Below are 70,123 nucleotides of genomic sequence, written 5' to 3'. Positions count from 1 at the left end.
AAAAAGTCGGAGAATTTCGGAGAATACCGGAGACGACGACACTCAAAACCCTGTTTTGGTGATATTTCTACTGGTAAACGCTTTTAATGTTGATAAAACATGTTTTAGAAAGGTGAATTCTGAAAAACGCAACAGAAAATCCGTTTTAGAAGCATTTTTGGGAACATTTTTGGATTCTCCGAAATTATCCGAAATTCTCCGATTCTCCGAGAAAAAAAGTCGGAGAAAATTTCGGATATCCGAATCTCCGACTTTTTTTTTCGGAGAAAAAGTCGGATATCCGATTCTCCGACTTTTTTTTTCGGAGAAAATTTCGATTCTCCGATTCTCTGAAAATTTTTCTCCGACCAAGCCTGGGGACTATCCAAACTTCAGATTTTTCTTTATCAAAACCGTAGTTCAAAATTTATTGACCAAAACTCCGAAAATTAAACTGTTTATGGTACTGCAAAATGTCCAAATTGTTCATCATCACTTTCACTCTGAGAATAATGTACCACTCTCTGTCACGGTTTGAATAATGGAAACTTTTGCTGGGAAATTAAGACAAATTTGCGATCTAAATGATTTCACGAGTCAGTCCGCAGAGAGAATTTTAATAATAATGTTCTGATACAACGAAAAATAAACGAAGCGTCATTTTTGACACAAAAACATTGTGGCCAGAGCTTGGAATTTGCTCGTAAGGATCAGTAAAGAGATTGGCAAAAAGAGAGTTATCCCTATGGTATCAAACTTCAGAATGAAAAGAGAGCTAACAGTATCACAATCTTTTCTAGCAGTCGATTCAATCAGAATGAAATGTTTTCATCAGATAAAACAAGTTGAAATTGTTTAGATTTGTAGAAAAAACGCATTTTTCATAAAATTCAAAAAATTATTCAAAAAGTTAAAATAAGAGGGGTGAGGCTAAGATTATGTGGAACAGAAAAAAACGCATTTTTCATAAAATTCAACCTAAAATTTTTTTGTCAACTTTTAATCAAATTAACATTTGTATACACATTTGTGACCCAAGTTGTCATATTTTACTTCTTGGATGCATTCCTGAAAATTTCGAAAATTTCAGTTTTTGATTTTTCGTGAGGTGAGGCTAAGATTATGTGGAACACTGTATATGCTGTAAAAAGAGTTTGGATTGTAACAACTTTTTACAACTGTGCCAAGAGGAATCCAAATCTTGCAGACAACGCCTCTTAAAATAAACTTTAATGTATGGGAACGTCAAATATACAACTAAACAATCATGAGAAAAATATTGTTTTTTAATCCTCGGTGAGGTTAAAACACTATAAAACAGGTGTAAAAAATTAAAAATTGTTCTCAGTAGGGTTTGAACTCGCATCCCTCAGAACCGGAAAAAAAATTTGAAAAAAAAATTTGAAAAAAAAATTGAAAAAAATTTTGAAAAAAAAAATTTCAAAAAAAACTTGAGAAAAAATTTGAAAAAAAAATTTTGAAAAAAAATTTTGAAAAAAAAAATTTTGAAAAAAAATTTTGAAAATTTTTTCGCCGACATTCATATACGCTTTTGACTCTCGATATGAATGTGGCCGGCATAGCTCAACTGGTTAGGCTGCCGGCCACCGAACGGAGGATCGGAGGATCGAACCCCACATATGGCGAACAAAGCTTCAGCTGGAGGAATTGTGATGATATGGATCGAATTCGATTGGGAATTGGTCATGGGATGGACGATCGATTCCAAGGGGTCAGCCCCGTCATTTCGGAGCACAGGGGCCGGCTCCATCAAACAAGACAATTGGTGGAACAAGTCAATTCAGAAGGAGGAGCCATGGAGGAGAGAGCAAATAACGAATAAAGAAAAGGACGTCATGGGCGATAAGGGTGGAGAAGAAAAAACCCTTTTGTATTTGAGAAGATTTTGGGTTCTAAGAGATACTGGTTCGGAACCCACAGAGTAAAAATTTTTTGAAATTTTTTTTGCACGTGTTTTAATGGTTCAGAATGGTGATCTTAAAACTCCTATCGATAAAAATGTTTTTTAAACAGTTTTTTGGTTCTTAGACATGCTGGTTCGAGCCCCACTGTGTGCGAAATTTTGAAAGCTTTTTAGAACTGTCTTATTGGTTCAGAATGGTGATCTTTCAACTAATATCAATACAAATTTTATTTTGGAATTCTTTTTTTTCCGGTTTTGGGAGACGCCGGTTTAACTTCCACTGAGTGTATCCTGTTAAAAGATCTTTCGCTCAAATCGTTGACGTAATCGTTCTGTTTTTCTGAGGCAAACAATTTTTGGCTGACTGCCGTCTTTCTCAACTGTGTTGGACGTGGTTTTGAATTTGTCCTCTTTTTCATTCTTTTGAGATGAAGTGCTTGGCATGATTTTACCTTTGTGCGACTTTCTGATGCCTCTCTCCGTTTTTCTGAACACGAATTAATTTTGTTCACACTCTGGACTTCTAACAGGCCGTTTCTTCTGGTTGGCGGCTTGTTTTTGTATGATCCTCTCAAGATTGAAATATCCTATTTCTGCTGGGTTGATAATTTCTCCGTCTCAGATGGAATTAACTTCCACAGTTGGTTCGTCGTCCGTTGCTACTTGCTTTGTAAACAATATTTGGCTCTATCCTATTTTAATGGTCCCAAGTGATTTTAATAGTCCCAAGTGATATTAATGGTCCTTATGGATTTTGATGGTTCTAAGTGATTTCAGTTGTCCTATGGGAATTTGAGGGTCCCATGTATTTCTAGTGGTCCCATAAGGATTTTATGGGTCCCACAAGATTTTAAAGGCTTCATAACAAGTTTAGTGCTCTAATGCGGAATCAGAATTGTTCGATAAGCAATTCAGCTGCGCGCATGTTATTTAGTAAATTTCATTAAAATTTTCATGTTTTTATTAAATTTCATTAATTTATTATGTTTTTATTGAAAATATAAGTATATATCTATAGAGAAGTAGAGAGTATTTTTATAAAATATAAAGACAAATTTAAAAAACGTGTGGGTCTCTTGGTGGTGAAGATGGTCTGCTTCTGTAAGAAAGACTTTTAGAGAGAGCATGGCTGCCGCGGAGTATGCCGCTGGCCTGTCCTGGACAAATGGATGAACTGTCTTCCTTTCATCTTAGAGGCATCGGGTGCGTTACCGGTCAAAGAAGGTATGTTACCGGTCAAAGAAAGGTACGTCTTCTGGTGGGTTGTTCTCCCCAGCATCCTCCTCAACATCTTTCCCAACATCCTCCCAAGCATCTTCCATTCTTGATCGGTTCCTCCTCTATTTCTTTAGTCGACTCCGCTGCGTTGTCCTCCGAAGCGTCCGTTTTTCAAAGAGCTTCGTCGATAATTTTGTCGACGAAGTTTCTGACTTCTAGCAGCAGAGGTTTTCCGACTTTTTCGACAAGAAAGTCAATAATTTGCTGCAGCAACGTCATGGTTAGTATACTAAAACAATATATGCGCCACTTACCTCTCTCACAAATACGCTGGCTCCCGCTTGCAACGCAATAGCGACAAAAGGAAGACTGTTGACAGGCGAAGACAAAAGAAGCAGAAAAAGAGTGAGCCAACGTGTCATCACGAATGTTGACTGGTTCATTGTCAATCCGACTTCCCTCAGACTACCATATCTCCTTCTCAATTTCGTGGAACGCCTCGTGTTGTCCAGAAGTGTTTTCCGGAGTTTTGTAACGCTTCGTGGAGCATTGTGACGTGTCGGGAAAAGAAAGAAAGCACTTTGATGTGATTCAGAGGGTTTGGGAACTTGGCGGGAGGAAATGCAAGTTCCTTGAGCCTTGAAGGTTTAACAGGCCATCGGATTTGTCGAGCAGTTGGGTGGCCTTATTGTTGTAGAAGGAGGCGAACTGAAAATTGAAAGGATTGTAGAGAGAAGCAGAGCTATAGTAGAACTACGTACGCAAAAAAGTTTGGGTTGAAAAACAATCCCAGTACACAGATACCGATGACCAAAGTCACACCTTCAAACAAGAAAGAAACTTATACACCAACCTAATAAAAAGCCTAGTATTGAATTGACTCACCTTCTACGGATCCAGAAAATAAGAAGAATTAGTATTCAATAAAAATCAGGGAATATAAGGAGATCAGCCATACAGTAGGCAGTCTGGGGGGCAGAATGAGATGGGAGATTGTCTATCGCTTACCTCAAGTGGGAACGCATCCTGCGTACTCTGCGTATTGACTCCTGGGAAGAGCGCGCACCACTTTTTAGAGTCACACACTGCTCCTGGGAAAACTCTAGACAAACTACCCCAAAAGTGGTGCGCGCTCTTCCCAGGAGTCAATACGCAGAGTACGCAGGATGCGTTCCCACTTGAGGTAAGCCCTAGACAATCTCTCATCTCATTCTGCCTCCGAGACTGCCTACTGTATGGCTGGTCCCTTCTGATTCTTTTCGAATGCTATATTCACTTTGTTACCGCTGTCCCAATATCGTATATTTGGCACATTTCTACTTATTTTTACACTTTCTTTTTGGTTGTAATATTGTGGACTACAAATCATGTAACCCCTTCTGATTATGACATCTGGAACGGATAAGATGGTGTTTTTCAAAGACACTCTACAATTTCTCCCCATGCCGCCGCTTAGTCGAATGCCAAAGCGTTTGGTTTTTAAGAAATGACGAAAGGAACATTTCCAGGCTTGGAGAGGCCGCTACCTATTCTGTTCCAGACATGATGCCGGTAAGTGGATAAGTAATAAAAGTTAAGAATAAAAATCATTGCTTTCAGCATCTCAAGATCGGAGTCAATAGTTTCTTGGAGTTCCTCGAGAACCGAGTTTGCTTTGGAATGGATAACAGGAAACGAGTAACCAATCAATGGCTAAAATTCGACAATAAAAGGATTTTGCGTATGAGTTCAGCAAAATTGTTGTAGCAAAGGACAGTGTTCTAATTCTTGACGGATGGCCGTGATGGAAGAAAATGATAGACGCGAACACCGTAAATAGCAAGAACCTCGAATTTGTTGTACTACCTGATGGTACCACAAGCAAGCTTCAAACATTGGATTTATCGTTCAACAGGCAGCTCAAGAACTTCATTCGAAAACTGGAGACGCAGATTCGATACATCCACCCAAACATAATAATTGCCCGAAGAGAACGGCAGCTGCAAATCGTTCAGTTTATACTGAATTAATTTAAAGCTCCGCGCTACAAGGACCTGATGGAGAGAGGGTTCTTTTTGAATCAAATACTTGACAAGAGGCCCGCGTATTTTGAAACTCCTGATCAGTATTGCATGAACGTGAGAGCAACTGGTGGAAAGTTATGTGCTAATTGTCGTCAATTTTCATACTGCAAGTGTTCATATCCCACATGTGGACTATCAATTTGCGCATCGTGTGCATCGGAACACTTGCATCCTTGAATTAACGAAACTCTTTAACACGCCGTCATTTTATTTACATTTTACTAAATAAAACGATTTAAATATATCATAGTTCATCAAAAATAACTAATTACAAACCTTTGAAACGTAAGTTCTCACACAAAATGAAAGAGACTATGAGAAAAAAGTTGAAACTTGGAGAACTAGTTTTAAAACGTATTTTTGTTTAAAAACAATTGGGACAATTAAAACAATTTTTTGAAGGTAATCCAAGTTTCCAAGCAACAGAAAACAGTTTTGTGTAGTTTTAAGAAAAATATTTTTTTCATTTCTAGCCGAAATTTCATGTGGTGCCCCCTTATGAAAAATCGGAAAAAAAAGTTTTCTAAAAATTGCCCAAAACTACATTTTTCAACCGAAAACACGTTTAAAAGCATGTTCTTCTAGTTTCAACTCTTTTCTCACAGTTTTGCAAGAGTTGTGAGTGTTTGAAATTTCAACATAGTGAAAATTAAAGATCTTTGAAGACATTTGGTGAGAAGGAAAGTTGACAGGACGGCGCGATAATATTTAAATAGAAAACTGCACAGAATGAAAATACATATTCTTGACTAGTTTCCCTAAAAATAAATGTGATGTTAGAGATCTGACATTTTATCTTACAGGCCCTTTTTGTATAATGAAAAAAAGCATGCAAATCGAAATTTCTCTCGTAAATGGGTGGTACCTCCCTGATTTTTTTGCACAACAATAATGTACATCTTTTGCATTTTTCACCCTTAACAGGAAAAAAAAAGAATAATCCCGTTAAACTTTTTAGAGCGGTTTGAAATTTTCGAAAATTCGAGTTGGTGTCAGTTTTTTGAAAATTAGACACTCAAAAAAAAACTTTTTTTTACAAATTTAATTTTTATACTTGAAGCCCTTGAAATTTGCTACTTTTACGTTATGATCCTTTTTTTCAATATTACATCTATCTAAAAACTTTTTTTTCGAAAAATCGAAAAATATATAAAGCGTCTATAAACATCTTTTTGACGTACTTGATATACAGTCGCAGCGACGCTGCTGAAAACTCAAAAGTGAGACAAATTTGGGACGTCTAATACATTTCTTTACATTTCTTTGAAAGAGTTGTTCTTCTTATCAGCTTTGTTGGTTGACTCTCTATATTCCATTTTCCGATTAAGATCTTTTGGCTCTATCCCAGTCTAGATGTCCTTTAAAAAAAGAACTGTCCCTTGAATCACTTACCAGTCTTTTTAATTGTTTAAGCGTTCCAAAAAACATTCAGAAGTCCCAAAAAATGTTTGAAAGCCCGCCAAAATATAAAAGTTTTTCTGGAAGTTTCTGGATGTTTCCGGAACATTTGAACTATAGCCAAAAACCAAAAATTCGAATTCCCGACGAAATTCAAAAGTTTTCTATTATCAAAACAAATTTTCTTGACATTTTTCTGAGCCCGCGAAAGTTCCCGTCTTTGAAATTAATAACGCCCCTTTTTTGCAGTCTCCGGCAGGGTTTTTTGCAAACCGCCGCGCACTTATTTCGCGATTTATTTTCAGCGTATGTTGATGCTTTATTTTTCGTTGTTTTTGACTGCAACACATTTTAATTGTTTAAAAAATAGTTTGTATTTGTTGGAAAACATCAATCTTTGTTTGTTTCTGACGGAATGAGGTTAAAAGCAACAAACGGAGGGCAAACATCTTTAATGAAAAAGAAAAATAGACAAATAAAAATTCTACTTCCAAAAATTAATTATTGCAGATAAATAAGTATAATCATCAATCTAAAAAAGACAAAACACGGAATGGCTATTGATTTCGGTCTTATTCGATATTGCTCATAGTTTTGCGGGTTTTTAACTTGAATCCTCATGCTCCGTAAATGAATTAATTTCTTTCCAGCATTAAAGTTTTATTAAACATGTTTAAAAACGTTATTCACTGCTTGATTCTTAATAAATACGTTATTTTTTATATTTTCTTCGTCCCTTCTCTTGTCTTGCTACAGTTTTCTCTTTCCGAGTCATCGTTCAACAGATTTTTCCAAATTTCCGACTCTTTTCGCGTTTTTTCAAACGAAAATTAGGAAATTAACATGCCTTGTTCCGTTGTTTTCTTTTTTACCACTAAATATGGAGAACACGTGCAACAAAAATCGTCTTTCAGCTTACAAATACTTTGATAATCGCAGCTGAAAATAAATCGCGAAATAAGTGCGCGGCGGATTGCGAAAACCCCTGCCGGAGACTGCAAAAAGGGGGCGTTATTAAATTCAAAGGCGGCAACTTTCGCGGGCTCAGTAAAATGTCAAGAAAAATTGTTTTGATAATAGAAGATCCCAGAATGTATGAATTCCCGCCAAAATTCGAAAGTTTTCCAGAAGTTTTTAGAAGATTCCAGAATGTTTGAATTCCCGCCGAAATTCAAAAGTTTTCTAGAAGTTTCTAGAAGATTCCAGAATGTTTGAATTCCCGCCGAAATTCAAAAGTTTTCTAGAAGTTTCTGGAAGATTCCCTTATATTTATATTTTAAAATCGGAAGTATTTCTGAAGTTTCCGGAAGTTTCTAGAAAATTCTGGAAAAATCTAGATAGTTCCGGATCCTCTGAAAGCCTTCGGAACTTTCTCGAATTTTCTGGAAGATTCTGGAAGGCAATGGGGAAGTCTGGAATTTTCAGAACATGTCTATAAACTTCTGAAACTTTCTGAAAGTTTCCAGATGTTACTGGAAGTTTCTAGATGTTTCTGGAACTATCTGAAATTTTTTGGAAACTTCTGGTGGTTGCGGCCAAACTGGCTCAAGTTTTTTGAAGTGTTGTCTTAAGGTGCCAAGGGTGTCACTACCAAAGTCTGGGTCCAGTATTTTCAGCTTGAACCCCCTTTCCCGATTCTTGGGTTACTGTACCTACAGTACCCCTTTAGGGGTATGGCAGCGGAAAATGTGCAAAGTGTCCCAAAGAAAAGTAAGGGAATATAGAGTTAATAAATTTATCAACGTACTCGATCAGTGAGAATCTGAACCTTTCAAGATATTCAGGTTCGACTGTTAATGTTCAAAACTCTGTAACTACCGTAACACTATAGTAACCGACCCAACTTTTATTGGGTGTCATGCTGAGGGGTCAAGGCTGTTACCACCCCAGTATGGTCTCCCCTCGTTCTGTTTGGAACCATTTTTCATTTTTTGGGTTACGGTAGCTACAGTAATCCTACAGTAATCTGGTGCTCTGAGTCCAAAAAATTGAAGCGCTCGGAGGTTCATGGATATACCCCTAAACATCTTTTGAAACGGTTCAAAGAGAAAAAAAAGTTATTCAGGGAGAAGCGTCGGACGGACCGACAGAACTATTCCATTAGTAGGAAGAAGATATTCCGCTTCCATGCTGAACCTCAGTTGATTGCTCGTAGAACTTGTAGTATTGCATTATGTTAGCTGGAGACTTCGAATCTTCAATAGAAGAGACCAAAATATCAACAAAAAAAAAGCAGAGAGAAATAGGAAAACGTGAAGAATCGTCTGCTCACATCATAAATTTCTGACTGTAAGCCACTTGCTAAGGGCACCATTTGCCATCTTCACATCTGATGAGTTCAAAGGTGGAACCGCGCGTCACTCATCCCAATTGGTTGTAAATATGTCTATCGACATTCAGTATGTGAAAATCGGAGATGATTGCATTGGAGTGTGAAATTGAAATAAAGAAACATTTTTTAAATTTGTTTATTTCATAGAGTATAAAAACAACAAATGACATACAAAAGAAAATAAATTATTCTGTTTTGATACTTGTTATGGATTTTTTTGGATATTGGGAGGACAAGTCTAATTGGTTCCAACACAGATAAGAATGGTGGGGGAAGACAATAATATAGAGAATTGCCCGTTTTTGAGAGTTTCGGTTAAAAGCTCAATGATTTCTAGATCGGGAGGATTCAAATCCACGCCTACTGAAGTAATCCTCTGCCCGGATGAATATAGAATGCTCGCAGAGTAACTTAGCAAGTCTAACCGGTACCGACACAGATAAGAATGGTAAAGAAAGTCAATAAAAACTCGATCGATCACAAATCCAAAAACAACTTCCCCTGAAGCCATGTCCGTTTTGCTCATTGGAAAACCGAAAGACCAAAAAAGAACTCGAAACAGCGAAATCACAGCGAAATCCGTCTTCATTGAAAACACGTTTGCAAAGATAATTGTACGAGTGGTCGTATCACGTTCCCAACTGAAAACGCTATATTATTTTCATTTAAAAAAACTATTAAAAAAAACTTACCTTTAAAGACGGAGATACAAGAGAGTGAGGGGTAACTAAAATTGAAATAAAATCAGAGGGAATGGGGCGACCAGCCATACAGTAGGCAGTCTGGGAGGCAGAATGAGATGGGAGATTGTCTATCGCTTACCTTAAGTGGAAACACATCTGCGTACTCTGCGTATTGGCTCCTGGGAAGAGCGCGCACCACTTTTGGGGTCATATGCCTAGAGTTTTCCCAAGAGCAGTGTGTGACTCTAAAAAGTGATGCGCGCTCTTCCCAGGAGGCAATACGCAGAGTACGCAGGATGCGTTCCCACTTGAGGTAAGCCCTAACCAATCTCTCATCTCATTCTGCCTCCCAGACTGCCTACTGTATGGCTGGTCCCCTTCTGATTCTTTTCGAATGCTATATTCCCATTGTTACCGCTGTCCCAATATCCTATATTTGGCACATTTCTACTTATTTTTACACAGGTTGTAATATTGTGGACTACAAATCATGCAACCTCTTATGATTATGACATCTGGAACGGATAAGAAGGTGTTTTTTCAAAGACACTCTACAATTCCTCCCCATGCCGCCGCTTAGTCGAATGCCAAAGCGTTTGGTTTTTAAGAAATGACGAAAGGAACATTTCCATACTTGAAGAGGCCGCTACCTATTCTGTTCCAGACATGATGCCGTAAGTGGATAAGTAATGGAAGTTAAGAATAAAAATCATTGCTTTCAGCATCTCAAGATCGGAGTCAATAGTTTCTTGGAGTTCCTCGAGAACCGAGTTCGCTTTGGAATGGATAACAGGAAACGAGTAACCAATCAATGGCTAAAATTCGACAATAAAAGGATTTTGCGTATGAGTTCAGCAAAATTGTTGTACCAAAGGACAGTGTTCTAATTCTTGACGGATGGCCGTGATGGAAGAAAATGATAGACGCGAACACCGTAAATAGCAAGAACCTCGAATTTGTTGTACTACCTGATGGTACCACAAGCAAGCTTCAACCATTGGATTTATCGTTCAACAGGCAGCTCAAGAACTTCATTCGAAAACTGGAGACGCAGATTCGATACATCCACCCAAACATAATAATTGCTAGAAGAGAACGGCAGCTGCAAATTGTTCAGTTTATACTGAATTAATTTAAAGCTCCGCGCTACAAGGGCCTGATGGAGAGAGGGTTCTTTTTGAATCAAATACTTGACAAGAGGCCCGCGTATTTTGAAACTCCTGGTCAGTATTGTATGAACGTGAGAGCAACTGGTGGAAAGTTATGTGCTAATTGTCGTCAATTTTCATACTGCAAGTGTTCATATCCTACATGTGGAATATTAATTTGCGTATCGTGTGCATTGGAACACTTGCATCCTTGAATTAACGAAACTCTTTAACAAGCCGTCATTTTATTTACATTTTACTAAATAAATCGATTTAAATATATCATAGTTCATCACAAATAACTAATTAGAAACCTTTAAAACGTAAGTTCTCACACAAAATGAAAGAGACTATGAGAAAAAAGTTGAAACTTGGAGAACTAGTTTTAAAACATATTTTTGTTTAAAAACAAATGGGACAATTAAAACAATTTTTTGAAGGTAATCCAGGTTTCCAAGCAACAGGAAACAGTTTTGTGTTGTTTTAAGAAAAAAATGTTTTTTTTCATTTCTAGCAAAAAAATTCATATGGTCCCCCCTTATGAAAAATAGGAAAAAAATTCTAAAAATTGCCCAAAACTACATTTTTAACCGAAAACACGTTTAAAACATGTTCTTCTAGTTTCAACTTTTTTCTCACAGTTTTGAAGAAGTTGTGAGTGTTTGAAATTTCAAAATAGTGAAAATTAACGATCTTTGAAGACATTTAATGAGAAGGAAAGTCGACAGGACGGCACGAAAACATACAAATAAAAACAATACGTCTTTAAAATACAAAATCTAAATTAATTACCCGCAAAATTAATGTCCTAAGAAAAGATCTGATCATTTATCTTTCACACCCTTTTTCACTATTGAAAAAAACCTTCGAATTAAAATATCTCTCGTAAATGAATTTGAACCCCTGAAAATCTTTGCATATAAATAATGTACATCTTTTGTACTTTCTACCCTGAACGGAAAAAAAATGAATTATTTCGTTAAATTTTTTTAGAACGATTTGAAAATTTTGAAATTTTGAGTTGGAGTCAGTTTTTTAAAAAATTCCCATTTACAAAAAAAAATTTTTCACAACATTTATTTTTTTTCTGGAAGCTCTTGAAATTTGCTACAAATACATGATAATCCTTTTTTTAGAATATCACTTCTAAACAGTGACAAAAAATGATTTTCAAAAATTTTCGAAAAAATTTTTATTTGAAAAATCTCAATTTTTTAAAAACCGGGTCACGTCACAGAAGAACCTTTCGTGGTTCATGTTTTTTTTGCAAAACTCATCAAATGAGCCAAAAAATCGGTACTTTAGGGGGGGGGGGGGGGGCAATCAAAGTACATTCCATGTTAGACAATTTCCCATCTCATTCTGCATTTCCGACTGCCTACTGTATGGCTGGTCTCTCCTTCTAGCCTGATTCTCATTGAATATTAATTTCCCTTATTCCATGGATCCGTACAAGGTGAGTCAATTTTATACTAGGTTCTTTAACTCTGAACACTTGTTTCTTTTATTGCAGACTGAAATCCACGGCTTCCCCAGCGCCATCTGGAACAATGATGACCGAAACCGCATCTTCACGAACAAAAAAAATGACGCTCAACCGAACAGCATCATCAAATGCGGCCCAATCTTCAGCTGGAGGAAAACTGTTCAACGCCGCAGCTCCACCAGCGAGCCGTCAAACTCCAGCTGGAAGAATGGCGCCAAAAATCACAGTTTCACCATCGTCTCATCAAAATCCAGTTACACTGCGATTAGTCTTTTCTCCTGGCTGTAGGTTTACTCACGGTAGACGCGGGTTTAAATCCTCTTGATCTAGAATATATCAGAATTTCAACAAAAAAGTATCAAAACATAATAATTTATTTTCTTTCATGTATTATTTGTTGTTTTAATACCCTTTGAAATAAATACATTTTTGAAGAGTTTGTCTATTTTAAATTCACATTTAATACATTTATCTCCAATTTTCACATACTGAATGTCGATAGACAGATTTGCAATCAATTGGGATAAGAGACAAGCTGTTCCACCTTCGAGCTCATCAGATAAGAAGATGGCAGATGGTTCCCTAAGCAGACAGTTGTGCCAGTTTCCTCTGCTCGTCTCGCACTCTTCTTCGCTCAATGTCTTTGCACTTTCCATTTCTCGCCTACTTTTTCTGCTGCCCCTGTTCTCATTCCATTCAACACTGGGCGTCTCTCGCATTTGGCAGCGTGCCAAGTAGACGTCGACAAGCGAGGGGATGCGAGTCAAGGGGACAGAGTGGGAAGAAACAAAAAAGTAGAGCGATAGATCATGGACGGGAAAGAAAGAATGGAAAAGAGTGAAAAAAGACTATTGACCTTGGTAATCAATAAATTTGTTCATACAATAATAATCTTTTCCATTTATTAGTAAGCCATTTTTGATTGGTTCACGATTTGTCATATTTTGCTATTTCAGTCAAAACTTCGAGTTCCTCGGCTCTTCTCCCTTTCCGCCGCTCTCCGCTTTCTCCTCGCCATATCTACGCCCTCTTTCATCATGTGTGTCATGCGGCCCCGTGGTGTAGTGGTAGCACGTCGGGCTAGGAATCATTCCCCTAGCTGGAAGCGTTGGTTCGAATCCTTCCGGGTCCAAATGTTTTTTACATTTTTGTAAAGTGTAGTTTTATGGTCCACGGGATGATTTCAAGTGAAACTATGTAAAACATTGAGAAACACCTTTTTGAGAGTAAAAGAGAAAAAGTTGATGAAACACAAATTTAGAGAGCGGTGAGATAAAAAAGACTAGAAAAGTGATAGAAGGCATTCTGAAACAACGAGAACGAGAACCGGGTGCGACCATGGAAAAAATTATGAGTCTGTGAAAAGTTAAAAAATGTGAACTAAATCTGAGCTTCCTTATTTCGGGTACCTCATCTGATGAAAACGTTGATTTAGCATTTCTATTGTGAAAATGACTTTTTATTGTTTTCATTAGAAAACTTTAGAAAAAATGACTCGCCAAAACCATAACTTGTTTGAACTTGTCCAACAAACTAATGTAGCTGTTCGGCCAAAATCAATAAAGATTATTGAATGAGGATTCCACGCGATTATTTGCGAGTAGTCTCACATTGTGATGAACATAAAATGGGACCGTCAGGTAACTGCATCAACTGTCATTTTTAAGAATACAGTAATTCATACATCCGCGTCATGAATCACGACAACGTAGGCAAGGAAAGACCTCATTTTCTCATTTTGTTGGTTTCTGAAGATTTTAACTACATCTGAACAGCAAAAAAAAATTTCAAAAAAGAAAAACCAGAGGGAACTAAGAAAACGTGAAGAATAGTCAGCTCACATTATAAACTTCAGACTGTAACCTACTTGCTAAGGGAACCATCTGCCATCTTCACATCTGATGAGTTCAAAGGTGGAACAGCGCGTCAATTGGTTGTAAATATGTCTATCGATATTCAGTATGTGAAAATGGGAGATGAATGCATTTGAATGTAAAAATGAAATAAAGAAATTTACTTTTTAATTAATTTATTTCAAAAAGTATAAAAACAACAACTGATATACAAAAGAAAATAAATTATTCTGTTCTGTAACTTTTTATGGATTTTTTTGGATATTGTGAGGACAAGTCTAATCGGTTCCGACACAGATAAGAATGGTGGGGGAAGACAATAATATAGAGAATATCCCGTTTTTGAGAGTTTCGGTTAAAAGTTCAATGATTTCTAGATCAGGAGGATTCATATCCGCGTCTACTGAAGTAATCCTCAGCCCGGATGAGTATAGAATGCTCGCAGCGTAACTTAGCCAGTCTAACCGGTACCGACACAGATAAGAATGGTGAGGAAAGTCAATAAAAACTAAAATTCGATTGATCACATATCCAAAAACAACTTCTCCTGAAGCGACGTCCGTTTTGTTCATCGGAACTCGGAAACCGAACGTATCCAGATCATAGAGGACATCCTCATTTTTCTTATTTTGAATAGGGTCGACTTCTTCGCCTTGATGAAACTCTCTGTAGACACTCAGATCATATGGTGTATTATTGACGTTAACTTCAAAATTGGTAATCCGAAGATAATAATTCGGGAACGTTTTCCAATTGTCAGATGCTCTGAAATAAATAAAATAAGGAATAAACTCGTTTTAAACATGAAAAGACTTACCTTTGAAAACAGAAATTCAGGAGAATGGGGAAGGGGTAACTAGAATTGAAAGAGAATCAGAGGGAAAGGGGCGACCAGCCATACAATAGGCAGTCTGGGGGGCAGAATGAGATGGGAGATTGTCTATCGCTTACCTCGAGTGAGAACTCATACTGCGTACTCTGCGTATTGACTCCTGGGAAGAGCGCGCACCACTTTTTAGAGTCACACACTGCTCCTGGGAAAACTCTAGACAAACTACCCCAAAAGTGGTGCGCGCTCTTCCCAGGAGTCAATACGCAGAGTACGCAGATGTGTTTCCACTTGAGGTAAGCGATAGACGATCTCCCATCTCATTCTGCCTCTCAGACTGCCTACTGTATGGCTGGTCGCCCCTTTCCCTCTGATTCTATTTTAATTCTAGTTATCCCTCATTCTCTTGTATCTCCGTCTTTAAAAGTAAGTTTTTTTGAATAGTTTTTTAGAAAAATAGTATAGAGTTTTCAGTTGGGAACGTGATACGACCACTCGTTCAATAATCTTTGCAAACGTCAGTTTTCAACGAAGACGGATTTCACTGTGTACTTTAAGGCTCGTACGAAGAATGCCATGGAAATAAAACCACCACTGCTCACTGAAATAATTAGGATGCAAAGGTAAACAAAAGGATAATCTACATACTATTCAAAGCCATCGTTTTAGGTTACAATGAACCAGCCGATCACCCCGAAACTGCTTACCAACCGATTCCTTGTCAATCTGGAGTCGTTCTTCAATGACATTTCAATGAATGGTTTCCAAACCAATGAGTTGAGTGGACTTCTCCGATGGATAAGACTAGTCAGAGAGGACGAGGAGACTCGTGGATACAAATTCAGTGCGGACCAGCTATCTATTGTAATTGATACCTGCTTGAGCTTGATGGTTAAGTAGAGCATGAAGGATGAGATTACAAAACAATCGACACTTCTTCCACTGATGAATGATTTTTTGGACGGATTATTGGCTCAAATGAAGGAAATCGGATGCCCAAAGTCACAATGGCTGTCACTGAACATGTCCATTGTGAGAAGAGGAGGATCAAGAAAGAAGAGCAATGAGTCAGCTACAACATAATAGCTAATCACTTTTCCAACATGATTAATAATTTGATCGGACTTTGGTTTATTGATTTAATTGTTTTTTGTTTTGTATTGTGTTGTTGAGTTTTTCCTTTGAATAAATAATTTTAAAACAAGATTTTTGAGTGTCTTTAGTTATCTCATTATACAGTAGAACGAGACCCACGATTTCAGATTCTTCAAGTTTTCGATTGTTTGAACCATCCGCGCCCTACGGAAATTCGCCTTTTATCATCGTCTCTCACAAGGGAGTATTTGCACAACAATGATGTACATCTTTCGCACTTTTTACCCTTAACAGGAAGAAAATGAATAATCCCGTTAAATTTTTTTCAGAGCGGTTTGAAATTTTCGAAAATTCGAGTTGGTGTCTGTTTTTTTTAAATTGTGTTCTTGTTTGAAAAAATCAGTTTTGGTCTGTTTTTCAGACAAAAAAGTTTTTCCGATTTTTCATAAGGGGGGACCACATGAAATTTCGGTTAGAAATGGAAAAAAATGTTTTTCTCAAAAACGAACCAAAACTGTTTTCTGTTGTTTTGAAGCCTAAATCATCTTTTTTTTGGTCGTTTTTGAGAAATTTTTTTCCATTTCTAACCGAAATTTCATGTGGTCCCCCCTTATGAAAAATCGGAAAACTTTTTTGTCTAAAAAACAGACCAAAACTAATTTTTTCAAACATGAACACGTTTAAAAACTTTTTCCCGAAGGTTCAACTCTTTGCTTACAGTTTTGAAGAAGTTATGAGTGTTTGAAATCTCAAAGTATGGAAAATTAATGATTTTTGAAGAAATTTTATGAAAAGGACAGTCGACAAGACGGCACGTTTACTACTAGAAAATCAACAATGCATCATAAAAATACAAAATTTCTTTTATTTTTTCATAGATATCTTGTTAGAATTCTGACCTCTTATCTTACAGGCTCTTTTTGTATACTGAAAAAAGCATTCAAATTGAAATTTCTCTGGTAAATGGCGGGTACCCCCCTAATGTTTTTGCACAACAATGATGTACATCTTTTGCACTTTTCACCCTTAACAGTCATAAGGGGGGACCCTTATGTGATTTTTGAAAAAATCAAAATATCTCAAAATGGTGCAAAGGTTTTTCGATGATTTTAATTGGACCTAATAGAACTTTTTACGGAAAATACGAATATGATTTGAAATTCGAGTACTTCTAGAGGGATTTTTCGAGAAAAGTTGGAAAAACCTGAAAGTGAAATTCACTTGAACGGTTTTTGGAGTCTGAGGAGCTGAAAATTTGTGTAGGGGTAGTCAAAAACACTCCTAACATGTTGCGAAAGTTTCCTAAAGTCATTTGAAACATTGAAATTTTTGTGAATTTTTGGGTGAAAAGTCAATTATGGGGCATATTTTTTTAGGATGACGTCATAGGGGACTGGTGACATATTTTTTGTAAACCACTACCATAGGGTATATATGCTGTAAAAAGAGTTTGGATTGAAAACACTTTTTGCAACTGTGCCAAGAGGAATCCTAATCTTACAGACAACGCGCTTAAAACAAACTTTAATGTATGGGAACGTCAAATATACAACTGAACAGAGCTGTGCGGAATTCCTTCTTCCTTCTTCCTTCTTCCTTCTTCCGGGCATTTTTTCACTTCCTTCTTCCTTTTTCCTTCTTCCTTTTTTGAAATTTTATTTCTTCTTCCTTCTTCCTTCTTCCGTTGAAATTGTTCGCCACTTCCGACTTCCGCGTTAAAAGTTCACAAAAATTTTGTAATTTTCGACGGAATTTCAGCGGAGTTTTGGTGATTTTTAATGGAATTTTGTATGCAAAACAACGCCAAAATTGGTTTTCAGGGATGGCTAGAAAATTTTTTCCTCAAATTTTTCATTTTCAAAATGAACTTCCGACTTCCGGGTTCGGACCCAACTTCCTTCTTCCTTCTTCCGGGCTTTTTTCACTTCCTTCTTCCTTCTTCCGGGCTTTTTTCACTTCCTTCTTCCTTCTTCCTTCTTCCTTTTTGAAAATTTTCGTTCCTTCTTCCTTTTTCCTTCTTTCTTTTTGAAAATGTTATTCCTTCTTCCTTCTTCCTTCTTCCTTTTTTGAAAATTTTACTTCCGCACAGCTCTGCAACTGAACTATAAAACAGGTGTAAAAAAATTCAAAAAATTGTTCTCAGTAGGGTTTGAACTCGCATCCCTCAGAACCGGAAAAAAAATTTGAAAAAAATTTTGAAAAAAAAATTTTGAAAAAAATTTTGAAAAAAAAAATTTGAAAAAAAAAATTTGAAAGAAAATTTGAAAAAAAATTTTTGAAAAAATTTTTGAAAAAATTTTTTTGAAAAACAAATTTTGAAAAAAAGTTTTGAAAAAAAAATTTGAAAGAAATTTTGAAAAAAAAAATTTGAAAAAATTTTTGAAAACAAAAATTTGCAAAAAAATTTTTGAAAAAAAATTTTGAAAAAAAAAATTGAAAAATTTTTCGCCGACATTCATATACGCCTTTGACTCTCGATATGAATGTGGCCGGCATAGCTCAACTGGTTAGGCTGCCGGCCACCGAACGGAGGATCGGAGGATCGAACCCCTGAATTGGTGGAATAAATCAATTCAGAAGGAGGAGCCATGGAGGAGAGAGCAAATAACGAATAAAGAAAAAGGACGTCATGGGCGATAAAGGTGGAGAAGAAAAAAACCCTTTTGTATTTGAGAAGATTTTGGGTTCTAAGGGATACTGGTTCGGAACCCACAGAGTACAAATTTTTTGAAATTTTTTTTTGCACGTGTTTTAATGGTTCAGAATGGTGATCTTAAAACTCCTATCGATAAAAATGTTTTTGGAACAGTTTTTTGGTTTTCAGAGATGCTGGTTCGAGCCCCACTGGGTGCGTAATTTTGAAATTTTTCAAAAAAAAATTGACGCAGGTTTAACTTCCACTGAGTGTATCCTGTTAAAAGATCGTTGACGTAGTCGGTCTGTTTTTCTGAGGCCTTCCATTGATGAATGATTTTTTGAACGGATTCTTGGCTCAAATGAAGGAATTCGGATGCCCCAAGATCACAATGGCTGTGACTGAGTATGTGAATTGTGAGAAGAGGAGGATCAAGAAGAAGGAGCAAAGAGTCAGCTACAAAATAATAACTAATCACTTTTCCAACATAATTGATAATTTGATCGGACTTTGATTTATTGATTTAATTGTTTTTGCTTTGTTTTGTATTGTGTTTTTGAGTTTTTCCTTTGAATAAATAATTCTAAAACAACATTTTTGAGTGTTTTTAGTTCTCTCATAATACGGTAGTACGAGACCTACGATTTCAGATTCTTCAAGTTTTCAATTGCTTGAAATTGCTTGAAATTGAATTGAAATTGAAAGTGGTGCGCGCTCTTCCCAGGACCCAAGACGAGACGCAGAGGACACAGATGTGTCACCACCTAAAGTAGGTCATAGATAATCTTCCATCTCATTCTGCCTTCCCGACTAACCAGGACGCAGAGCTTTGTTATTACCTAAATCATTCTCAATCGAGTCGTATGCACAGTCATTCATCCTTTTCCTGTCTCTCGTTTTTTTTCGTTTGTCTTTTTCTGCTCGACTTTCTCTTGTGATTTTATTTCGAAAGAGTTGGGCAGTGACATAGAACTCTCCAAGATCTATATTTTGGTATATATTTTTCTGCTAACAAGATCGAGTTTGAAAGAACTTATGCGCCCGGCGGTAACTGAAGTTACGCGCCCGGTGGTAACCCGGTTTTTGTCTTGACCAGAACAGCTGTAGTTTTCCTTGTTTTGAAAAATAGAAATCATCGAAAAACAAAGTTTTTACGGAGAATTGCATTCAATTTTTAGAAAACAAGAAGCGCTACACTGGTAAACGGAACCATTAGTGTTACGGTAGGCTTTTAGCACAGGACCATACAAATGGCTCACAATATCATAGAGACACGCGGCGCGACCGCAACGCCTACTTCATGAATCAATATCTTCTCATTTCTCTGTCATTTCAAATTAAAATATTGATCATTTTCCAGAGGAGGTTGTTTTTTATGACCATTGAGGTTACCGCGTAGTTAGCTGGCCGATCTCATCATATGCACAGTCATTTTTTTTTCCTGTCTCTCACATTTGTTCAGTTCCTTTCTTCCCCCTCAACTTCCCGTTCAACTCATCTTTATCCAACTGCTCTTTCCAAGAACAAAGCCGGTTCTATTTTATGATTTAAAATCACCATCGAGTCAATTGCACTGTCAGTTATTCTTTTCCTGTTTTTCATCTAGTTTTTTCTCTTCCCGCTCCACTCGTCTATCTCCAAGCGTTCTTCCCAGGAGCAAATTCTGTTTTATGACACAAAAGAGTCATTTCACACTCTACTCATCTCTGTTGCTGTATTCATCCTATTTTTCCCTTATCAGTCAACTCATCTCATCATTTTTTATATTCTCTCCTTTTCCTTGATTTTACCACCCAATTTATGTACAAATCGGTGACTACATGTGTTTCCCAAAAAATGTAGAGTATTTCAAGATGAACCCACTTGGAAAAACTCCCCCAACTTCTGAATTGACTTGTTCCACCAATTCAGGGGTTCGATCCTCCGATCCTCTGTTCGGTGGCCGGCAGCCTAACCAGTTGAGCTATGCCGGCCACATTCATATCGAGAGTCAAAGGCGTATATGAATGTCGGCGAAAAATTTTTTTTTCAAAATTTTTTTTTTCAAAATTTTTTTTCAAAAATTTTTTTTCAAAAATTTTTTCAAAAATTTTTTTTCAAAATTTTTTTCAAATTTTTTTTTTCAATTTTTTTTCCGGTTCTGAGGGATGCGAGTTCAAACCCTACTGTGAATAATTTTTTGAATTTTTTTACACCTGTTTTATAGTGTTTTTACCTCACTGAGGATTAATAAACAATTTTTCTCATGATTTTTCAGTTGTATATTTGACTTTCCCATACATTAAAGTTTGTTTTAAGAGGCGTTGTCTGTAAGATTTGGATTCCTCTTGACACAGTTGCTAAAAGTTGTTTCAATCCAAACTCTTTTCACAGCATATGTACCCCTATGGTAGTGGTTTACAAAAAATATGCCACCAGTCCCCTATGACGTCATCATAGGAAAATATGACCAATAATTGACTTTTCACCCAAAAATTCATAAAAATTACAATTTTTCAAATAACTTTAGGAAACTTTCGCAACATGTTAGGAGTGTTTTTGACTACTACTACACAAATTTTCAGCCCCTCAGACACCTCATAAACTGTTCAAGTGAATTTCACTTTCATGTTTTTCCAACTTTTCCCGAAAAATCCCTCTAGAAGTACTCAAATTTCCAATCGTATTCGTATTCTCCGCAAATAGTTCTATTAGGTCCAATTGAAATCATCACAAAATCATCGGATCATTTTGAGATATTTCGATTTTTCAAAAATAACATAAGGGTCCCCCCTTATGCAAAAAATTTTCACGAAAAATTCAAAGAAAAAATTTGTTCCGAAAATAATCAGATAATTGATAAAAGACTTAGAATAAACCATCTCGAGATTATACACCTCAGAAATCAGTTTCAACCGATTTCGTTTTTTTTCTTTTGCCGAACCTGTGGTCGTAAAACAACAGAGTGTACTCATAGATGTTGAAATAGAGCATAAAAATATTTTAAAGCATAATGACACACATTTCAATCTACCAGTCGGTTCACGTCGCCTAACGGCGACTAAACCTCCTTCTCAACACCACTCTTCTGGGTGTTAGAGTGAATTACCCGGAAACGGACGACACGTTTGAATTCCTCTAGTTTTTCTGAATCCGATGATATCAAAAAATCCTTCACGTCGTCACTTTTTAGAAAACGGCTCATAACTTTTTATGACGTGGACCAATCCGAAAACGGACGACATGTTTGGATTCCTCTAATTTTTCTGAATTCGATGATATCAAAAACTCCTTCACGTCGTCACTTTTTAGAAAACGGTCCATAACTTTTTATGAAGTGAATCAATCCGAGAACGGACGACACGTTTGGATTCCTCTAATTTTTCTGAATTCGATGATATCAAAAACTCCTTCACGTCGTCACTTTTTAGAAAACGGCCCATAACTTTTTATGACGTGGACCAATCCGAAAACGGACGACACGTTTGGATTCCTCTAATTTTTCTGAATTCGATGATATCAAAAACTCCTTCACGTCGTCACTTTTTAGAAAACGGCCCATAACTTTTTATGAAGTGAATCAATCTGAGAACGGACGGCACTGGCCACAAAGAGAAAAAGTTAAAGTTACATTTAACCGCTTTTCTTTGGAGTCTGGAGTCGAACCAACTAACTGTAGTCAACGTCGCTTAACTTGCCAGATCGGACGGTCGGCGCGTTCCCTTTTATCCACGCGTCACTGAAGAGGCGCCGCTCTGTGGAGAGGAAAGCAAGCAGCCGACGTTTCACGGGTTTTGCCGACCGCCTCCCCCTTTTCTCTCTTCGAATTTGGCTTGAAAAGCAGTATTTTTGGTCCAGAAATCGTAGTTTTAAGAATTTTGAAAAAAGAAAGAGACGGGCATCATTAAGGGAAAATTTCTGATCTTTTGGTCCAAATTCGAAGAAAATCGGTCCAGTAGGGAGGGCGGTAGGATCGGCGACAGACAAACAAACATACAGCCGTTTGCGTTTGTTAATAGTAAAGATTGTGTACTTCTGAAGAAAAATCAGCAAGAGTTGATAACCTATAAGGTATTCGGATTGATGACATGTCCACAATTATTGAAATGATGTAAAAAATTAGCAGTAAAGAGTGATAGAATGTGAGATTTAAATAACTCATTATATAAAAAAGAATACATTCGAAATATCAATAGAAAATCCGTTCATTTAACATCGGGAAATGTGACTTGGTAATAAAATGAACACAAAGAAAAAACAACAGTGATGAGTCCTTCATCGGCAAGTTTGGTGTATTCATTGCTGGCAACAAACAGCTATCGAATGTTGAGAAATCGTGACCAAGATTTGGTGATAGATGACGTCCAGGAGCAAGTTCTACCGCTGTAATTGATTTCTTCACCACCCGAACGCGTTTTCTTTTGATTGCAGTTTCTACCTTTCCGAATGTTTTATCCTGAAAAATTATTAAAATTAAAACAAAATCTGGATAATACAAATTATTACTTTTTTATAACATTCCTAACATCAGCTGGAATGGTCGTCTCTGCGGAGGAAAGCATCTTGATTATCATTTCAAAGTCATGATTTTTTGAAAAATTCGATTATCAGTTCATCCAAATGGTTGCGATTGACCTTTCTCCAATATTGACTCCATGACCTTTCTTGAAGTTTTTTAAGAAAACATTCATTTTGAAAGAGGAAATTCTTTTGCAAATGGCATTTTGAATTGCGGTGAGATGCAGCTCATTGAGATTTTTGTTCCATTTATGACATCCGGAACATACGAATTAATCTGAAAAATGGCAGACTTAAAAACACAGGAACAATATCAAAAGGATTGTAACATTCACAGTGTTCAGTGGAATTCAATGTGTTTTCAGAGTGCGCCTTAGTATCACAAATTGTGCAATGTGCAACATGGCGAAGTTTTGATTGATTCCTACTCTCCAGGGAAATATTGTTCAGAAAAAAACCAACTACAAAAATGAAACTAAGCTTCTGATATAATAAACCCAATTATTATTGATTCAATGAGGCATATGGTAGCTCCGAGCCACATTCTCAAAGTTTGTAATTTTCTACTGTCATTTCTAAAAACTTATTTGGTACCAAAAAGGTGAAAACAAAAAACAAAGATTTACCACCGGTGGTGTCAAACCCTGATAGTCAGACTTGTACCAAAATCCAAAAACAAAATGCAAAAAGTTAGGAACTTTTTTAAAACAAATTTTAATCGTGTTTCACCGGTTTCGAGATGTCGCGGTTTTAAAATGTCCCAAAGTTTTGTATTTTGTCTGTTGTTTTTATTTTACCTTGTTATAAAATAAATATAAATTCACCTTAAAAATCTATCCGCCGCCAGAATTCACAGAAACAGTGGAACAATAGTTAGAATTTAAAAATAATCAGAATAACAAGTTAATATTGTCGAAGCTTATTCAGTAAAACTTCTTAAAAGCACCATAATAATCGGAGAAGACAAGAAAACGCCTTCCCTGATTTTTTTGGGAATAAAAGTGAATGAGAGAAAGTGGCGACGGAGGGTAGGAGCAGAACAAACAGGGGGGTGGGTAGGGCGTCTCCGTCTTAATTGTCTTCATTCTCTTTTTCTATTTGTGCTCTCTTATTCTGTCTGCGCTCTTTTCACTCTCTCGTTCGCGACTTGTTTGATCAGTGGTCACCTCTCAGCGCCGCCAGATACGCACAATAAAACTGCGAACAACACCATCCACTGACACTGGGGGAGAACAAGGAGAATTGATGATTAATTTTCGGAGAGGAGAGAAGGCGCGAGAAACAATGATGTTTCACTCTTCGATGGGTATTAACTCACGCTTCTTCATTGTTTTATTTATTGACTTTGATAAATAATATTGCGGTCACTAAACTTTGGGCTCTGTTCAAAAAATTCCAAGAATATTTTTTCCGCATTTTTTGTAGGTCTGCAGCTTTGTTATTTGAGGTAAGCCTGTTATCAAATTATCATTGCTAGGTACATCAAATTTATGGCTGAATTTTTGTAGTTAGCAATTTTTCTATGAGCTGTTACCCTGAGAAATTATGAGCGCTCAAAGCGGTGCTACTTTTTTTTGTTACTGTACTGTTATGTAAGCTACCTACTGAAGCTCATAACTTGCTAGGAAGTCACTTCACATAAAAACGGTTTTTAGATCGAACCTTGGAGCACAATCGCCAAAGATCGGAAAAATGGATAGCTGCAAATTGATCTTACAAAATTCAATACGTTTCCATTTTTGTTGATTCATGATAAATTCGCAACTGTATTTTTATGAAATGAAGTTTTACAATACTGTACATTTCAGAGCATTTAAGACACATTCTCTGTGAAACTCGAGCTCCGAGCTGTTACCCACTGTACAGAAAAAAGTCAAACCGGTTTTTATGGGTTGGTATTGTGCATAGTGAGTACCCAGACAACTAATAAGACATTGGTCCATATTTCATTTGGCTCCGCCCCCTACCCTCTAAAATAGCCCCTCTGGGAGGTGAAAATTCTAAAAAAAATCTGAAAGTTTTTTCGATTAAATTTTGACGGGAACAAATAGAAAACATTATTTCAAGCATTTTTTGTGTTTTGACCATATTTTTAGCGCCTCATTTTCACCGAGAAAAAATGTCATTTTTGTTAAATTTTCGGGTTTTTTTCAAACTTTTGTTTATAACTCAAAAAACTATCATTTGTTTGAATGAGATCTTTTCATATTCGGAATCTACAGGAAATTTGAAGTAATATAGGCAGTGTCCGGTCAAAAATCTCGGGGTACCTATTTTTGCTACAGAGCAAAATATGCAATTTTTTGAAAAATTTCAACGTATCCCTACTCATGGAGCAAAAATTCAATGTCGCCAAATCGTTTGAAATTTTGTCAGAATACTACACTATATGTTATCTATTTATTCCCAAAATTTCAGCTCATCCAGTTTGATCCGTAGCTTTTTTGAAAATCTGTGTGTCAGTTTTCAGTGTTCCAACCGAAAAAAATTCCATACAACACCGAGTGGCGGGGATCAAACCGGATGAGCTGAAATTTTGGGAATAAATAGATAACATATAGTGTAATATTCTGACAAAATCTCAGCCGATTTGGCGACATTGAATTTTCGCTCCATGAGTAGGGATACGTTGAAATTTTTCAAAAAATTGCATATTTTGCTCTGTAGCAAAAATAGGTACCCCGAGATTTTTGACCGGACACTGCTTATATTACTTCAAATTTCATGTAGATTCCGAATATGAAAAGATCTCATTCAAACAAATGATAGTTTTTTGAGTTATAAACAAAAGTTTGAAAAAAACCCGAAAATTTAACAAAAATGACATTTTTTCTCGGTGAAAATGAGGCGCTAAAAATATGGTCAAAACACAAAAAATGCTTGAAATAACGTTTTCTATTTGTTCCCGTCAAAATTTAATCGAAAAAACTTTCAGATTTTTTTTTAGAATTTTCACCTCCCATAGGGGCTGTTTTAGACGGTAGGGGGCGGAGCCAAATGAAATATGGACCAATGTGTTATTAGTTGTCTAGGTACCCACTATGCATAATACCAACCCATAAAAACCGGTTTGACTTTTTTCTGTACATCGCCATGCTCGAGTTTCACAGAGAGTGTGTCTTAAGATTCTCTTTTCAATAAATCAACCAGTAGACTATGATCCTTTTCATCTGATATCGCTCTCTACCTTCCCCTTCTCCCCCTTCTTAATTATTTTCAATTGCTTATCTCCTTATTCCAATTGTTCCAAAAAATTCATCAGTTATCCCGTTTTCCCCCCACTATTTCTTTCTATACTATCTTGTTTTCCTTCCTTTTCCTTATACCTTCTGTCTTATTATTTTGTAAAGAAATAGAAAAGATTTACTTAAAAAAAGGTTTTTTCTTGTCAACCCTAATGGATGTGGCAAGAAGTCGATCATTACAAATTATGCCCAAATTACGATCACACTACCATTTACTGAGTTTACTTTCGATCCCTCGCCGTTCCCATTTTATACCGGGCGCCATTCCTATGACTTATTTTCTTATGACTCATAATGTCCCCCCCCCCGGCGGTCTAGCTGGCAGGAAAATAACTATTCAAAAAGCGAAAAAAGTCGCAGCTGAACACTGAGAGACACTGAGAGACACAGACACAGAAACCAACCCCAAGCGTCTTCTCTTTCTCTCTCCTTCCCTCCATCAGTATGTATTGAGATAGCCTACAGAATGGCTTTCGACCAATCGTCTTCTTATTTTTATTGAATTCTGATATTTATTGCTTTTATTTGATGTTTTCAAGGTTGCGGAAAATTCTGAAGGTAAGGAATGAGGTTTTAATATGAAAATAGTTAAAATTCAATATATTCTCTTGTTTGTCGAAATAATGTTCGAAATTTTGTATAAATCAAATGTAATAGTTTTGGCAGTTTAAAGAGAAAATTGGCATAAGTGATACACAAAAATTGCTTTCAAATAATTTTATTTCGTTGAAATTCGTCGAACATTATTTGATCAAACAATTTCTTGAAAAAAAAGCTGAACACAGAGAGACACAGACACTGAAACCAACCCCAAGCGTCTTCTCTTTCTCTCTCCTTCCTTATTTTTTCATCAGTATGTATTAAGAGCGCCTTTCGGAAATGGCGCTCAACCAATTGTCTCCCTATTTTTATTGAATTCTGATATCTATTGCTTCAATTTTAAAATTTTCAAAGTTTCGAAAGATTTTGAAGGTAAGCACTGAGATTTTCAACATTAATGAATTTCAATATTTTCTCTTTTTCTGCATTTCCAAGAATTCTAAAAAAAAATAATATTTTTACAAAACTATCCGTTGTGAAATACTCTCTCAAGTGTATTCATTTTGGCAGTTTGAAGAGAAAATTGACGTCAGTGGCACACAGAAATCGGTTTCAAATTATTCTATCGAATAATTTTATTTGTTGAAATTTGTGATGCATTGATTGGACAAACAATGTCTTTGAGAAAAATTTTCAATAAGTTTTGATAAATAATTTATTTGACTTTCACCCCAAATCTCAAATAATAATCAAACAAATAAGTGCCCAGTATAATTCTCTTTGATTTTCAGATTGACAGCCTCTCAGAAGTCGAATATTCGTACAATGGGCTCTATAGCAGGCTGATTTCTCTGATGGTGAAAGAAGACGGCAAACGATAAATGCTACATTGAGCACATTGATCCGAGAGGAAGCGGTGAGATTTCGATTAAAAATTCTTTTGAACAATTTGACTTGTTTTAGAGTTCTACGATAGAATTTTCATCGGAGAAGTCGGTCAGCCACATCAACTCTTTTACTCTGTCATCGGTCGACAATTCAGGAATCTGACGAGTCCGGAGAACTCAGCTCTCTTCTACCATCTTGTGGCTATGAAGTTGAATCCGTGGACACAGAAACTCTTGTTCCGCAAATTCAACGACACCAAGCACTCTGGAAATGGGCCGAAATTCATTGAGACTCAATATCTCCGTTGTGATGGAAGATCGAAAAGGAAACAAGTGAAGTGAGAGTCGTATGGAGCTGATGTCGCTATGGAATCGTTTTTATCGAGTTGCTAAACTGTTTGTTGATAACATCGAGAAATACTACGTACTCCAGAAGACCTACAAGGATCGGGGATTCGACAAATGGACAACACCATCTCTAGTTGACGTGGCAAGAATTCTTGGTAATTGATGCTTTAGAAATCATTCTGATCCTCTAATAAACTTTTTAATATTAAAACCCAAGTTGTTCATTTCACACAAAAAAAAAACAAAAGAAAATAATCACTTTCAAGAAAAAGAGGACGATTCAAGTCAGGATGAGTAAGTCAAAAATTTTGTCCTATAATCCAGATTGCGAAACAAAGAATCGAGAAAAAGGAAACATCAATAAGTCACGTTTACACACTACTCCAAAAAACATTACTTTCTCGGAAAGTCACGAGGTGAGCAATAAATAATAAAAATGATTAATTTAAAAGACCAATCACAAATCAAGAATGAATCAATGGTATGCAATATGTATAGACTTGTTGGAGCTGAACGATTTACAGAAAACCAAGGCGCACTAAGCGCTGCGATTGGTTGCTTATCTCGTCGAAATCTCATCGTTGAACTCAATTCGTCTTCAAGTGTCAGACACATTTCTTAGCTTTTTGCCTGAATCCCGATGTGGCCGACGATTTGGGCGACTTCGATCATGAAAGATTTCTTACATTCTCGATAATCGCTTTTTTTGACGAAATACAATGAATAAAATTTTTGACTTTACTTATTTCTGTATTCCTGATAGCCTTGTTCTCGTAAAATTTAATGAGCAGACGATTAATCTTTTTTTATCCGGTTGATGGTAAAATTTTGATCCAGAAAGAGGACAAGTGTTGTGAATAGATCTGGAATAAAAACGCGTTCTTTCTCGTTTTTGATTTGATCTCTGGAGAATTTCCATGAGATCATGAATCAGGTATTATATCTCTTACTAAAAATTTATAGAGAAACAGTCTTTGATTTTGTAAACTGGAAGTTTATAATGTCCCAACCCAACAAAACAGATTTTATGGATGAAAAGTATATTAAAACATTGTCTGCTACCCATTTTTTTCGAGTGTAATTACTATTTTCTGATTGTATTAACCAATCCTTTTGAAATTCTATTGCCCTGTATTTTTGATTACATTCAATATGTCGTCTTGAGTAATAAATCACGATAATGAATGAAAACAACATTGACAGTGTGATCACAAAAACGTATCAGCTGGCATTCAATGTGAAGATGATGTCACTAAGTATGCACATATGAACGTTTTCACGTTATCGAGTGAAAACTTTACAAAAAAAGACAAATGTCTGTTTTCCGTCACTTTACATTCATACCCGAACCATGTCTGAAAAGGTTCGGAAATTTTGTGAAACAGTCCTTGTACAGTTTTCACAAAAGAAAATTGTTTATTCGAAAAACCCGAAAACAAAAATAGTAATCTTCCAATTGTACAGTAATCCAGCTCTTGCATCCGATCTTGCATCCACATTTCACTTGCTACAGTTTCTTTCTCTTCTACAGTTTGTCCTTCTCCCAATAGGAAATTGTGACTGTCTCGCCAATCTTGATGTCTTTTATGGCGGCGCGGAGTCCGAATCCTCGAAGGTTATCCTCATGGTAGACGACGAACGCTTTGTTTCGTCCTCGCTGAAGTTGACGGTTGGGACAATTGGTGGAGCATCGGCAGACGTCGGGTTTGTAAAGCAATTTGGAATTTTGTTTTCCACATACTTCGCATGGACCACAGAATGAACTTGGATAAAAGCTTGGTCGCTGTTTCTTCAAAATAAGCTAGAGATGATCTGGATGCGCATTGCAGATGTTGGAGCTGAGATAACTGGTGAACCATTATTTCTTGTTGTGAGACATACCAGGAATAAGACGTTGGAGACATGAAGTAAGATGGACCAGTTGGTAACGCATTTGTAAAATAGAAGTTGGTGAAAGTGGGAGTGAGAGAGGGTCTTGATTGGGTATTGGTATTGGTGAATATGGGGAAATAGTATTCAATAAGAATCAAGGAGAAAGGGGACCAGCCATACAGTAGGCAGTCTGGGAGGCAGAATGAGATGAGAGATTGTCTGTGGCTTACGTCAAGAGGAAACATATCTGCGTCTTTTGCGCATTGTCTCCTGGGAAGAGCGCGCACCACTTTTCGGGGTCAAGGTCACTGTGTCTTGGCATCTAGGAAAACTCTAGGCCTATAACCCTGGAGAGTGGTGCGCGCTCTTCCCAGGAGCAAGGCTGTCGCACGGCCGGCCGCGAGAAGAAAAAAATGAAAAAAGCCGCGGCTTTTTTTTTCAAAGTTGCAAAATTTTGTCGTGTTTGAAAAAAGTTTTGCTGGTTTTTTGTGTTCTGGTACCAATCTGACAACCGGGGTTCAATCCCCACTCGTGCCAAAACTTTTTTGTTTTTTGTTTTTGACACTTTGGTACCAATCTGACAACCGGGGTTCAATCCCCACTCGTGCCAAAACTTTTTTGTTTTTTGTTTTTGACACTTTGGTACCAATCTGACAACCGGGGTTCGATCCCCACTCGTGCCCAAACTTTTTCGTTTTTTGTTTTTGACACTTTGGTACCAATCTGACAACCGCGGTTCGATCCCCACTCGTGCCAAAACTTTTTTGTTTTTTGTTTTTGACACTTTGGTACCAATCTGACAATCATGGTTCGACCCCACTGGTGTGAAAGCTGTTTTTCATTTTATTTTCGGTTTTTGGTAAAAATCTGAAGACCAGAGTTGCTTTTTCGGAGAACGACCCTTCAGAAAAGAGACACTTGTAATCTGAAAATGTTTTTTTTGTTCTGAAATGGTTTCAGAATGGTACCAAAAAGCAAGAAATGAAATGAAAAAAAAGTTTGACACTGGAGGGGTCGAACCCTGGTGATCAGATTGTTACCAAAAAGTCAAAAACAAAAAACAAAACAGTTTTGGCACGAGTGGGGATCGAACCCTGGTTGTCAGATTGGTACCAAAAAATCAAAAACAAAAAACAAAAAAGTTTTGGCACGAGGTGGGGTCGAACCCTGGTTGTCAGATTTGTACCAAAAAGTCAAAAGCATATCAAGTCATGTTTTCAGTTGATATGCTAGAAAGCCGCGGCCGGCAGCGGCTTTTTGAGATTTAAAAAAAAAGCCGCGGCCTCGGCCGGCCGCGATTTTCAACAGCCTTGCCCAGGAGCCAATACGCAAAAGACGCAGGAATGTAGCAATTTGAGGAAGGTGAAGGTGACATTCATGTCAAATATCGAGTAAACTCATTTAGATTTCTCAGTTTCGCCAATAAAACAATTTTTATAAAAAAGAATGACGTTGTTATTAGAAATTTATTATACTTTCACGTGCACCATGGGAAAATTCAATGAAAAATTCAACGAAAAAGTGTACCATAAAGGTGCGATTTTACAACTTTGACAGCTCATAACTTTTTTGAATCAAATTTTCTGACCTACCTTCAAGAGAATTTTGTTATCAAGCCTAAATTCTGCGTCGATTCATGTGAAAAAATTTTTTAATTCGAATAGCGCAGTCCCCCTTTAAGAATTTTTATCAAGAAATTTAACCGTTTGAAATGCAAAACATGAAGCCTATAGGCAGTTTTGAGCACAGAAGAAAAAAATTGTGGCCGATCCCAAGTCTTTTTGAGTTTCTAGAATCCTTTTGAAATCTATTTTCTCGCGATAAATGCATAACTTTAGCCCCTTATAAGTAGTGCCCTGTCAAAAAAATTCAGGTCTCAAACTTCGAAATTTTAAAAATTATGAATTTTTTTCGCTTATTTTAATTTTTATCCTGCGGCGGTGAAAAATAGGAAAACTGGAAATGCGATCAAACGACGCAGCGTGAAATTTAGGTCTAGAAGAGCTTTTCTTTTGGTAAGATCGGATAAAATACTGGTGAGAAAAAATCGATAAACTCTGAAAAAAAAAGGAAAAATCGGAGCAAAAATGTGGGAAAACGTGGGCGGAGTGATGACGCATGCGATCGTGGCGAGACCCACGTGACGAAATATCACATGCGCCTTTTTTTGAGATTTTCACAGTTGAGGAAATCCCATGAATATATGTCTAGAACCCTAATTTTATGAGGAATTCGAAAAAATAATATTCCCTGGGTTACGGTAGTTTTACGATTACTGTAGCCATTTTCGTGTTGAGACCCAAAATTTTTCGAAAATCGTCAAAACTGAACCGGTTCACAATTTTTTTTTGTATTATACTCAGAAAATTGTAGGAAACATGAAAATATTTTTTTTACGGTTACGGTAGTTTCAGGATTAATGTAGCCATTTTCTTTTAGAATTACTGTAGCTATTTTCGTGTCGAGTCCCAAAATTTTTCGAAAATCGTCAAAACTGAACCGTTGCACAAAATTTCTTTTGTATTATATTTAGAAAATTGCGAGAAACATGTAAATAATTATTTGTTTTGGGATCTAGAGGTATCAGGCGGACGCTAGGCAGAAAGTATACGGAGAGAAAGGAGACGAGGAGAAAGAATCATTAGGAGATATTCGGCAGGCTATTATTTCAGATTGACGGATAGGATAATGGAACTTCATGTTAATGTCAATTAAGGAGAGTGAAATAGATTTCTAGTAGATAATGGCTACTCCTCCGAAGCATTTTTTATGGTGGATGAACGGTCAAAACGGAGAATGGAGAGGCCATGTTGGATGAAGAAAGTGGATAGGACAGTTTCGTCAAGGAAGGTTTCAGAGCAAGAAGTTGAGTGTTGGAGAAGGCAAATAAGTCGATGAGAAGATTGATTTTTGATAAGGAAGCGATACCTCGGATATTTGACACTAGGAAAGAGATGCGGACATCCGGTTTGTTTGAGGGGCAAGAGGCAAGGTAACTGTGTGAAGGAGACGGTAACGATGGGGTGTTAGGTAGAGAGGATAACTGAAGAGGCGGGCCGGCTAATTAGACAAAAAAGGAAGAGGTTTGGGATTTAGGCGGTAGATGATGTCGTTCATAATTAAAACAGTTTTTCCAGCTTTAACATTTTCGTTATACACATGTTTTTGAGATTCGCGAAGCTTCAGAAGTTCCTCCGACGTAAGGTCGCGGCGAATTCGAGGTTTAGGGTCGATAGACTTGATGGTCGAGTCGGAATTCTTGATAGAGTTGAATCCACGGATGAAAGCGTCCCGGTCGTCGGAGGAGATAAATTGGATTTTGAGAGGCCTAAACATTGACTTACAGGGTTGGCGATGTATTCGACTGGGTTTGGGGAGTCCGTGGGTTTCGGCAAGCTTGGTGAGGATATTGAGAGGGGATTGGTCTTGATTAGTGTCGTTTGGATCATCAGGAAATTGTTCAAGGACGGCTCTTTTGGATTTTTCAAGAATAGTCGCGGCTTTTATTGCGCTATCGAATGGGTTTGGAGGTGATGGAGACAGACTTGTTGCTTGGGTATTATTTTGTTAGAATAGGAATAGCAGTAGTAGTAAAACTAGCAGTGTCTGGAACTGTCGATGTGGGAAGGGGAGGAAGGAATTGAGGTTCAGGAAGGAAAGGGATAGTAGGAATGGCAGGAACAAGAGAGGATACTTTATCAATAACCGATTTGGAGGAGGAGGAAAGCAGGGCGTACCTCAGATCAGAAATGATATTTGTCAGGGTTCCAACGTGATCATGGAGTTGGCGATAGGCAGAAAAAAGGACGAAGCCACTGGGGTCGTCGTCGTCCGAAATTGTTTGTTTCCGTTTCGAGAGTGGGGGCGCCATAGCGAACTTTCCGGAATGATGTGTCACTATATTATAGAACAAGAGTTTCAGGTATAGATAATAGTAGTATTAAATAGTATTTGCACAGAATATGAATGGTAGATCGATAACGTGACGGATCGATATGAGAGGGTGCGGATAGACAACCTCTCACTCAGAACGACAACACGGGGGGTGAAAATGAAAAACGGTTGAAACTATTGTGTCAAATTTCAGAGTAAATGAGACCGAATCATTTGAGAAATCTCAGTTTTACGTCATAAGAAACCTTCATATAGTGAGAAAAATGAAAATATTTTTTAACTTTTTTTCTCCACAATGGATAATGTCCTCACGGCAGATGGATACCATCATCTCGAAGTTTGAAACAATCTGTGCCACAGTGCAGAATGTGGAAAAATGCTTTCTGTCTAACATCTTATGATCTGCCCACATCCAGAGCTTCAAACAGAAGACAATAAGAAACGAAGAACTGAACAGGCGTAAACATTCCTGGGAGCAATGGAAACGGGGAAATACATCAAGAACGTTGGCTCAAGACCTCGTTCGTCTCTCCTCCTTGTGATGGGCCGTTTAGAGGAGAGGAATAAGAAAGGGGAAAACCAGACTAGAGTATCAGAGTCTCCCCGTTCACATTTTTATAAAGTATTTATGTCGATATAGTTCCTTTATTGTTTTGTTCCGATAGCTCGGCATCAAATAAGAGCAGACACGTGGAAAAGGCCAAGTGTGTCGTCATGAATTGTTTTTTTCTTTGAGTACAAGTGTGCCCCAGCACTCACATTCAGGAGGAAGGGTCACCAGCTGGTGAAAGAATTTACTCTATTCCTTGATTTGTCAATTGTTTGGTTTAACTGATAAGAACGATAGTCAGTTAAATATTGACGTTTGGAGTTGCAGACGTGATTCTGGAGTCAACATGTTTCGGAAAACGTTGTTGAGATCGTCAATTGTGTTTATACTCTCAGATGACTGGATTGTTAAAAATGTTTCGCAAAAAAAACAAAAGTAATCAATTAATGACAACCCAGGGAAGTTTTGAAAAACGCAATTGTTAATCATTTCTTGGTAATTCTGTTTTTGGAGACAAACGCGCTTGCTTTGCAAACCAAAACATTTTCATTTTGCGTTTTTTGTTTTGTTTTCAATGCAGTTTGAAACGTTTTTTTTTGAATGGTACAGTTTATTCGAAACGAATCATCTGGCGAAACCAGGAAGTGATCAACTGGACTTGCCAGGAAAATAAGCGATTGATATCGGAAAGCACAATTAAACGGCGAAACCAACTGAGGAATCGAATAAATGACAGAAAAGGTGAAATGGGACATAAATCGAAAATTGAATGAATTTTTAATTAAAGACATCTAGAATGAATTTGAAAAGGGGAACCTTAACACTAGTAAAACTGGGGTGGTAATATGCAAATGGAATAATTGTTGTAAGACTATTGAAGAGACATTATAGCGTCAAAAAATAGTGTCAGAAGAATGAATGTAGTATTCATTCAAAAACTACCTACTATCAAAAATAAATTATATTAAGGAATTAAAAATAATCAAACCATACCAAAAGTCATTAATACAAAAGATGGAGATGGATTACGAAGAGACGGTATAGAAATTTGAGAGAATATAATGAAATTAAAACACAGACAATCAGTGAAATCAGTTCTTAGTGGTCTTGAAAAAATAGTGGGAGCTGAGATCTTGGAATGATGGACGATGATTATAATCGATGATCAACGCGAACTGGACGAACTCAAAGAGCGAATCGGCGTGATACGATCGTTTATGCTCCATCAGTGTTGGAAGATCCGAAGAACATTTCCCTTCGTCAAACAAAACCAAATTTTCGCGGATGTCTTCTCCTCTGGAAAATGAAACATTTAAGGTTTAGATTTTTATAAATCAGTTTTTTCTAACGAAATCACAACGTGAAAATCGGCCGTTTTTCAATAAAAAATGGCATGATCGGCTACTTTCCAATCTTAACACTAATTTTTGCTTTGTCATCACTTTTTCATTTCGAAAGTTAGTCCCGGAGTATCAAATACTACTATATGAAAAGGTCAATCACTAAAGATGCCGGTCTACAAAAAACATAGGGTGTATAAAAAGGAATACAACAGTTTGAGATTTTATAAATATTCTCTTGCAGTTTTGGTTTTCACTCACCCAGCTTGCTGTTCTGCTTCTTTCCACAACTCAGTGTTGATTCTTTGTCCAAGAACATGTTGAATTGATCGAATTCTTTCGATTTCCCATGGTACTGATCCACCTCTCGTCTGGAAAATATCCATTCCAACGTATAATTCAAGAACAGTGAGCGCAGTTGACCATACGTCAGAGTTCGACTTGAAACTTATTCCTAAAAAAAATGAAATTAAAAAGTTAAATTATATGTATCGCATGAAACCGTTGAAAACTCACTTACCAAGGAAAATTTCCGGTGCTCGATATCCTTTCGTTTGTACTGTTTCCGGATCAAAGTCCCAATTTGTGATGATTTTCGCTTCTCCAAAGTCACCGATTTTGATGGACAGATGCTTTGGGAGCACAAACGAAAATCGACCTGCATTATGTTCCATTGTGAAACCAATTTTCTTTGTGAAGAAAACATTATGAGGCTTCAGGTCTCGGTGGAAAATGTGGTGACGGCTCAAAAACTCCACGCCTTCGCAAATTTGCTTCCCAATGAGTTGAATGGCATTCATCTTCATCGATACTTTTGGTGTTCTCTCATATCCACTACAATTCTGATTTCTGAATTTTGCATCGAGTTTTTTTGCTTCTGAAAATAAGAAAATTTGTTTTATATGTAAACACATCATAAACTTACTCTCGAAAACGTCTCCGATTGAATCTCCGACTTCCGGCATTATTAGAACATTATGGAAGAAGCCAGTCGGAGGATCTTGAACCATTCCAGTCTTGTACATTCTAAGTACCGAACTATGAGAAGAAGACCCAAGACGACAGAAGATCTGAAAATCGATAATTTGTAAAACGTGGAGTAGAGCGTCATTTACCAAAAACCGTCTGGAACTACCTAGGGAAAAAATGTTGAAGAAAATCTCAACTGTTTTAATAGTTTTTTTGATTTGGGAAAACGAAAAAACAGAAAACGTGTCATTAAGACTTGAACAGTTGGAAAAGTATTGGAACAATGGTTACTGTATTGCTTTTGGCTCTTAGAGTTTTTCAAGTTTCAAACGGTTTCCTCTTTTTTCTATGAGGTAGTTTCAGACGATTTTCTATAACAATAATTAATTCACCTCAGTTTCTGCACGAATCGAATCATCACCATCGCAATCATCTGAGTCGTTCTTCTTCTTAAACAGCTTCGCCGCAAACTGTTTACCGTTCTGTAAAACAGTTAATTAATTTTGCGACAAGAAACATTCTAATTTCTACCTCTCCAACGATTGAGTACACTCTTCCGAAACTCCCTTCCCCCAATACTTTAGCCAATTGAACTGAAAATAATAATTATTAAGTTTCTGATATTCTGACTATTTACTTACACTTTTCGGCATCGATTATGATCATTTTCTTAGAAGTATCAGAACTGGTATCAGTATCAGTACCAGTGTCTTCGCTGGAGTGTACAATCCACTGAGGGGAAGGAGTTTCAGTCAATTCGATTGGAGGAGTTCTCGTTGCAGATTTCGACAGCGATTCACGTCCAGACGTTGATCCCTGACTGAAACTCTCAGGAGTGGGTGTTGGAGAAGGGGAGCTCTGAGGCACAGGAGAAGTTGGGGAACGATTGGAAGACATTTTGTTGCGTTTGGTGGCTCTGAAATGAATTCAACAATCATTCAAGAAAGCGGGAGAGAGAAAGAGGAAAAAAAGAGAAAGTATGATATATTAAAAATTTCAAGAAGTTAGTTGCACAGGGAAAACGTGCGAACTAATGATATTTCGTCAATCAATGGTATTCCGTGTAGAGTTAAACTTTTAAAAAACTTTTTTAAAAAGATTACAGTTTCCTTTTTACCATACTTGTCACGAGCCGGGCCGAGCCGGGCCGAAACCAGAAATATTCTCGGCCCGGCCCGTTTTGAAACATTTTTTTGAAATTTTGATGTTTTTTTGGAAATTTTTTGAATAAAAATAGTTTCCGAATAAAAATTAAAAAAAAACGGTAAATTAAGCATTTTTACTCTAAATTTTCGAAAAATTTCAGAAAATTGTGTTACACAAAATGAGTACACATTTTTGAAAAATTTTTGACAAGTCTGCTTTTTACAGATTTAGCAAAACTATTACACAAAACTGTACGGATCTTCAAAAGACGTGTTTTGAACGCAACCTTCAGTCCTCAAGCCAACCATATTTCAGGGTATCATTCTGCAAACGAATGTCTTTACCCGGTCAAAATAATCTAGAAGCAAAAACTTGTAACTTTTTCTTGAGTGAAAAATCAATAAATTACATTTGGAAATCGAAAAAATGATGGATTTTGATTTCGTTCGGAAAAATAAGAAAAAAGTATTTTTTTGCACAGTATTCATTAGCAGCCCATCTCACAACTGCGTCCCGTTGCAAACGAAAGAGTATCGGCGAGTAATGTAGAGATTTTTTCACGCCGACACAGATTTACTTTGTTTTAGTCTACTTCGGGTGCGTTTACAAAAAATTCGTTTTGCAAGTTATGAAATATGCCGAAATAAATCAAAAATAGATCAAAAATGGTAAAACCTCCGTCGGTGTGGAAAAATGCATGGTCTCTTGCCGATACGCTCTTATTTTCAATGAATCGCAATTGTAAGCGGGAATCGGTTGACAGTTAGAAAAAATTTTGAAGAAACTGAATTCGGAAAACAAAAAAAATAATATTTGAAATTTGGAAAATTAATTAGTTTTATACAGTTCAAGTTTTAAAGGAATCTAAAATTTTTCTTAATTATTCATTGAGTCAAAATGGGTTCGAATGCTGGAAAAGATTTTGAGTAACGGTTCGGAAAATTATAAATGAACTTTTCAGAAAAAGTCATTGAGTTGGATTTCATTAATATTCTGCTTTTAAACCAAATTCTATAAACTCAAATCATTTAATTTCGCAGTGCTTTCATGTTCAATCGATTTTTGAATTCGATAACTGGAAAATCAATTATCTTTCGAGAAAACCAATTATCTCCAAAAAAACAATTATCTCTTGAACAAACCAATTATCTCCTGAAAAAAACCAATTATCTCCTGAAAAAACGAAATATGAAATAAATACTTGAAGGGAAAACGAACCAATGTGGTATTTTGAGTCATGTTGTCAAGAGAAAAAAATGAAGAGCTGAAAACCTGCAGAAGTTACTAGTGGCTGAAAAAAAAGATATATATATATATATGTAGCAAAAGAGTCCTGTATTGTCTTCAGTACAGGAAGCCGTGTGTACTCCATTAGAACAGTGTTTCCCAATAACCTAACAAACGACGTTCGACGAAGAGGTCATGAAAAGACTAACTGTGAAGAGACCGAGAATACCCCCTTGCAGTCCGTCGAAGATGAAGAAGAAAAGTGAGGACGATGAAATAAGACAAGATTGTTTTCACAGGAAAACAATCAAAATTTTTTGTGGCCAACTAAAATCCCCCACCTTGATGGCAGAGGTTCTCAGGGTTCTAATTAATTACCACAGAACCAAGTGACACCCGAAGGGTCTCTTTGGCATGGATTTTTTGACTACCGACAGGTGATTTCAGTAAATCACAGTTTCAGAAACACGTCAGTTTGTCATAAAGACAGTTGATGCGTGTTATCAGAAAGACATCGAAGATGGTCTATCTGTGAAGCGAAAGACTCAAATAGATAGTTTTTTCATGATTTTTGATCTGATGTCTACTCTTTTTTCTATTTTTGCGCGCAGTCAACCCCATACTTCAACATCAAATCAGAGACCAATCAAAACTTCTATTTCAATTTTCCGCTAAACGAGATAGGCATCTTTTGCCTTTTTCTCCTCCGTACCGAATCCTCCGTCGTTATTGTCTATTGAATCCTCCACTGAATCCTCGTCCTCGAATGGTTGTCCGGATTGAACTCAAAAATAGATGAATAAAACGAAAATAATTTTTTAAAAAAGAATGAAATTTTTGCGTATGCGGTTTTCATTTTTTTCAATTGCTATTTCTCACACTCTCTCATTTCACAAAACGTTTTACCATATTAGCTTTTTCTCATTTTAGCTTGAGAAGCTTTGAACGCGCAATTCGCTGTACATCTGAGGTAAATCTCCGCGCATTGATAAAAAAAGGAAAACGATTATTAAAAACGACAAATAATTTTTTTTAACTATAAATTTGGAAATCGTATATTTGTCAAGGCACGGTGATTTTTCAAAATTCCCTTTAAACATCAAAAATTTAGCTTTTTCACGAAAAATTCAACGTTTTTCAAAAAAGAAGTGTTTTGGTTCTAACTCCCGGGCCTAGAAAATTATGAAAAAACGAAATAATTACAAAATGGGAAAAATAGTCCTTGAGTAAAAAATTAAAAGAGGAAAACTGTAAAAATGGGAAATATGTCCAATTAAAACTGTATGCAGTTCGAGTTGAGATGTTTATGTTAATTTTCAAACACAACCAATTATTAGCAGCCCACGCCTTCTTACAACTGCGCCCCACCGCAAACGAGAGAGTACCGGCGAGAGACGCAGAGTTTTTTCTGGCGCGAAACAGATTTCCACCATTTTTGATCTATTTTGGAATAATTTTTTCTTGAAAATTGGCAAATTTTGAATTAAAACGTGTAAAATCTTTTTCGCGCCAGAAAAAAATCTGCATCTCTCGCCGATACTCTCTCGTTTGCGGCGGAGCGCAGTTGTAACGAAATTGCTACGCTAATATTTCACAATATATTTTTCTCAATACTCTAAAATCCAACTATTGGGAAATTTTGAGATTCGAAAGACTTCTTTGAAAATGTTTTAAATAAAACAAAAGCTGGATTGCAAAAACAATAGAAATACGGCGTGATTTAATTTTGTTCACACCCAAAATGGCAAAAAAATGTTGTGATTTTTTCGGAAAATGTTTTTGGTTAATCAAATAGAATTATTTTTAAACAGACTTATCACAGGCCGGGCCGACCTGGAATCGAAATTTGAATCAAAAAATGAAAATTAAAGCATTTTTACTATTATAAACTTACAGTCTGCCGCTGTAGAGCTTTAAAGGCGCATGGAATTTGTTAGAATGGGTCTCATAGTTGCAAGCATGAAAACCGTAGTAAAAATATTAAAAACCGTAGTGGAGTACGGTTTTTTACCCATTTCAACTACGAGAACCATGCTAACAAATTCAATGCGCTTTTCAAGCCCTACGGCGGCAGACTGTAAATGTATGATATAAATTTTCGAAGCATTTCAAAAAAAGTTTCAGAGTTCCCATTTTTGAATCCGGATCGAGTGAAAGTTCGACGCAGGCCGGACCGAAAGTGTCTTTTTAAGTGACATTTTGGTTGTGTTTGAAAAGTTTCATAAAACACTCAACTCATCTGCAATCGAAACCAACGAATTCGAAGAATTCGGAAAGTGCGCAGCAATAAAACTTGCGCGGTGCAAAATAAAGCGGCTGCTTCCTAACAAGAGAAGTATTCCCAAAAACTTCTCCAAATCCTCAAGGCAATCCAAAAAACTCGATAAACCTTAAGAATTGGGGAAGTTTTGGGAATTTCGTAACTCATAACTTCTCTAAAGATACTAATTCTTTTTCTAAAACTACTATAATTTTTCCGTTCCCCCACAGTCTTAACGCAGTCTCCCTGTCTCTCTCACACAATCCCAGAACCTCCCATCCCAACTCTTCTTTCGGTACCCCCAGAAGAGAACCCAGCCACCAAAACCCGTCATCCTCCCGTTTTCAATTCACTTTCTATCAGTTTTCTGAGATAGAAAGTGAATGAAAACACCTATACCTGAAACCAAACAAAAATAAACTACCTGAAGTTCCTTCGATTGATGTAGAAAGTCGAAACGGTCGAAGTGAAGACGGTAAAGTTGAAGATGATTCCTACGAGAAGTTTTGAGAAGCACCATTCAATCAACGAGCTGAAAATTTTATTTATTTATCTTTATTTTTTAAATTTATTTTTGAATTAAACACACTTTATTTCCAATTAACATTGATTCCACTGCGGCTTTCTCAGCTCCAGAAATTTTGAGCCTTTGCGATGATCTATTACTCTGAAAAAAGTTATTTGAGAGGGGGAATTTGCAAAAAATTTAAAAATCGGAAAATTCAAAAATTTTTATCTAGAAAGTTAACCGTTCAAAATTGTAAAAAAGAAGCCTATAAGTAGTTTTGAGCCGAGAAAAACAATATCAAGCTTTGAAAAAAACATTTTAGCCGTGGGAATGTGCATTTTTCAAAAAATTTAGGCCGATCCCAAGTCTTTTTGAGTTTCTAGAAACCTGTTAATATCTATTTTCTTGCAATAAATTTACAATTTTAGCCCCTTATAAGTAGTGAGTGCCCTGTCAAAAAAATTCAGGTCTCAAAATTCGAAATTTCAAAAGTTATGAATTTTTTTCGTCTATTTTAATTTTTATCTTGCGGCGATGAAAAAATGGAAATCTGGAAATGCGCTTAAACGACGCAGCGTAAAATTTAGGTCTAGAAGAGCTTTTGTTTTGGAAAGATCGGATAAAATACTGGTGAGAAAAAATCGATAAAATTTGAAAAAACGAGCAAAAAACAAACAAAATGTGGCGGAGTCTGATGACGCATGCGATCGTGGCGAGACCCAAGTAACGAAATATTACATGCGCCTTTTTTCGAGATTTTCAAAATAGAGGAAACCCTATGAATGTATATATGTCTAGAACCCAAATTTTATGAGGAATTCAGAAAAAATAAAATTTCTTGGGTTACGGTAGTTTTTCGGATTACTGTAGCCATTTTCGTGTCAAGACCTAAATTTTCAAAAATCGTCAAAACTGAACCGTTTCTCAAAATTTTTTTTGAATAATAATCAGAACATCGCAACGAAATCACAAAATAATTGTTCATATGATTTACGGTAGTTTTTCGGCTTACTGTAGCCATTTTCGTGGCGAGACCCAAGTGACAAAATATCACATGCGCCTTTTTTCGAGATTTTCAAAATAGAGGAAACCCTATGAATGTATATATGTCTAGAACCCAAATTTTATGAGGAATTCAAAAAAAATAAAATTTCTTGGGTTACGGTAGTTTTTCGGATTACTGTAGCCATTTTCGTGTCAAGACCTAAATTTTCAAAAATCGTCAAAACTGAACCGTTTCTCAAAATTTTTTTTGAATAATAATCAGAACATTGCAACGAAATCACAAAATAATTGTTCATATGATTTACGGTAGTTTTTCGGCTTACTGTAGCCATTTTCGTGGCGAGACCCAAGTGACAAAATATCACATGCGCCTTTTTTCGAGATTTTCAAAGTAGAGGAAACCCTATGAATGTATATATGTCTAGAACCCAAATTTTATGAGGAATTCAAAAAAAAAAATTTTTTTGGGTTACGGTAGTTTTTCGGATCACTGTAGCCATTTTCGTGTCAAGACCTAAGTTTTCAAAAATCGTCAAAACTGAACCGTTTCTCAAAATTTTTTTTGAATAATAATCAGAATATCGCAACGAAATCACAAAATAATTGTTCATATGATTTACGGTAGTTTTTCGGCTTACTGTAGCCATTTTCGTGGCGAGACCCAAGTGACAAAATATCACATGCGCCTTTTTTCGAGATTTTCAAAGTAGAGGAAACCCTATGAATGTATATATGTCTAGAACCCAAATTTTATGAGGAATTCGAAAAAAAATAATATTTTCCGGGTTACGGTAGTTTTAGGATTACTGTAGCCATTTTCGTGTCGAGACCTAAATTTTCAAAAATCGTCAAAACTGAACCGTTTCACAAAATGTTTTTTGTATAATAATCAGAATATCGCAACCAAAGTCAAGAAAACCTGTTCATATTGTTTACGGTAGTTTTTTCGGATTACTGTAGCCATTTTCGTGTCAGGACCCAAAATTTTCAAAAATCGTCAAAACTGAACCGTTTCACAAAATGTTTTTTGTATAATAATCAGAATATCGCAACCAAAGTCAAGAAAACCTGTTCATATTGTTTACGGTAGTTTTTTCGGATTACTGTAGCCATTTTCGTGTCAGGACCCAAAATTTTCAAAAATCGTCAAAACTGAACAGTTTCACTTTTTTTTTAAAAGTGCGCTCTACTGATAATTGCTGGAAACCATGAGACTCCGTCCACTTGGATTTCACAAATTGCTTATTTTTTGCTTCAAATTTTTGAATTTCCACTCTTTTTTTTAAATTTTTATTTAAAATATCGATTCAGAACAGATTTTCAGCTATATTGACATTTTTTTGCAATCAATACTCATTTCGATCCCAAAATGCAATTTTTGAGAATCCAAGTGGTCGGAGTTTTCAGCAAAATATAAACGCCGTTCGTTTTCAGCTAGGGTTTTTTGTTGTTATTTTCAGAAAAATTAAATTTGCACATAGCTTCCGTGTCAAAGTAACAAGTGTGCTCTACTGATGATCTTGTTCAAAATTCTGTTATTCTCAATCGCTGGGAGCGGGAAGTAACACAATTTTAAACAAAATTAGCATTAGAGCGCACTTTGCCTTTTAGACACTTAGAAACGACTAAATTTTTTTTTGAAAATCCTCTATTTGTCCGAATGTTTGAACAGATGTGCCCCAGAAATCAAAACCTCATTCTGACAAGTGCGCTCTACTGCCTAATTTATCAAAAAACGCATTTTTGTGTTCGAGACCCCGAAAATGACACTTTTCAAAGTCGTAAACGCCAAAAAAATGTTATTTTTCATAGTTTCAAACACCAAAAATCGCATTTTTCTAGAAATTAAAAATAGAGCAAACCTAACAGAGAGAGATTTTGATTTCTGAGGCACCTTCGGCGCTTTTTGACCTCTGGAGGCTTTTCAAAATAAACATTTGGGCATAGCTTTTGCGTCAATGTGACAATTGCGCTCTACTGATAATCTGGAGGAAATTGTATCATTCCCAATCCATGGGAACTGGAAATAACACAATTTTTAGCAACATTAGCATTAGAGCGTTCTTGCCAAGCTTTTAGAAAGTTGGAAAATGAAAATTTGGGCATAGCTTCCGCGTCAGAGTGGCAAGTGCGCTCTACTGATAATCCGGTAAAAATTCGGTTATTTTTAAACATCCAACACCAGATTAGCAGTTGAGCGCATGTACCATAGTATGAACATCAATTACGGTTACAGTTGAAACGTGTATGTCAATTTTCAAACACAACCAATTATTTCACAATATATTTTTCTCAATACTCTAAAATCCAATTATTGGGAAATTTTGACATTCAAAAGACTTCTTTGAAAATGTTTTAAATAGAACAAAAGCTGGATTTCAAATGCAATAGAAATGAAATACGGCGTGATTTATTTTTGTACACACCCAAGATGGCAAAAAAAACTTGTTTTTTTGGAAAATGTTTTTGCTGTAGGGCTTTAAAGGCGCATGGAATTTGTTAGGATGGGTCTCATAGTTGCAAGCATGAAAACCGTAGTAAAAATATTAAAAACCGTAGTGGAGTACGGTTTTTCACCCATTTCAACTACGAGACCCATGCTAACAAATTCCATGCGCGTTTCAAGCCCTCGAAACCCCAAAAATGACACTTTTCAAAGTCGTAAACGCCAAGAAATGATATTTTTCATGGTTTCAAACATTAAAAGTCGTATTTTTCCATACTTGCAAAATATTGGCCCGGTCGGCCCGGAGTCAAAAAATGAGCACAATTTTTGGCAAATACTCATTTACTACCTACTCATTTACTACCAACTTTACTATCATTACTCTTTTCAGACTTGTCACGGGCCGGGCCGGGCCAAAATCAGGAAAAATCTCGGCCCGTTTTGAAACATTTTTTCAAAACATTTTTTGTTTTTGAATTTTTTTGAAAAAAGTATAGTTTTCGAATAAACATTTAAAATTGAATCAAAAGGTGAATATGTATGATAATTTAAGCATTTTACTCTTTTTTTCGAAAAATTTCAAAAAAAAATTGGTAAAAATGGATACCCATTTTTGAATCCGGGCTGACCGGGCCGGGCCGGCCCGATTTTTGACAAGCCTGACTCTTTTACTACCATTTACTCATTTACTACCGTTTGCTCATTTACTACTTTTTACTTATTTACTACTTTAGAGCGATATGCTGGGATTCACTTTTCACCATTCTCTTAGGCTGAGGTTGGCATTTAATTTTTGGGGTACAACAATTTTAGGGTACAACAGGGTACAACTGATTTTAGGGTACAATTTCGTCATTTTAGGGTACAAAACTGAAAGGGTACAACAATTTTAGGGCACAACTATTTTTGGGTACAAACTTCTGATAATTTTAGGGTACAACTAAATACAATTTTAGGGTACGATCAACATAATTTTAGAGCACAACCAATTTTTGTTGTTAGTTATCGAAATTTTGAGATTTCCTGAAAATTTTGATCCTATGGTTCATAGAATCAGAGACTACAGTGAACCATAAGGTAAATCGAGGAGCTATGATCATGAGGTACATCCATAGAGTTATCATAGCGTACATCAAGTCAGAATTTTCATGAAATTTCAAAAGTCACAGAGTTTTCATCAAATTTGGAGAAAAGATTTACAGACGTAGTTCCATGAACATGTTACTGATCTTTTGGGAAAGATGATATAACATAAATACTATTCAAACAACCATTTGCTAGATGCTCATATTGGAGTTTCTATAATTGACTCTAACATCATCTTTAAAAATCGTATTATTTCATCCCTCTGAAAAAAGCAGCTCCTTGAACTCCCCCTGTAAAACTATTCTCAAAAATATATGAAAACTCTGAGACTTTTAAAATTTTATGAGAATTCTCAGTCGATGTACCCTATGATAACCCCATGGATGTACTTCAAGCTCCTCGATTTACCTTATGATTTACTTTAGTCTCTGATTCTATGTAACCTAGGTTTTCAGAAAATCTCAAAATTTCGATAACTAGCAACAAAAATTAGTTGTGCCCTAAAATTATATTGGTTGTACCCTAAAATTGTATTCAGTTGTACCCTAAAATTATCAGAAGTTTGTACCCCAAAATAGTTAAGCCCTAAAATTTTTGTACCCTTTCAGTTTTGTACCCTAAAATTATGAAAGTTGTACCCTAAAATCAGTTGTACCCTGTTGTACCCTAAAATTGTTGTACCCTAAAAATTAAATGCCGCTTAGGGTTGTTAGAAATTCGGAAAAAATTAACGAAAACGGTGATTCACCGTATTCATCAATTGTTTTCCGAATTTCTAAGAAACCTAAGCCTAAGAGCGTGGTGAAAAGTGAAGTAGTGAATGAGCAGTACGGTAGTAAAAGAGTAAATGGTAGTAAAAGAGTTGAAGTAGTAAATGAGCAATTGGTAATAAACGAGTAGGTAGTAAACTAGTATTTGCCACAATTTTTTTCACAGATTTTTTTTGAAATTTTTTGAAACTTGCATCAAAAATAGTCAAAACACCTTTGGCGCGTTTGCAAAATTTGGTCGATTTTGACTGTTTTCAATCGCTTTTTGACATAAATCTGTAATTTTCACATGTTTTTTCACTTCTAGTCACGTAAAATTGATATTTTTGTGATAAAGAAACCGGAAAATGACACTTTTCAGCACCAGGCGGAGAGTCTGGCGCACCTTTGGCGCGTTTGCAAAATTTGGTCGATTTTGACTGTTTTCAATCGCTTTTTGACATAAATCTGTAATTTTCACATGTTTTTTCACTTCTAGTCACGTAAAATTGATATTTTTGTGATAAAGAAACCGGAAAATGACACTTTTCAGCACCAGGCGGAGAGTCTGGCGCACCTTTGGCGCGTTTGCAAAATTTGGTCGATTTTGACTGTTTTCAATCGCTTTTTGACATAAATCTGTAATTTTCACATGTTTTTTCACTTCTAGTCACGTAAAATTGATATTTTTGTGAAAAAGAAACCGGAAAATGACACTTTTCAGCACCAGGCGGAGAGTCTGGCGCACCTTTGGCGCGTTTGCAAAATTTGGTCGATTTTGACTGTTTTCAATCGCTTTTTGACATAAATCTGTAATTTTCACATGTTTTTTCACTTCTAGTCACGTAAAATTGATATTTTTGTGAAAAAGAAACCGGAAAATGACACTTTTCAGCACCAGGCGGAGAGTCTGGCGCACCTTTGGCGCGTTCGCTGAATTTTGTCGATTTTGACTGTTTTCAATTGCTTTTTGACATAAATCTGTAATTTGCACATGTTTTTTCACTTCTAGTCACGTAAAATTGATATTTTTGTAAAAAAGAAACCGGAAAATGACACTTTTCAGCACCAGGCGGAGAGTCTGGCGCACCTTTGGCGTGTTCGCTGAATTTTGTCGATTTTGATTGTTTTCAATTGCTTTTTGACATAAATCTGTAATTTTCACATGTTTTTTTCACTTCTAGTCACGTAAAATTATTTATTTTTGTAAAAAACAAACCGGAAAATAACACTTTTCAGCAGTAGGCAGAAAGTCTGGCGCACCTTTGGCGCGTTTGCAAAATTTGGTCGATTTTGACTGTTTTCAATTGCTTTTTGACACAAATCTGTAATTTTCACATGTTTTTTCACTTCTAGTCACGTAAAATTAATATTTTTGTAAAAAAGAAACCGGAAAATAACACTTTTCAGCAGTAATCAGAAAAACTGGCGCACCTTTGGCGTGTTCGCTGAATTTTGTCGATTTTGACTGTTTTCAATCGCTTTTTGACATAAATCTGTAATTTTCACATGTTTTTTCACTTCTAGTCACGTAAAATTGATATTTTTGTGAAAAAGAAACCGGAAAATAACACTTTTCAGCACCAGGCGGAGAGTCTGGCGCACCTTTGGCGTGTTCGCTGAATTTTGTCGATTTTGATTGTTTTCAATTGCTTTTTGACATAAATCTGTAATTTTCACATGTTTTTTCACTTCTAGTCACGTAAAATTATTTATTTTTGTAAAAAACAAACCGGAAAATAACACTTTTCAGCAGTAGGCAGAAAAACTGGCGCACCTTTGGCGTGTTCGCTGAATTTTGTCGATTTTGACTGTTTTCAATCGCTTTTTGACATAAATCTGTAATTTTCACATGTTTTTTCACTTCTAGTCACGTAAAATTGATATTTTTGTGAAAAAGAAACCGGAAAATGACACTTTTCAGCAGCAGGCGGAGAGTCTGGCGCACCTTTGGCGCGTTTGCAAAATTTGGTCGATTTTGACTGTTTTCAATTGCTTTTTGACATAAATCTGTAATTTTCACATGTTTTTTTACTTCTAGTCACGTAAAATTGATATTTTTGTAAAAAAGAAACCGGAAAATGACACTTGTCAGCAGTATTTTTGCGCGCACTCAACCCCATACTTCAACATCAAATCAGAGACCAATCAAAACTTCTATTTCAATTTTCCGCTGAACGAGACAGGCATCTTTTGCCCTTTTCTCCTCCGTACCGAATCCTCCGTCGTTATTGTCTATTGAATCCTCCATTTTAATTGTCCACTGAATCCTCGTCCTCGAATGGTTGTCCGGATTGAACTCAAAAATAGATGAATAAAACGAAAATAATTAAAAAAAAAAAGAATGAATAAGAATGGTTGGGGAAGTCAATGATATAAAAATTATCCCGTCTTTGAAAAATTCAATTCAAAATTCAAAATTGTCCCGTTTTTGAAAAACTTACTTCAAAATTCAAAATTATCCTTTTTTGGGAATTTCAATTATAGTTTTTTTTTTTCATTTCTAGCCCGGGAGGATTCAAACCCGCGTCTACTGAAGTAAACCTCAGCCCGGATAAGTATAGACTATTACAGCGCCATGCTCGATCAGTCTAACCGGAACCGACACAGATAAGAATGGTTGGGGAAGTCAATAATATAAAAATTATCCCGTTGAAATTTTTTGGTGAAATTCTCAAATCGGCCCGGCCCGGCTTGCAAATAGAAATGTTGTTTCACTTCGGATTGGTGAGACAGTCTAAATAGCGAAAAGTGTGATAATGCACAAGCGGACACATTATTGAAAAAGCGGACAAAATTCGAAAAAGCGGACACATCTTTAAAAAAGCGGGAACCATCTTCAAAAAAAGCAGGAAACATATTCAAAAAAGCGGACAAACCTTCGAAAAAGCGGACACATTATTGAAAAAGCGAACAAAACTCGAAAAAGCGGACAAACCTTTAATAAAGCGGACACATTATTAAAAATGCGGACATATCTTTGAAAAAGCGGACAAACCTTTAATAAAACGGACACATTATTAAAAATGCGGTCATATCTTTGAAAAAGCGGACAAACCTTTATTAAAACGGACACATTATTAAAAATGCGGACATATCTTTGAAAAAGCGGACAAAGCTTTGAAAAAGCGGACACATTATAAAAAAAGCGGACAAAATTCGAAAAAGTGGACACATCTTTAAAAAGCGGACACATCTTCGAAAAAGCGGACAAACCTTTAAAAAGGCGGAAAAACCTTTAAAAAAGCGGACACCTTTTCAAAAGAGCGGACAAACTTTTAAAAAAAACGGACACATCTTCAAAATTACTTTCTCATAACTGACCCACTGAAACCATGGTAACTGTTTTCAATCGTGACGCCCAGCAAAAGTACAAATGGTCCCAAAAAGCTAAAGAACAGATAAACTTGAATATTCAAATAAAACCCTAAACTTTACCAAAAAAACGAAGCCAAAAGTCGGATAACACCAATGTTAATTTTTTAAAGCTATTCACACTCCAGGCTATTACAACTCAGGTAAAACTTCTCAGAATGTTTTGCCGTTTACATCAAATGAAAGCTGAAAACACGAAAAATGAGATTCAGAAGCAAAATTGCATTAAGTCTATATATATATTTAGCTGGAAAAATATCGTTTGCAATTTTTTTCAAATTGTTGGCTTCGAATTTGTTTTCAAAATTTTCATGCATTTGCTACTTTTTGACACTCATTTCAATCGATTCCTACGGTTAGAATTTTTTTTAACGGCTTTCGTGTACTGAAAAGAAAACGTTATTTTGTGTCTAGTTTTTCATTATCAATAATCGTAACGTTTTGCAATCTATATTTTCTGAAACTAGAAAAGTTAAGCTATCTTTCATTTTTTGATTCTCCATTTTGAGTTAGATTCAAGCAAGTTATGAAGGTTTGAAGTTCGCGGAAAACTTTTTTTCATATTTTTTCAAAAACTCAATTTTCTCAAAAACTATGTTAGCACAAAACACAAAATTTCCAGGAGCATTCTACTTTTGCATAAATGTTCGTTTGAAAACATAATGAGCCAAAACCAAAAATATCAATTCGCGGTCATTCTATGTAAGCAGTTCAATCCGACTCTTGAAGCTAGTCGTCCAGGCGCTTCCAAGTCCAAAGATGACCGGAAGTCATCAGGTTTCGAATCATCTTCAAACGTCAAATTCAGGAGATTTCGTACTGTTACATTTTAGGCTCGCATGCATAAGTATTTAGGTTTGATCTATCCCAAGTAAGAGCGCGCACGTTGGTCTGTATGCGCGTCTCTCTTTCACATTGTTTGTAGTTTGGTCAGAGTTCCCTATATAAGGGACTGACATCCCTCATTCTAGTTCTTCCTTCTTTCCCTACCTATTAGTGACTACTATTCTGCAATAGTTTATCCCCCCTAAATAAACTCTCTATCTATTCAACCTACTGTTCTTGGGACTACAACCCGGCTACAGTATGCCGGATTCTAAGGACACAACACGTACCATTGACGACTGGGCAAAAATCCGATTAATCACTCACCGCGTTAGGTCTTATCAACCTCGTGAAGCGAAAGCCAAGTTTGCGTGTCATGTGAACATAACACAAGCCGCCGAGCTTCAGACCCCCCCCCCCGTCCCCCGGAGTGTTGACAATTGCCTTGTCCTGCCTGTGTCCCACTCCAAACTAAAATGCATCAATTGATTGTATAGACTACTAAAATTTAATTACATGTATTTATTTTACTTTCTGTTAATTATCTTCTTTTTTCCCTGTTCTCTTTTTTTATTGTAATAGGAAGTAATTCCATTTGCAATTCAAATCGGCGCCAACTACGATGTCTGCGTCTCTACTGCAGTCAAAGGCGCACGTCATTCTCACAGGAACTCTCAGCATGACACACAAGTACCCACTCTACCCTATAATTATTTTACCCTAAGGGTTGTCCCTTTTTATAGTTGCTCTTTCTAACCAAAAATAATAATAACTCGCTGAGAGCTATTAGGAAGAAACCGTGAGAATTCTCAACAGAAAATTCTCGCTTTTCCTGAATAAACTGGTTTTAGATTAAACCGCGTAACAGTACATTGAGTCCTGCGTTTCACTGAACCACCTGAAATAGCAAACCACCGAGACGTGTGACACCCCCGACGGCTAATAACCGGCGGCCTGCTATCCTTAAAAGGAGTGGCTTCAAGGGTGTCATATTTTCACTTTTTTCAGAACCAAAAAATCATTTTTCCATAACTTACTACTTTTGGCTCTAAAAAGCTCTAAAATCTGAATAGCTGTAAATCATTAAAAAAGAGAGAGCATGATAACAAGAATTAATTAATGAATAATAATGAATTGACTCTTAAGGAGCATAAAAACATAATAATTACAAAATATGGCAAGATGATGTCGGCAGAGAAGGCATTGGAATCATTCGTTTGCCGTGGGAACTTAGGTCCGGTAGCAAACGAATGATTAATATTATAATACAGAGCAAAATATTAAAAAAGATAATAATGATAAGAAAGGGCAAGAAGGAGTCGGCAGGAAAAAAGGGCAACCATTCGATTGCTACCAAAGGAGTCTGGTATGGTAGCAATTGAATGACATGGGAAAAAGGACTTGTAAAAAGTTGATGTAAAATACCAAAAAAGAGAATCGGGGAACAAAAAGAGAAAACACATTTGATAGAACAAAAAAAAATAAGGGGAAAGTATAATTTTCAAAAAAAAATATAAAGAAGATGGCTCTAAAGGAGCATAAACATATTTCTCCACACGAGAAGACAAGAATTTGTAGGCAGGACTAGAACCTATGCGAATGATGTATAAAATTCAGTACACAAAGGTGAGAAACAATTTGCTTATTTAAATGAGTTGACGTTCCTGCTTGTAGACGTCATCTTGTGTTTGATGGTGATAGTCCGTGATGAGCTGACTTGCAAGTACCTAAAAATCCAAGTTTCAAATGAAAAACAGTTAATGTTTTGAAACTTACTTGATCGGCCGTCCATCTCTCTTCGGCATTTTTTTAACGAGCATTTGGGTCACACCGCGGATGCTCATGTTCATCTGCACTGGTGGATCATATTTGCATTTTGAGACTATGTACTCAGATACATGCCCCGTCGGCAGCTGGAATGGTAGTGTCCCTTGAGAACATTGATGAATTACGATTCCCAGAGAAAAGCAATCGACGGCTGTTGTCTGTTTTGAGCGAGTGACTATTTCGGGTGCCATATATCCCTGTGTTCCGCAGAACGTACCGTGCCTAAAAATCAATAAAATTTCAAAAATCACATTGAAGAATCCCTCACCGTTCGTCGGTTGCACTTCCGAAATCTGACACTTTGTATATTCATTCTCCATTGTGTAGTATATTTTGGGGTTTCAGATCACGATGGATAATGCACCTTTTGTGTCAATATGACAGAGCTTTCGCCACACAATCCGTCATTTGTGCAACGTCCTTCACATTCATCACATGTCCACGTTTCCGCTTCAAAACATCGTGAAGTGATTCTTGCATCAGTTCTAGTACAAAGCAAATGTTAATTTTTGATTTGAAGGCAGCCAACATTTTCACAATGTTTTCGTGACGAAGATCTCGTTGAATCAAGAGTTCTCGCTCAATTTCAAACTTTTTGGACAATATGCTTGTTTGGTTGATGATGTACTAAAATACAAAATTATTCGTGTTCGCAGTAGTATTTCTCACCTTGAGAGCAAATTCTTTGCCGCTTTTTTTTTGATCTACATTTGAAGACACTGCCCATTGATCCAGTTCCCATTAATTTTCCAATGTCAAACTTTTCTTTGGTCACATCGTTATCATATACATTAATGTCTTCGTCGCGCTTCCCAGCAGCTTCGTATCGATCAATGGTTTTTCTCAGTTCTTTGATCTCTTTGTCATCCGTAAGACGACTCTTCGCTTTACGGCACGCTTCTCTCTGCTTCTCTGAGTGGCTTTTGAAGTTATCGACGCTGAAAGTTACATTCAGTTAATTCTCCTGTTTTTTCTTTGACACTCACTTAAATTTTGCAGACTGCATCATTACACCTGTGGAGCAGCCTGTGGCAAGAACGTTTCCAGGCAAAATATCAAACATCGTCTGGTTCGGAGACTTCACTCCATATTTGTGAAAAGACGTACACTTTTGTTGGGCGATATTTTTTACGTCAGTTAGGACGAGCTGAAAAAATAATACGATTAAAACTTTGCATGTATAAACTAACCTGCGAATTTTTGTAACTCCCATGAATCACAAACCCCTCCGACGCATTATTTCCATCTATTATTCCAAGAAACCACTGCTTCTCATCGAAAGCCCATCTATAAAAATAGATTGAAAAATCATTTTTCGTGAAAATCTACCTTTCGGAGGGCTGTGTTTCTCCATTCCACGTGTACAACCGGTGAACATCTTTGTCGAATGTCTCGCAGTAGGACATATTGGTTTTGTAACCTTGTTTTACGATCGATCCTTTCAGTGAGTACGTGTACACGGCCTTGTTCAAAGACCCTCTGAGGTCATACACCGACCAATTTCCATTCAAACCAGAAGTCATTATTTCGTAGCGCTCCTTGCGGAAGTTCGATAATGAAGATGTCACATTGGTCTGAAAAAATTCATTTGATTACTGACTTTACAAAGATAATTGAAAATCAATAACTGAGAAAGACACTGAAAGAATTGTTAATTGTATTCAACCTACCTTGAGCTCTCTAACAACTGAATCCGTCTTAACGTCGTACAGGAGTATCGACTTGGTGAACACACCACTTCTTTTCGGATGCAAAAGAAGAACTTTCTCCAATTTGTTAAAGTCATTGCACTTCCACTGAGTGATTCCGGCCAACGGATTGGTTTGACGAAGAGTCGATTGATTGGTATCGATCTTGTAGACGACTGGTTCTTCTCCCACGATGTATACGTCTAAAAACATTAATATTATTGATTTTCCTGATTTTATTTCGGTTCTATTCCAGTTTAAATGTTTTTTGAAAACTCGAACGTCCCGATAAACACTACGGCGTCTCTTGAAAGACCTAGACGTCCCTAAAAAAACTTAGACGCCCCGAAGAATATTTAGGCGTTTCAAAAAACATTTAAACATCTCGAAAAATATTTAGACGTTTCTTGAACCCTAAAACAGACTCTCCTCCAAACAGAGACAACCAAGAGCTTGCTTAAAAATTAGGATAAAAGTGCAAGCAAGCTTCTGGATGTCTCGGTTGGGTCTAATTGTTTCTGGGACAATCAAACATTTGAAAGGACGTTTTAAATTTTGGAAAAAAGGTAGGGCTTGAAAGGACGTCTAGACATTTAAATGTTTCAAGTTATTCTAAGAATGACGTGTTGTCTTTCTGAAAGGTTAATTTTCACACTCACTGTTCTTCTCCGCATAAACTGTATTGACTCCTTCGTCGACACGGTGGCTCTCAAGAAGACTTGAGGTAGTTGTTGAGTAGATCGACACGGAATTTTTGAAGAGAACAGCAACTGATTCCTTGTCAATCAATGCAACATCGATAGGATCTGAACAGTCAATTCGGCATGTCATAATTACCAAATTTCGGTGTATTTGAAGTTGATTTTTTGGCTGTAACAAATGATTTACAGAAAGAGAGAGAGAGGGAAAAATAGAGAGAGAGAGAGAGAGAGAGAGAGAGAGAGAGAGAGAGAGAGAGAGAGAAAGAGAGATTGCAAAAAATTGGCAAAATGACGGGAAAATTTGAAAATTATTTTTATACGGAATACTGAGAACATTTCGCGGCGGCGACAATTGAAAATTAACAGAAATGAACAACTTATCGGTTTTCAACCGGAATAACGCCTAAAATTACGGTCAAAGTTGCAAAAAAACTCACGAAAATAACGGGAAATTTGAAAATTGATTTTATACGGAAAACTGAGAGCATTTCGCGGCGGCGACCACTAGAAATTAACAAAAATTGAAAATTTATCGGTTTTCAACCGAAATTACGCCTAAAATTACGGCAAAAATGAAAAAAAACAAAGATTTTGGACAAAGAAAAAATTATGGAAAAAAAAAGAATTTTGCTAAACAAAGCGCGATAACGGAATAACGGAGTGTCGTTGCAAAAATTGAATTTGTTCTATTTTTGATTCAAGATATTTAATATTTAAAAAGATGAGGTGTTACGAATGTAAAAAATTTCAGAATACAAATTTTCAACAAATTTAAAATATGAAACAATTTTCCAAAAATCTCAGATATCACTGCATTGGTTTTTTTTTATTAATCCTGATTATTTTTTTTACTAATCCTTTTTTCACTAATCTAGATTATAACCGTCATTCTATGTCTCAGACAACTCACTGAGGATTAAAAACGGCCGAAAATTTAATTTTCGGCCGCAAATTGATGCTTCTGGGCAATTTTTTCGATTTTTTTAAAACAATACAGTTTTGTGGGTATGCGGAAATGAAAAAGCGTGTTTTTTTATACTAATACACTTACTAATCCTGATTATAATCAGATTTTCGAAACTCCGGCCCGGCCCGGTCGGCCCGGATTTGAATTTTTGAACTTTTTCACTACAATTTTTTGTCCTATTTTCTGAAAATTTTTCATATTTTTTCTCAAGTATATTTTTCAACAAACTTCGAAACTTACAAAAAATGTTCTGAAGAAACATTTTTCAAAAAAATCGGGAAATTTTCGAAAAAAAATTTGAATTTTTTTCAGTACACAACTTCCGGGCCGGGCCGGCCGGAGAATATTTAATTCCGGCCCGGTCCGTTGCAAGTCTGATAAGTTTATGTGGTTCAGTATCTTCCGGATTCTTTCGCCGTCTTCCCATTGTTAGAGAGCGCCAAAGGCACACCAGCCGTTATCTCCTTTCTGCAGATCACATTCATATCGACATCCAAACAAATAGACAGACATCCGGACATACCGACAAAGAGAAAGATATTATTTCCATGTTCAAGGGGCTTTCCGTCTTTTTCCCCATCCTGCGCGCTGAAGGTGTGCCCAACTCTGTACACAATAATGTAAAGTATAAAACAAGAAAACGGCAAATGAGTTTGTGAGAATTAAAAAAATATGTTAGAATTTTTTTGTTGTTGGAAATTTAGAGTTTTATAACTCTCATAATTTGAGCTTTAAGATTTTAAAATTTAAGGCGGTTCTAACGATTATAAACATTTCTAGGTGAAGACGGAGAGATCCCAGACGCTCTCGCTTCTCGGCCCCTCTTCTTAAATTGCGTAATCTGTCCTGATAAATCTTCGAAGCTGTATATCTCAAAAGTGGGCGGAGCTATTAAAACATTGTCAACTACAAAAATAAAGAACTAAATTTAATTTACATACTTTGAAAAATTTGGCACTCTGGGACAACTTTCAACGTTGTTCTATACTTTCTAAATTTACAAAAAATCGAAAAGTTTGAATTGAATTAAAAATGATTTAGGACCACTCAAAGTTGAGCCAAGGACTTCTCGATATGCATGTTTTTGCCGAGATAATGAGGCGGAAGTGTAGACGAGAAATGGTTGAGGATCGAAATGAAGGGCCCGAAGACTCGGGCCGGGTTTTGTAAAATTTTGAACGCTTGACCCGGCCCGAAGGGATAACGTAAATATTTCTAATAATTTGAACTGACACTCAAAAATTTGACTTTTTCGCGAAAAAAATTCAAAAAATTTGAAAGTTTAACTTTGGGCGGCAAAATACCCGTGCCTTTATCTTGCTGACAAGGCCCAAGCCTTGACAACATGTCGTGCTTTCTAATTTCACGTCTTCTTGTTCTGAAAAGCTAGGATTACTGTGGATATCATTCTGGGATATTGTATCATTTGAATATTCCTATTGAGCCAACCAATTACCGGCTCAATTCCATGTAATAGGGATTACATAATCTAATCCAACCAGTCTCCAATTCCACCCTTTTTTTGAATACCTCTGATCTACCCGCGAGATGGGTGCGTCTAGGCTAATCCCCTTACCAATTACTTAATCCTCCAGGTTTTCCCTTCGATAAATTCAAAAAATGTGAACAGATGGTTCAACAGAGAACGATTTGGAAGGTGAGTCTGAGATACTGTAGCAATATCATTGGACTGGGGAATGGCTTTTTTAGCACGGAATTTTCAGTCCGTAAGCTCTAAATGACAAGGTAAATTACTTCCGGGTTGGATAACTTTTGTGTCCACCTTGTCAATCCGTCATCTTTCTTTGTTTTAAATTTTTTAGTCGTTCATATTCTAAAAATGTGATTTTTTCAGGAAGAGCCGTCTTAACCTTTGCAAAAATTTGCATCACTTGAAGGACCGCTCGATTCTTCTCAGAAATGGGTATCCCTCGTTCTCGTTGTTTGGACTTGCTCACCACTCCTTTGATAAGATGGGACAGTCGTATCACACTTCCGGATACATTGGAAGTCATTCCAACTCTGAAGGATATAGGGGAGTTGGAGCGAAATATCAAGTGTCGCTTGACGGGAAGGATCAAAGACCTGCAGGTGACAAAGGTGGAGTTTTCGCTGCTGACAATGGTGTTTTTTGTCATGCAGGTGAGAATTCTGAGTAAAGTTTAAATGAGCTAAGATTGCTTGAGATCGGCTAACTAAGGAGGAATGTGAAGTCCACACTGGGATGACCCGCCAAGTAGCCTTGAATGGCGAGGGTGATGGAAATATGCATTTTCTCTTTGAAGGTGACCCATAAAAATTGATTAAAAGGGATTTGAAGGTGACCCATAAAAAAGTTGAGTAGGATGAGTCCGGGGAAGTAGAGAAGCTGAAAATGGTACTATTTTAAAGTTTTTCAAGGTTCGTTGTGATATTAGTGGTGAAAACCAGATCTTTACTATTTCACTAGTTCGTCAGTGTGAGTCCACTAGCTTGAGTATAGCAGCTCCTAAAAAATCGGAAAAGTGTTCATTATTTCGTTGGGACTGTACATTTTTTGCTGCTTACCGTAATATACGCCCAAGGACTTGAATTTTTTTTAAATTCATAGTTTGGATATAGATAAAACATTCTTCTTTCCAGCAAAATCAAAGCTCTGACAAAGGAAGTTATGCTACCTTCAATTTGATTGTTCAAAAAATTTATTCGAAATTCAGATTTTTCACTATCTATTAAACAAAATCCTGTTTAAGTTTAGAAACTTGTTTTTCACAGGAATGTTTCACCTCGTCAGTCAGAAGTTTTCACGAAAAACCTCGCACACGTATAAAATTGAAAAGCATACTTGCAAACCGGGCCGGCCCGTAACTCGCTTCAAACTCAATGTTTCGGGCTGAAAACTATACCAAAATGAAGATCTTGACGAGTTCTATGTCCGTGACCTATTACGTGCCGGATGGCGGATTGGTACTGCGCCGCGGGCCGCGGGCCGGGCTAGAATGGCTTCTTTGGCCATTTTGGAATTTTTTTGGCACTTTTTCCCGGCCCGCGGCACATTAGCGAAAAACCATCCGACCCGTAGTAGATCACGAACATGGATCTCGTCGAGATCTACATTTTGGTATATTTTTCAGCCCATAACAATGAGTTTGAAGCGAGGTACGGGCCGGCCCGTGTCGGCCCGTTTCGGCCCGGTTTGCAAGTATGTTAAAACGCTTACCCAAAAAACTATTTTACGCCATTCTCTCCTTTCTACGGCCGCCGGCCGCTGCACATGGTCTCGGCATGTTTTGCAAGTTTACCTGTAAAGTGATATTCAGAACAAGAAGACGTGAAATTAGAAAGCACGACATATACTGCTCTGGCAACAAAGATTTCTGTTAATCCTGCTACAAAAACGAGTGTGACCAAATCAGAAGGACTCCCTCCTCCTTCTATGTACGCATTATCACATGGTTTCACGCAAAATCCTTCTTCTACTGCTCTCACTCTTTCTCAAAAGTACAATTTCGAAAATTGGCACGTTGAGACTGAAGTAGTAAACAACAGAAGAGTAATCGATTACGCCCTGGAGTTTGGTCGGGATTTTGTGTTATGATAAGAGTAGGGGCACTTCTGTTAGATGTCTGTTGGTTAATTAGGAGGTGGCTAGACATTTCGTGGGTTTTGATAAAAAATGTAAATTTGTGGAAATCAGATGGGAGTAAAATGGATCCTGTTTTCTAAATTCAAAGCATTTTTTTCTAAATTCAGATATAGATCACATTGAGCACTTACTAATCATGGCCTCAGCATTTTTAAAATAAGAACTATTAGTTTGTTACATGTCTTGCAATCACGCTCTGCAGCAACGTCCACCGATTAATGACTTGTTTCTCAAGAGAACTTCAATAGAGCGCAGTTGCTAATACCGTGTTTTACTAATAACTTATCGATTTATTGGCAATCAGCTGAATGGAGGATCCAAGTGCTGGAATATCGACAAGTCGTTTCTTGTTCCAAATTTTTAGACTGGCAATATTGACTTTGAGAACTGAAATAATTTTTTTAAAAATAAGGTATATGATCTTCACTAATTTATTTGAGTCAAAATAAAAATATCATATGTACAATTTGGCTTTGAACAAGACTATTTCAATTAAAATTAAGAGAGATGATAGAAGGAATAATGACCGGGGCCGAGGAGGAAGAAGGATGAAACGGGGAAACGATAGGAAAAATGTGGCAATGAGGCTATACTGTACAACGGCATAAGACGTGAATATTGAATAGACGAAGGAGAAAGTTAAACATCATCGAAAAGTGTGGACATTGGAGGTGATATCATTTCAGAACAAGACGACAAATGAAAAAAAGTTATCGGATACTGGAGTATCTCTTTGAGGAAGAAGGTAAGAGAAACAGTTAAGATGCATAGACAGATTGGAAAAACTGTGAACAGTAATTGAATCATTCTCATGCCTCTATATTGGGGATTCTGAATGTATTTACATTTCTTGAACTGGGTGTTACAAGTCTACCGACATCGAAAATAGCTATGAGAAAATGGGAAATTTAAAGGAATATGAGATGGGTCATTGGAATCTCCACAAGATCATTTTTGATCAGTTTTGATTAGCCATTATTTCATTATCCAAGCGAACGAAGACTGTAAATTAGTATTTTCGAGGAGCTTCTTGTTATCAAAAAACAAAACTCACCTACAAACGCAGTTATAGTGTCGAAAATTTATGTAATATAACCAAAAAAATAAAAAATAAAGATAGATGACGGATTCACAAGGAGAACACGAAAATTATCCAACCCGGAAGTAATTTACCTTGTCATTTAGAGCTTACGGACTGAAAATTCCGTGCTAAAAAAGCCATTCCCCAGTCCAATGATATTGCTACAGTATCTCAGACTCACCTTCCAAATCGTTCTCTGTTGAACCATCTGTTCACATTTTTTGAATTTATCGAAGGGAAAACCTGGAGGATTAAGTAATTGGTAAGGGGATTAGCCTAGACGCACCCATCTGGCGGGTAGAGCAGAGGTATTCAAAAAAAGGGAATGGAATTGGAGACTGGTCGGTTCGGATTGTGTAATCCTCTCACATGGAATTGAGCCGGTAATTGGTTGGCTCAATAGGAATATTCAAATGATACAGTATCCCAGAATGATATCTGCAGTAATTCTAGCTTGTCCAAGAAAGCACACTTGTCAAGGGCCGGGCCTTGTCAGCAAGATAAAGGCGCGCGTATTTTGCCGCCCAAAGTTAAAATTTCAAAGTTATCAAATTTTTAAAATTTTTTGAATTCTTTCACGAAAAAGTCAAATTTTCGAGTATCAGTTGAAATTATTAGAAATATTTACGTTACCCCTTCGGGCCGGGTCGGGCGTTCAAAATTTTACAAAACCCGCCCCGGGTCTTCGGGCCCTTCATTTTGATCCTCAACCATCTCTCGTCTACACTTCCGCCTCGTTATCTCGGCAAAAACATGCATATCGAGAAGTCCTTGGCTCAACTTTGAGCGGCCCCTAAATCATTTTTCATTCGTTGAAAATTGTCCCAGAGTGCCAAGTTTTTCAAAGTATGTAAATTGAATTTAGTGCTTTATTTTTGTAGTTGACAATGTTTTAATAGCTCTTTCCGCTTTTGAGATATACGCTTTTGAATATTTAGTAGGACAGATTACGCAATTTAAGAAGAGGGGCCGAGAAGCGAGAGCGTCTGGGATCTCTCCGTCTTCACCTAGAAATATTTATAATCGGTAGAAGCGCCTTGAATTTTAAAACACTAAAGCTCAAATTATGAGAGTTACAAAATTTTTATACAGATGGTTCTATAATATTTCATCAAAGCTCTGAACGTTTTTGCATCAAAATAAAATTGAATTATTTTTTCGATAATTTTTTTTCCATGGGGGGACCCTTATGTGATTTTCAAAATAAATGAACATATCTCAGAATGGTCTTCTTGTTTTTTGATGATTTTAATTGGATCGTATGTCAAATATTGCGGGACGTTAGTACATCAGTTGAAATTTTATGGCTTCTGTACCAATTATTGATGAAAACGTCAAAAATTGGGAAAACATTTTCATGAAGAAAAATTCGAAATCTATTCAAACCAATTTTTAAGGTGTAACATTTCGGAATTGGTTTATTTCATGTGTTTTATCAATATTCTGATTGTTTTCGGACAACTTTTTTTTTCGAATTTTTCGTGAAAATTTTTTTTCATAAGGGGGGACCCTTATGTGATTTTTGAAAAAATCGAAATATCTCAAAACGGTCCCCCTACTTTTTGATGATTTTTATTGGATCTAATGGAACACCTTGCGGGGAATATGAATACAATTTAAAACTTTATGGCTTCAAGAGGGATTTTTTGAGAAAAGTTGAAAAAACATGAAAGTGAAATTCACTTGAATGGTTTCTGGGGTGTCTGGAGGACTGAAAATTTGTGTAGGGGTAGTCAAAAACACTCGTAACATGTACCAAAAGTTTTGCAGAGTTATCTGGAAAATTGAAATTTTTATGAATTTTTGGGTGAAAAGTCATTTATTTGGCATATTTTCCTAGGATGACGTCATAGGGGACTGGTGACATATTTTTTGTAAATCACTACCATAGGGGTACTCATGCTGTAAAAAAAGTTCGGATTGAAAAAACTTTTTGCAACTGTGCCAAGGCCCAACACAAACATTCTCACTCTTACAGATAGTGCCTCTTAAAAAATTTTTTGAATTTTTTTTGTTGAAAATTTTGAGTTCTGTAACTCTCATAATTTGAGCTTTAGTGTTTTAAAATTCAAGGCGCTTCTACCGATTATAAACATTTATAGGTGAAGACGGAGAGATCCCAGACGCTCTCGCTTCTCGGCCCCTCTTCTTAAATTGTGTAATCTGTCCTACTAAATATTCAAAAGCGTATATCTCAAAAGCGGAAAGAGCTATTAAAACATTGTCAACTACAAAAATAAAGCACTAAATTTAATTTACATACTTTGAAAAATTTGACACTCTGGGACAATTTTCGACGTTGTTCTATACTTTCAAAATTAAAAAAAATCGAAAAGTTTGAATTGAATGAAAAATGATTTAGGGGCCGCTCAAAGTTGAGCCAAGGACTTCTCGATATGCATGTTTTTGCTGAGATAACGAGGCGGAAGTGTAGACGAGAGATGGTTGAGGATCAAAATGAAGGGCCCGAAGACCCGGGCCGGGTTTTGTGAAATTTTGAACGCCCGACCCGGCCCGAAGGGATAACATAAATATTTCTGATAATTTTTCATGATTTCTTCTAATTTTAACTGATACTCGAAAATTTGACTTTTTCGCAAAAAAAATTCAAAAAATTTGAAAAATTTGAAAAATTTGAAATTTTAACTTTGGGCGGCAAAATACCCGCGCCTTTATCTTGCTGACAAGGTCCAAGCCTTGACAAGTGTGCTATCTTCGACAAGATAGGATTATTGCAGATATCATTCTGGGATACTGTATCATTTGAATATTCCTATTGAGCCAACCAATTACCGGCTCAATTCCATGTGATTACATAATCCGAACCGACCAGTCTCCAATTCCATTCCCTTTTTTTGAATACCTCTGCTCTACCCGCCAGATGGGTGCGTCTAGGCTAATCCCCTCACCAATTACTTAATCCTCCAGGGTTTTCCTTCGATAAATTCAAAAAATGGGATATTTAGGAAATGATTAGCTTGGTGTAGGAGGAGTCTCCGCCCCTTAGAAGAGACACGCCCACTTTTTGTTGGGTAGTATAAATACAGTGGCCCCTAGGAGACATATATTCTATGCTATTTTAGACTGAATGTGTATCGGTCGGATTTTGATTTTTTTGGAATTCTAATTTTTTTTGTTTACATTTGGATCGTGAAAAGGTGAGTCTGGGATACTGTGGATATCATTCAATGATCTTGTAGATACCTTTCTGGGGGATTCTCTAGGACACTGTAGCATTTAATTTCATAACTTTCTATATTTCAGAGTCCTACGACGCTCATGTTAACAAATGGTTCAACAGTGAACAATTTGGAAGGTGAGTCTGAGATACTGTAGCAATATCATTGGACTGATGGTCTACACATTCTACGGGTTTTGTATTGGACACCGATCGATTGATTTCATTTCATCGGAAATCAAACTTCTGCAATTGCGCAGTTTGAGAGTAAGCTTACCGGTTTTTTTTTTTGGAAAAAAGCAAAAGTCTTATTTTCAGGCAATGGTCTTTTTTCAATGGATATCCTGTTTTGCGGACCTTCATGACGCCAACTACCAGTTTTGGAAGGTCAAAGGTTATATTACATAAATTTTCGACACTATAACTGCGTTTGTAGGTGAGTTTTGTTTGTTGCTCATTTTCTATTGAAAACTGCGTTAAGTAGATTTTTAATGGATCATACAGATCAAGGGTAGAACTTTATTTTTGTAGTTGGTAACTTTTTTGTACGGACACTCCCTAGAGAGTTATGGTCATTTTAAGACAAAGCGCACTATTTTGCACTGGACGATTTGAGAAAGAAACTACTTTGACGATATGTAACTTGCTAGGGAGTGACTATACAAAAAAGTTGTCAACTACAAAAACAAAGTTCTACCCTTGATCTGTGTGATCCATTAAAAATCTACTTGATGAAACAGTCAGTATTACCATGACACATTCTCAAAGTTGGGCATTTTCAACTGAAAAAACCAAAACTTATATATTCTTTTGTCCGGTACTGTAGGTGTGTCTCTAACTAAACTAATCATACAACAGTCTCTAATTACCATGTAGTTAAAGTTTTAAAGATAAGGACAACACAGCAATTATATATTAAGCATCCATATTTATATGTTTCAGCGCTAAAATCACAAACTTTTGACTTAAGGTCCGGATTTTCCCAAAGTTAAAAAAATTCAAATTAGAAACCATTTTAAGTCGAAAAATAGTTAATTCTTTCTAATAAGCCGGATGAAAAAAGTCTCGGCTATTATTTTTTGCACTGAAAATGCTGTATTTTTAGGGTTTTTAAATGTCGCAATGGATGAAAAAACGGGTACCATCCATCAGAATTGTAGATAATTTAATTATCTATCTAATGAGCCAGACACAGAGCATTTTGGTCAGAAAAATCGATGTTTTCATACAAAAAAAACAGAGCAGAAAACATTTTCAAAGAAAAATTGTACAAAATGTACTCGAAAATACTTTGAAATAGTTACAATTTTTGAAAATAAAATATTGGGTGAAATGGCTAAAAATCATCTGTTTTTCAGTACAAAACAAAGTCATTTTCTTCCCGAAATTCTTGTTTTTTGGCTCATTCGATAGAGAAAAACCTGAAAATACTGGATTTTCAGTGCAAAAAATGAAATAATTGAATGAAAACTTGAAAAGTTGTTTAAAGGTTTGAAAATTGAAAAATTCACCAAAAGTAGACGGATCCTCAACAAAAATGGGCGCCGAAAATAAAATAATAAAATAATAAAAGTTTTCAGGTGTACTACAGCGATACTCCAAAATGGAGCGCTTCAGAAAAGTTCTCAGTGAGTTTAAGTACTTTTCTTCTCAAAATCTCAAAATCTTTACAACCCCTTTTTCCCAATTTCAGATCGGTACAACCACTTGCGAAATTATTACAAAAAAGACTTCGAATGTGTTGGTATACTCACTCAAGGTAAGTTTTCGAAAAAAAATTGGTTTAAAGGCGCATACCGTAACTTTTTTCAGGTTGATAACAAGCCATTCGAAGAGTTCCGCAACTCTCAATACAAAGAATTTGAAAAATGGGAAGTGTCCTTCAAAGGAGAAGGAAAGTTCAATATCGTTCTGGGTGAGTTGATTTAAAATTTTTTTAAATTCTAATTAAAATTTTTGAATTTCAGACAAAGGACTCAACGTCTTCATCGATGGCAAGAGGGTGAAAACTGAAGTAAGTTAGCGCAGAGTTCTTGCCGCAATGCTAGTGACTTGGCGCTTTTCTAGTGTCTAAACTACAGTAAACCTACAATTCTCCAAAGGGAATTTAATAAACTTCAATATTCCGTACCTAATTTCCAAACTTAGTTCCCCTGAATTACAATAATCCTACACCGTACCCCCCTGAAATCTTTTTTTCATTCAAAATTCACTCGATTTCCAATTTTTCCAGCCCAAAACCAAGCTTAAACCTCTAAAACTCGAAAAGTTACAGATTTTCGAAAATTTTCGAAAAAATTCGAATATCTTGAGGTACAGTAACCCTCCAAATTTTTTTCCAAACCAATCGATTTTTATATTTTCAGAATCAGCGTGTCATTCCCTTTCAAATGACTACCATCATGACCGCGTTTTGAAAATTTTGAAAATTTTTGTAAAATTTTTGTTATTCTCTGAAAAATTCTCCAAAATAATCCAATCCTTGCATGCTTGTTATCGACACGAGAAATTTAAATCTGTTTTCAAAATTCCTAAAATCTTAAAAAACCAGGTCGAAAAGCCATGATTCACATGCTTTCGAAAATCTTGAGATTTTGAGTTTAGCTACAATATGCATAGGCTTGGTTGTCGCGTTTCTAGTAAGCGTCAAAATCAATCAATAATTTCTTAATTTCAGCGTGATTTCACGGACAGGAACGCCGTCGCCACCTTCGAATTTGGCACCCACAAAGGACAGCTCACATCGTATAGTTCTGGGTAAGATATTCGTCGTTTTCAAAAAAAAAGTTGGGTTACTGTAGCTTTGGTACAAAATTTTGAATTTTTTAAATTCTTTTCTAAACATGTCGAATTTTGGACAATACCACAGAATTCAATCAAAAGCTAGCAAAGTATCAAGTGTCGCTTGACGGGAAGGATCAAACCCCTGCAGGTGACAAAGAAGGAGTTTTCGTTGCTGACAATGGTGTTTTTTTGTCATGCAGATGAGAATCCTGAGTAAAGTTTAAATGAGCTAAGATTGTTTGAGATCGGCTAAGATCGGTTGAGATCGGCTAACTAGGGAGGGTGATGGAGTCAGTTTTTGTTGGAAAAAAGTGCAGTACCATATTGGGCATATTGGTCATTATGATGACTACATATTCTTGACAGGATGGATTTTAGTAGCTCGGCTAATTTCTACTTTGATTTTGAGTGTTTCACAGTACCTTGCACGAGAAACAAGCTCGCAAAAAACGCGAAACGCGCACAGCTTTCAAAATTCCTCCCACTGCCTGCGTATCTCTCGTTCGCATACTCTCTCGCTTAGTGATTAGAGAAATCAGGATAGTTTTGCAATTTTCTGACATTTTCAGTGGTATTCCACATCAGAAAGTCATAAAAATCAAAAAACAATCCCTCTTGAGAATTGGCGATTAGCAAAAACCAGAATTTTTGAATTTTTGAAAAATAGAAAAATTTGCATCAGAGGTTTTACACAATTTTTTTTTCATTTTATGATTTGTTTCTGTTCAGAAACCAATTTCCGACTTCGAAAATTGAAAATCCAGCTGAAATAATACCAAAAACTCGGTTTCTTCAGCGCCGTTGGAAAAATGACTTAGCATAAAACTGGGAATAGCACCACAAATTCACAATAATAAAGTTGAAAATTCACAAAATCATACAAACATTTTTCCTCTACACGAAATGGATACGCCTTCTGAATACCAGTTTTGGAAATTTGAGATATTCAAGCTTTTATGTGCCCAACTCAGTAAAATTTTGCCTTTCTGTTGAGTATTACTGTAGACAATGCGAACGCGCTCTACGGCTAATTTTCAATTTTTTGAATGCGCGTTTCTCGTGCAGGGTGCTGTGTGTTTTCATACCGAAACTTTGCGTGGTTTTTAAGTATTAGCAAAGCTGCATTAGCATATGTGTCTATGTATACTTAATATATATTTCCGAGTTCCTAAAGTTCCGAAAATTCTGATCTCTATTTTGTAGTTGATCTTTTTTTCTCTATATTTCCGAATTTCCAAAGTTCCAAAAATTCTGATCTCTATTTTGTAGTTGATCTTTTTCCTTTATAGACTATAACTTTCCAGAGAGACACCGCACAAAAAAGTGATCAACTACAAAAAATGAAGATCTGGGCTTTCTCTTCTAGGTACAAAAAATTACAAAAAATTAAATACACTCACTGCTTCCAATTAATATTCCTGTACCACTACTTTATTATATTTCAAATTCCTATCAACCTTTCAACAAGTCATAATTTTAACTTGAAGTAGCTTTTTTGGATTTCCCACTTTCATTTCTTCAAATATTGTTTTCACCAACTTATGACGTGCCTTTCTTAACGCCTTCTTTTCATGAATCTATTAGGTTGGCAAGAAAGTTTTTGAGCATGTTTTGTTTTGAATGCACTCAGATAAATTACAATAATCAAAACCAACTACGCATACCATTTGTTAGATAAACTCTCTGTGATTCTGATGGCAGTCAGGAATTCCATACGACGCTTCTCTTGTGCAAGAGCCATGCCTATCTTTGGTCTTGACCAACAACTCTTACAGCAATATTTTTATTTCCGCTTTTCATCTAATACCGAAATTTCTAAATTTGTGCAACCGATAGGAAAAGTTTACAAGGATGAATTCTTCTTTTGGCACGCTATAAGTAATTAAGTTTACAACTTTAAGAAATGCGATTTTTCTGTTGTCGAAGTATCACGTACTAAAAGTGCATATGAAGAGGATTTGTACATGCTGTGAGCTGTAGAAGGAGAGTTTCCATCTCAATCTTAATGTGAATTATCAATGATAATTATAACACAATTGGAAACTTTTTGAAATGTGTCGGCAAGAATAAAAAAAGAGACATTGAACAGTCATATTTTGGCCAAAATCCGCATTCAGTGAAGGATAGACCTGCAGCTTCGAATTCTCTTTCCTCTTTCAAACTTCAATCGACCTAACCATTTGAGTATCACTAATAAAGAGTGGGATTGCACACAAACTACCCCAGTGAAACCCACCGACTTGGCGTTGATCAAACGCTGTTAGACATCATCAAAAGGAAAAAATACCTGAAGAAAATGATGACCCTTGTGTGATGGACCCTACACAACGTATATAATTGAAAAATGCAAAACAATAATCTTCTACTTTTGCTCTTTTCGTGTGCAAAAAATCAAAACTATACGTGAGTTCTCAGCTCCACAGGGTGAAAAAGTCTGCCACCTCCATAATGTTGCATTTCCGCAAGTTGCATTCCCGACAAAATATTTTCTCGCCTATTATTGGAAAACAGTTTTTAATCATACAAATAAGAGCTTGGACCTTCTTCTAACGAATTACTATAAGTTCGGGGTAATTCAGCGCTCTGCCGCTGAACAGGACTTCGATACTTAAAGTCAAGTCGAAAAATGGGTGTAAGTTTATTTTGCCTTGAAACAACCGGAGCTCTGCCAGGACGGTATCGGGAACATACCCGGTAAATTGAAGACAGTTGTGGACTAAGATGGTTACTATGTTTGGTATTTGGTATGCTTCCTGTTTGAGTAAAATAAACTTGAGTCATGCACAAAAACTTTCTTGCCAACCTAATATATCTTTTCAGATAGCAATGTCACCATCAAAACGAACACTTCCAAAAATTC

At 36.4% G+C, this 70,123-nt stretch overlaps 11 protein-coding genes across 11 annotated transcripts in view; 4 read left to right on the top strand and 7 right to left on the bottom strand.

The window, feature by feature from the left end:
* Positions 1-1,543: 1,543 nt before the first annotated feature.
* GCK72_022654 (uncharacterized protein) lies at positions 1,544-1,822 on the top strand (the record flags this gene model as incomplete). Its single annotated transcript, XM_053734969.1, has 1 exon — positions 1,544-1,822. One exon carries the CDS (start codon positions 1,544-1,546, stop codon positions 1,820-1,822), a length of 279 nt encoding a protein of 92 aa, XP_053578535.1.
* Positions 1,823-3,292: 1,470 nt separating this feature from the next.
* On the bottom strand, positions 3,293-3,564 carry GCK72_022653 (uncharacterized protein; the record flags this gene model as incomplete). The annotated part of the gene is made up of 2 exons (XM_053734968.1): positions 3,293-3,385; positions 3,436-3,564. The coding sequence occupies 2 exons, from the start codon at positions 3,562-3,564 to the stop codon at positions 3,293-3,295; spliced, it is 222 nt and encodes a 73-aa protein (XP_053578534.1).
* A 6,683-nt stretch (positions 3,565-10,247) lies between these two features.
* Positions 10,248-15,818, bottom strand: GCK72_022652 (uncharacterized protein; the record flags this gene model as incomplete). Its single annotated transcript, XM_053734967.1, has 3 exons — positions 10,248-10,412; positions 14,594-14,849; positions 15,625-15,818. 3 exons carry the CDS (start codon positions 15,816-15,818, stop codon positions 10,248-10,250), a joined length of 615 nt encoding a protein of 204 aa, XP_053578533.1.
* Positions 15,589-15,996, top strand: GCK72_022651 (uncharacterized protein; the record flags this gene model as incomplete). The annotated part of the gene is made up of 2 exons (XM_053734966.1): positions 15,589-15,777; positions 15,823-15,996. 2 exons carry the CDS (start codon positions 15,589-15,591, stop codon positions 15,994-15,996), a joined length of 363 nt encoding a protein of 120 aa, XP_053578532.1.
* Positions 15,997-26,913: 10,917 nt separating this feature from the next.
* GCK72_022650 (uncharacterized protein) lies at positions 26,914-28,154 on the top strand (the record flags this gene model as incomplete). The annotated part of the gene is made up of 3 exons (XM_053734965.1): positions 26,914-26,943; positions 27,790-27,841; positions 27,889-28,154. The coding sequence occupies 3 exons, from the start codon at positions 26,914-26,916 to the stop codon at positions 28,152-28,154; spliced, it is 348 nt and encodes a 115-aa protein (XP_053578531.1).
* A 1,531-nt stretch (positions 28,155-29,685) lies between these two features.
* On the bottom strand, positions 29,686-30,064 carry GCK72_022649 (uncharacterized protein; the record flags this gene model as incomplete). The annotated part of the gene is made up of 2 exons (XM_053734964.1): positions 29,686-29,961; positions 30,017-30,064. 2 exons carry the CDS (start codon positions 30,062-30,064, stop codon positions 29,686-29,688), a joined length of 324 nt encoding a protein of 107 aa, XP_053578530.1.
* Positions 30,065-33,591: 3,527 nt separating this feature from the next.
* On the bottom strand, positions 33,592-33,903 carry GCK72_022648 (uncharacterized protein; the record flags this gene model as incomplete). Its single annotated transcript, XM_053734963.1, has 1 exon — positions 33,592-33,903. One exon carries the CDS (start codon positions 33,901-33,903, stop codon positions 33,592-33,594), a length of 312 nt encoding a protein of 103 aa, XP_053578529.1.
* A 1,664-nt stretch (positions 33,904-35,567) lies between these two features.
* On the bottom strand, positions 35,568-37,682 carry GCK72_022647 (uncharacterized protein; the record flags this gene model as incomplete). Its single annotated transcript, XM_053734962.1, has 7 exons — positions 35,568-35,772; positions 36,078-36,270; positions 36,337-36,693; positions 36,742-36,886; positions 37,178-37,267; positions 37,317-37,378; positions 37,427-37,682. The coding sequence occupies 7 exons, from the start codon at positions 37,680-37,682 to the stop codon at positions 35,568-35,570; spliced, it is 1,308 nt and encodes a 435-aa protein (XP_053578528.1).
* Positions 37,683-53,054: 15,372 nt separating this feature from the next.
* On the bottom strand, positions 53,055-53,770 carry GCK72_022646 (uncharacterized protein; the record flags this gene model as incomplete). Its single annotated transcript, XM_053734961.1, has 3 exons — positions 53,055-53,139; positions 53,189-53,461; positions 53,622-53,770. 3 exons carry the CDS (start codon positions 53,768-53,770, stop codon positions 53,055-53,057), a joined length of 507 nt encoding a protein of 168 aa, XP_053578527.1.
* A 55-nt stretch (positions 53,771-53,825) lies between these two features.
* GCK72_022645 (uncharacterized protein) lies at positions 53,826-55,758 on the bottom strand (the record flags this gene model as incomplete). Its single annotated transcript, XM_053734960.1, has 7 exons — positions 53,826-53,866; positions 53,909-54,177; positions 54,226-54,386; positions 54,430-54,526; positions 54,569-54,813; positions 54,910-55,130; positions 55,587-55,758. The coding sequence occupies 7 exons, from the start codon at positions 55,756-55,758 to the stop codon at positions 53,826-53,828; spliced, it is 1,206 nt and encodes a 401-aa protein (XP_053578526.1).
* A 14,331-nt stretch (positions 55,759-70,089) lies between these two features.
* Positions 70,090-70,123, top strand: part of GCK72_022644 (uncharacterized protein) — a gene marked incomplete at both ends in the record, with an annotated part of 440 nt that continues 406 nt past the window's right edge. Inside the window, one exon of the mRNA XM_053734959.1 lies at positions 70,090-70,123. This exon is cut by the window's right edge and continues 267 nt beyond it. Coding sequence (XP_053578525.1) covers positions 70,090-70,123 — 34 coding nt within the window.

This window comes from Caenorhabditis remanei, chromosome X (genome assembly GCF_010183535.1).
Source record: "Caenorhabditis remanei strain PX506 chromosome X, whole genome shotgun sequence".
NCBI lineage: Eukaryota > Metazoa > Nematoda > Chromadorea > Rhabditida > Rhabditidae > Caenorhabditis > Caenorhabditis remanei.
Note: the sequence above shows the minus strand (reverse complement) of the source record. Positions and strands in the feature narration are given on the sequence as shown.